At 41.5% G+C, this 71601-nt stretch overlaps 1 protein-coding gene across 7 annotated transcripts; it reads left to right on the plus strand.

The window, feature by feature from the left end:
• Positions 1-6057: 6057 nt before the first annotated feature.
• Positions 6058-57160, plus strand: LRRC28 (leucine rich repeat containing 28). Of its 7 annotated transcripts, none has more exons than XM_027688794.1 (11): positions 6068-6127; positions 6769-7115; positions 8577-8794; positions 12620-12660; positions 15174-15211; positions 15933-16070; positions 37670-37876; positions 44129-44231; positions 47621-47796; positions 49999-50158; positions 52741-57160. In XM_027688794.1, exons 3-11 carry the CDS (start codon positions 8612-8614, stop codon positions 52811-52813), a joined length of 1119 nt encoding a protein of 372 aa, XP_027544595.1. In that variant the 5' UTR covers positions 6068-6127; positions 6769-7115; positions 8577-8611; the 3' UTR covers positions 52814-57160. The 7 variants fall into 7 exon arrangements, with proteins under 7 accessions (XP_027544596.1, XP_027544595.1, XP_027544597.1 ...); XM_027688796.1 differs by having other exon boundaries at positions 6769-6901; XM_027688795.1 differs by lacking the exon at positions 6769-7115 and having other exon boundaries at positions 6058-6127.
• The last annotated feature ends 14441 nt before the right edge of the window (positions 57161-71601 follow it).

Genomic DNA, 71601 nt, shown 5'->3' on the forward strand with positions numbered 1-71601 from the left:
TAAAATGTTATTTCAAGTATGTGTATTGCCACTAAAAAAACAACTGTACCACACGTTCATTTCAAGCTTACATGTGCTAAAATTATGAAACTGCAGATAAGAGTATATGGATTTAATATTTTATCAAAGTTTTAAAGTAAATTTATGGCAACAGTGGAGCTTTGCTGATGGTGTGAAGTCTCTCTACAAGATATAACTTTCTTTTGTCACCAGAAGAGCATAAGATCTCTCTCTCAGAAAAATAAATGGCTAAGAGAGGAGAAAGAAAATTACATTAGACAACAACAGACATGGATTAAATAATTGGAGTAAGTTTGGTATCTGGAAGTAGGAACAACTTCAGAATAATTAATATTTAATGTTAAAGCCACTGATTTCAGTTGAATGAATAACAACTTTTGGTGTAATTAGATCCAACGCATTTCATTAGAAATGCTCAGGACTCTTTTGACAATTATTGTGCACTCGGCAAATCTGTCAGTTGAACTGAGGGGAAATGAGGGTGAAAAGAAAGCAAACCCTGGGCCAGGCAGAAGGATGGAGAAATAACCACCACACAGCTTCAGTGGCAGCAGAGGGTGGTAGTAAAAAATAATATTATTGAGGTCATATAAAAATAGACCAAAGAACATTTCATGCTATTTGCTGCCTGAAGTTAATCAGCATCCATGTGCTGTCTAAATTTGCTTTTTTAAGTTTTACTACTTTACTGGTTTGAAGTGAAGCAAAACTGGAGATAATTCTAAGTGGCTTCAATTGAACAAAATCAGTCAAGTCTAAGGAGTTTCATGAAGTGAATTCCAAACAATAAAGAAAATTTTATTCATGAATGCATTTGTGACACAGCAATGTTGATAAATTGAAAAATAATACTTGGTTAATGGAAATTAATTTGAAAGCCTTGATTAACTTGTCAACAAGAGGTAACACAAAGTATCTCCACATCAGCCACATGCCCCTTTATCAGTCTTTAAAGGACCAACAACTGAAAAGCCATGGAGAGTTGGCTGTTTGTTACCTTTGCCATGATCCCATATTGAGATTTTCCAATGGAGCAGAGGCAGAAATGTTGATTCTGCCCATTGTTATATTTGCTTAACGCATTAACAGAGGAATTTGGATTCTGGGGCAGTCAGAGAGGCATTGTTCTTTTTCCAATTGAGATTAATTAGATCAGTGGGAATTTAGAATGAGCAGAAACTGCACGATCAGGGACAAAATCCACTGCTTGCTTGTTCTATGTTAGGGTTGTTCCATTCAAAATGCAGCTTGTCCAAATGACTGGTACTTTCCATAACTTCCTAGGAAATCTATTACACAACATAATAATGTGATTACCAGGAAATTTCCCTCAAAAAATGAGCTCAGCCTAAATTAGCAATAAACTATTTTAAAAGCTTCTATTTTGAGCGGTGCTGATCTGATCCACACCAGGCAGTACAAATAACTTCCTTTGAAATTAGCTTTTTCATTAGCATTACTGTTTCATTGAAAAGGGAGTCAGTTCAAGTTTAACAAATACAATAGCAAATAAACTGAAAATAAAAAGACCTAAGCCAAAGGTGGACGATGCCTAAACGTTAAGTACTGGCATGCTGGCACTTGGCAGGCAGGAGCTCCATCTGCCTGCCAGCTTTTGGTACTGCTGCAGAAGCCAGAATTAAAAGTAAATTGTTCATGGAATCATGCTGTGATGAGTCACTGTAACTTTATTCCACTCAAATAAGACAGCTTTGTCTTTGTACTAAACCAAAATTACTAACTGGAAGTTATGAAAGACTTCCTAAGAAGAGCCAGTGCTTTCTGGAGAATGGGTTCTTTCTCCACGAGTAAAAGCTGAACATTTTAGAGAGTTTATTTCTTTCTGGTGTGAGAGGCAAATCAATGAATGTATGTGTGATGCAAAAAACCCTCCTGTGCAAAGAACAGATGCAAAATTCCTGAAATTTATACCAATTGAATCTTTGGTCATTATGTATATGAAAGCTGTATTGACTGAAAAAGGCTTATGTAAGACTGTGTAAAGTGAAAACAAGGGTAAGTAGAATCAAGATTTGAAATTCTCCAAGAAAGAATGCAAACTGAAAATACTCTGTGTGCTTCTCCAAATCTCTGCTGATGACACGAAGCCCTCAGCTCTTGTTAGAAGAAAAATGTAAGTCATTAGTCCTTATAGATGAGGGAGAAAGTCACCCTCAGTATCTGTAAGAGCAAAAAAAAAAAAAAGACATTGCATATTCAACTGCACAAGAGCTTTCAAAACTCCAGACAATGATCATTTTCTAGGGATAAGCAGGAGACAAATAGGACACACAAACCATTGAGCCCCCAGGCTGGAATCCTGCCCTGCAAAGGAAGGCTCTCTCATTTTCCTGGACAGCTTCAAATATCCCAGGTACGTGTTAAGCAGATTTTTCTCATGTCTGAGCACAGAAAAGAGATTCACTGGCAGATGCAGCAGACAGTGCACTGGGTTACTATTACTTTACACTTGTGCATCTCATGTGCTAACACTAATACACACAACCTGTCTGCAGAACCTAAACAAAGCTGAAACTGCAGCTGTTGAGCACTGATCACATTGATCTGTGAGTCTTTGTGCCTAGAAGGTTCCTCCAACCCACAGGACCTCTCTGTTCCAGGTATAACTGCATCAGTGTTTACTGATGGGTTTTTGCCTCACTGTAATTCTCAGAATACAGTAAAGCCCAAGAAACCCCATCTCATACTGCTAATTAACACACTGAAGAGCAAAGAATAAAAATATTTATTAATTATTTGACCTTAAAGGAGAAACACTTTTCCTGTCATGCATCAGTCACACTAAAGCTTCCTGCTGCTAAAAACTGACCTTTAATTGCTCACTGGATATTTTGATCATATTCTAAACTTGCAAAGTCTAATTTAATGCACATGATTCAATATAAGTGGTGTCCACAGCACTGGGGGAAAAGACTCACCCAGGGTTATCAGGGAGGCTGAACCTCAGAGTGTTCAGAACTCAAACTCTAAAGCTCAGTAAGATACTTTGGATCTCCTCTGTCTGTGACATTGAGAGCAGGAATCCTGTCACAGAAACGTCAATAACAATAATTTCTTCACGTTTCACTTGGCAAAACAAGAGGAAATGTTTGCATAAAGGTATTTCCAAGTGCATCTTCCCAAAGTTGTTAAGTCTCGAAGAGCTGCCTTGTGTAATAAATCTGATAACACATCATCTCTTTTTATTCACACTACATTCATCTAGCTTGTGTGATTTTGGCACAAGGGATCACCAGTGAAGCTGAGCCCATTTGATCCAATTACTGGATTTGTTCCAGTAAACCACTGGATGATGGTGGGTCTTGAAGTCACTGACAAATGCAAACGACTCGAATAAATTTACTTCTTCTAAGTGGCATTTCAAAACAAGTTTTTTTAGTTTCTATATGTGGGCACAGATAAGATCAGTCATCCTTCTGAGCAAGATGGAAATTTCAAGCCCCTTTGTTCCTTGCTTTCAGAAGCACAAAGCTAACACTTGAATTAGGGTAAAGAAACAGTAAAATGTACCCAGCGAAGAGATCCCACTAGTCTGACTGGTTAGATGGGAATGCCTTGGCAACCGTGAGGCAAACACTCAGATTCCAATGTCCCCTGCTCTGCTCATCATTTTTAGCCTTGTGACTCCACAGGCAGGACTGTCCACCTGTGCTGGGCTTTGGAGATCAGCTTTCAGCTCTGAGAGAGCAGCGCTTTTCAGAGATCATCAAGGGGAAAAACCAAGAATGAATGAGTGTGAAGACAATAAGGAGAGAATCCTGAGTGATTGCTTCAGGGGGAAAGACATAAGATGACTTGATGTGTGTTGGTGTGAGCAGAAAAGAACAGACAAAGGTTTGCTCTCAAAAATACCAGAGTGCAGTAATCTTATCACCCACCTGTTACTGTCTCAAAAAAACTCCAACCAAAAAACCCCAAACCATTACAACATAGGTGTCAATAAACACATTAAGTGTCCTGGCTCTGTTAGTAGTAAGTCTCCCAAGAAAAAAGCTTCATCTTTCCTGTTAGCATTTCAGTAGAAAACAGAAGCACAGTTTCTGTCCTGATCAATGATTCAATATCCTGGAGAAGTACATTTGCTTTGACACATCACTGAATTCTCTCCGAGGAATGTGTTGCTAACCATGCTCATATTCAGCTTCTGCTTTGGTCTGAAATATGCTTAACTTTTAATTTCTCAGCTATTTATAACGTGAGACCAAAGTGACATTAAGAAGTGTGATGTAATTGCTGTTTTTAAAAGCGTGGTGGTATACAAGCAGGCCACTTCCTGGCATGTAACATCCAGCTGGGAAAAACAGACAAGTACTGTCAACCACAGTAAGAAATAATGTGTGCAGTATGATATGATAAATATGGAGGACGTTGAATTTTGAAGGGTAAATTATTTCATCTCAAATTATTTCAACAAAATCCAATCTATTTTTCTGGAAAAAAAAAACAACTCCAAGAAGACTGCAACTGGCAAGTAAGATGGAGCAAATATACTTGTCACAATCAATTATTGCCTTTCAAGTGCAGAAAAATGACAAATGAGCCATAAAGGATTGCTATTCTTTATTTAGAACTGAAAAAGAGAGAAATGAATCTCCAAGAAAAAAAAATCTTAAGCTTTTTTTTGCATGTTGCTTTATTTAAAGAGAAAGTTCAGTGAATATATAGAAGAAATGCCTTCTGCAAGGTGTTCATCTTGGTTCCCCTGCAGACCTGTTATACGACTCTTGTTAGGACAAGTGTATGTTAATTAGTCTGTGGAAACTAGAAAGAGGATTTCTGCACCTGAGATTCCTTTTTCAGGGAGCTGTAGGGCTAATCTTCAGCAAACAACAACTTTTTAATACCCAGGGATGTTAAATATCCAGAGCATGAGGGAATTTGCTGTCACCTGAGTACTGTCACAACACAAGCTTTTCCCTAGTATGGGATTTATGTGTTGTGTCATTTTAGTGTATGTGAACGCACCTAAAATCAAAATGTTTCCACAGGCCAACTAAAATGGTTGTGACAGGGAGGTTTTTGATGCAGGCAGGATTCCGTAAGAATCTGCATTCTGGGGTTAATGCAGAAATATGGGCAGCAGGGAGGGTGGTCCCTGACCACCACCACTTCCATCGGGAAATGATGTTCGCCTTCAGCAGCGGGGATGACATGTCAGCAGCAGGGGCTGTGTGAACACGTGGGGAGGCAAGTGGAGCTGACACATTGGATCAGGAGTGGTGTGGCAGCAGGACCAGGGAAGGGATTCTGCTCCTGTACTCAGCACTGGTGAGGCTGCACTTTGAGAGTTGTGTCCAATTCTGGGCCCCTCAGTTCAGGAAGGATATTGAGGTGCTGGAGCATGTCCAGAGAAGGGCAACGAGGCTGGGGAAGGGACTGGAGCAAAAGTCCCGTGAGGAGCAGCTGAGGGAGCTGGAGGGGCTCAGCCTGGAGAGGAGGAGGCTCAGGGGAGACCTCCTCACTCTACAACTCCCTGATAGGAGGGTGTAGCCAGGTGGGGGTCGGTCTCTTCTCCCAGACAACCAGCAGTAGGACAAGGGGCAGAGTCTTAAGCTCTGCCTAGGGAGGTTTAGGTTGGACATCAGGAAGAAGTTCTTTACAGAGAGAGTGATCAGACATTGGAATGGGCTGCCCAGGGAGGTGGTGGAATCACCGTCCCTGGAGGTGTTTAAGGACAGACTGGATGAGGCACTGAGTGCCATGGTCTGGGTGACAAGGTGGTGTTGGGTCATAGGTTGGTCTCGATGATCTCAGAGGTCTTTTCCGATCTAGCCGATTCTGTGATTCCCTCACGGAGAGGGAAGGGGACACTCGGACACCGGGAATACCGGGATCACCCGCGCACCCCTCATCCCACCGCCTGAGGCGGGCGAGGCGCTGAGGGGGCGACGCGCTCCCATTGGTTGGCGGCGGGGAGGCGCGAAACGGGGAGGACGTGCGATTAGCCGGCGGCCGCGGCGGGGCGGGGTGTGGCGTCTCGCGAGAGGCGCGCGGCGGCCGCGGTCTCGCGCGGCCCGGCCCGGCCCCCTTCCCCCCTCCCCTGGGTCCCTGGGCCCGCGGCGGCGCCGCTCCCGCTGCGGCCCCGGTGAGTGAGGGAGGACCGGGGCAGGAGGGAGGGACGGGGATAGGGGCAGGGTGATCGGGTCCTGGCGGCGGTGGTGATGTGTGTGTGAGTGTCTCCGGTGCTCTGCCCCTGCTCTCTGCCCGCTGGTCCGCGCGGGCACGGCGCCTCTCCGTGAGGGGGAGTTCCATGGCCGCCCTGGCCCCCGTTCCCCCCTGTCCCTCTTTCCCCCTCTCCCCCCCGTCCCCCGTTCCCCCTGTCCCCCCGTGCCCTCCTCTCTCTCCGCCGTTCTCCCCTCGCCTCTCTCCCTCCGTTACCCCCCCCTTCCCCTCTCTCCCCTGTTCCCCTCTGCTCCCCCTCTCTCTCTCTCCCGTGCTCACATCTCTTCTCCGTGCCCCCTTCTTCCCCAGTTCCTCCTTTCTCTTCCGCATTCCCCCTTCGCCCCCTCTCCCCCTTTTGCCCCTTCTCTCGCCCTGTTTTCCCCCTCTCCCCTCCTTTTCCCCCTTTCTCCCTCCCGTGCTCCCATTTCTTCCCGTGCCCCCTCCTCCCCCAGTCCCCCCCTCTCCCTCCTCCTCCGCCCTTTCCTCCCTGAGTGTCCCCGCTCCTGACAGGGCCATCCCTGGCTGTTGTCAGCCCTCACCCTCCCCTTTTTACCCCCCATAAAGGCCATGGTTGTGGCTGTTCCTCTTTGCCAAGGCTGTGTCTCATCCCTGGAGGAAGATTTTTGACAAAAAGTTCGGCTGGAGGCGGAAGGGAGTAGGAGGGGTTTGCTTTGAAGTCAGAGCCAAAGTGGAGCAGGTTGTGACTGGACTTTGCATCCGTGGGGTTGTGTGTCCGTGTGTCCGAGTGTGCCATGGCTAAATGTGCAGATTTTATGTGTAGTCACAACTCTGGAGAGAAGCCCACAAGTGCAGAACACCTGAAAAGCATTTCTGGACAAAGCGGAAGCCTGTTGGGTATTTGTGTGTGTGTTTTGTGACTTCACAGCTTTTCATTAAAAAAATAAATGCGGGTAAAGATGAGCTTTCCTTTACCATTTCTTATATTGTATCAGTTAATGCGCAAATACTAAATACTCAGTTTATGCACCTTGAGAGTTTTAATGCTTTTCTTTGAACTGTTTTAATGCTGATCACAGAAGTGGAGTTGGGAATTTTAATGGGTTAATTTCCTTGATCTTCTGAGCTAAGGGAGCTTTACTCTTGCCAGTGCCAGAGTGTGTGCCCTGTCCCCTAAGATAGCCAAGGAAAGCAACTGTTAAAGACTCTTAAAACAACCAAAAGCAAATACTGTATTCTTCCAGAGAGACATAGGTCACTGGTAAGAGCTGCTTATCAGCAAATCAAGGGAATTACTGAAACTGAAAAGCAGTTTGATTTACAGGGATGGTTGGGTTGTGGGTCTTCAGCTGGAGTTTTGTTTACAATTACTATAATCAGGTGGAATTCTTGATTCAGGACCTTCACTTCCAATATCTGTTATGATTAGAAAACTCCTTCAGTGAGAAAATGAACTAAGAGAATGTTTTTGGTGGAAAGCAGTTACAAATCCTTGCCTTTCGTTAATGGTAATTAATTTATATGTACGAGTCTGTAGCAAATTGGTAACTTTAAATTAACAACTAGTCTGGATTTATTATGTTCTGAGGCAGTTGAAAAGATGCAGCATTGCTGCTGTTATCTAAATCTACACAACATAACCACAACTAGAATTTTGGTTGTACGTGAAAAATGAGCTGAATAAAGTCAGGTTTGAGATACAAGTTAATTTTTAATTTGTCTTCCTGCTTTTGCTGTGTGGTTTTGAAATTGTCAGTTAAAGCTTGACTCTTTGTTCTTTCTGGGTTTATTTTTAGTAAAGAGATGAAAATCTGTCATATGCTGCTCTTTCTAAATTTTCTTGCTGTAAGTTTCAGGTTTCTCAAGTATTAGTTTATTATTTTAAAATGGCCTTAGTGGCTCTCCATCCCCAATATCTTTTCCAACCGGTAAATTCTTCCAGTAGTTTTCTATGGGCAAGCTTAACAAACTTTAATTGCCTTTGTCCTTCTGGCTTAAAAGATACATAACAGTGTGTTTTAGTCATCTGAGACTAAGAAGTCCTCTATTAATTGTGCATTTTTCTTATCTCTGTGTTCTTTTTTTAGCACATAGAACAGATGTAGGACATCAATAATGGTTAAGAGAGGTTGCTTTTTTTTTTTTTTTCTTTGTGGTGGCAACTTTTACAAAATTATCTGAAAGGTCCATTGACCATGGATGAAAAAGAAAGCATTATGTAGGACTAAAGATTTTATTTCGAGTCCTGTACAACACTTGATCCAGAAAATAGTCGAAGACTTATGGTGTGGGTGTTCTGGGTACTTTGTGTATTAACTGGAACAACAAATTATGAGATAATGAGTAACTTCCTACAAAAGAATGCATGGCACACACCTTGATAAAGTTGGGTTTTTTCTCTTTTTGTCTCCTAGAAATGGGTCTGCTTTCAGAAGATGAGATGCACTAGATGTGGTGCTTAGTCATGGCATCAGAACTGTGTAAAACAATCTCTGAGGCAAAGCTGGAAAGGCACAAGAACTTGTTCTTAAATTACCGAAATCTCCATCACTTCCCTCTGGAGCTGCTGAAGGATGAGGGGCTGCAGTACTTGGAGAGACTTTACATGAAAAGAAATTCCCTGACCACATTGGTATGACAACCTCTTTATTGCAATGTTTGTTGTCTGTGTGTTTATGAATTCTGAGTTTTGGAACAGAGAAAACAAGATAATTAAAAAAAAAAAAAAAAGAAAAATCTTAGAGAAAATCTGCCCCTGAATGATGTCATAACTGTGAGAGATGAGTATTGGGTTGTGTCATGATTGAACTTGCATAGGTAATGTAGAGAATAATAAATGAAAGTTTATGATATTTATTGTTACCCTTTTGAAGCTCTGAAGATCTGCTGGGGGTTTTCTTGTCAGGCTGGTTGTTCTGTTGGGGGTTTTTTAACTGCTATAAATTTTACTCAGTGGTCAGGTCTTTCTCCTGTTAAGTGGTACTAGGTGGTCTAGTCTACATTCCTTCATTAGGCTGAACAGCTTTTCCCTTGGTTTGTGCCTAATTCCAAAGGCATTGTCAATCCCAGGGTCTAATTCCAAGCAAGGTGTCAGTAAAATCTTGTATCTATGGGCTGCAGTTGATAGAACACAGTTCATGTCAGGGTTGTGGGAATTTTCCTTTGTGATTTCTTCTTTTTTCAGTGTTTTTCCCTGCACTGAAGGAATTCTCACCCTGAGTGAATGTTGTGACCTCAGAATTCAGTGTGGGGCAGTTCCGTAACTGTGTGAGGTGTTCTGAGCTGATAAGACTGTAGAGAACAGAGTCAAAACTTCCCACTGTCAACAGGGTCAAGTCTTCAAGGCTTCATTTTGTTGTTGTTGTTTTTTTTTGGTTTTCTTGGGGCTCTTCCACGGTATTATAGGTAAAATAATAGCCAGGGTGGAGGTGCTGGAGGGCCTGACCAAAAAGATCACCCAAATTATATGTTTTTCAGTGTTTCCTAGATAAAGTCCACTGCTCCATTTTAAGAAATGGTGTCTAAAGCTTTGACAGTGATACATGAGAAATCCTCAATAAAGGTTTCAGTTAATGGGCCAAAAGCTGAAAGGATTCTGAAGATTTTATGCCTTTTCTTCATATTGAATGAGTCACTTAGGTTGGCATGTGCTGTGGAGAATTATTTTAGTGCTCTGGTTTTGGGCAATAATTTATAAATGTATATTAATTGTAATGGGAGGACAGGATTCATGGTTACTAATTAAAGCTGCTATAAAGTCAGACTGCAAACAGTTCTGCCTTGACACTATGACATTCAGTGATTATTTAGTGGTGGAAGGTTCATCAAGTTTGCACTGCTCAAAAGATGGAACAATAAGGAGAATTTTGCATCTCACTTTTCTGTATACCAGTGTTAAGGCCTGGATAAAGAAGTGAAAAAAATGCAGATCATACTTAGACAAAATTACTTCAAACAGAGTGAAGTAGAGCATGATTAGATTGACAACAATCAGGATAACTTGCTCATAATGTGACTTGTTGGAATCTCATTCAAGTGCTCAGCACTATAGTTGGAACAAGGCAATTAAAATTGGGTCTCATTCACTGAGCATCTGTTCAGCAGAAGAGATGTTGGAAGTTGTAGTGGACCAAAATAGATCGAGTCAGCAGCATGTTACAAAAAAAGGCAGATGTCTTTTTGGAACGTGGAAAGTTTCACAATCTCCATTAAAAGCAGAAGGAAGTAATTACTGGATACTGAGAAGGGATAAGCTGGAGTGGAGAGTTTCATACTTGAGATCAGCCTGGGTGACTCGGAGAGAACCTGGAGAGCAGCAGTGAGGGAGTTCAGGGAATGTGCTCTGTGAATGAGGGTTGAGATTGAGGTTAATTCCTCTGGCAAAAAGAGAACACAGAGAGGGAGAAAATCTGAGGAATGGGGGAGAGCAGAAGTCATCAGTATTTTCACAAAGCAGTATTTTCATAATGAATTTGATTTATGTCCACTACTGGTAGGACAAGTAATGCTCTCAAGTTAGTAAAGTAGTAGCTGGTTGTGTACATTGGGTGGGGCAGAAATCTCACCTGAGAATAGTTGAAAACAAATAAGTTATTGAAGGAAGAGCATTAGCTCATCAATAAACATTTTAAATTGTATGAGGATTATTAGCAGTCACCGAAACTAATCCTGCACCGTGTTTCTTTGAAGCTAAGTGATACTTCTGTCCCACCAGTTCACTCTGAAAATAATCCACTAACTCAGCTTTTGTTCTTTGCTCCTCTGAAATGACTCCTGTCCTTGACAGATGAGTCCTGTGAAAATGTCTGCAGTGGTTACACTGACAGAATTTACCTTGCCTAAGAATAATTTCATTTTTGTCTTCATTGGCAAGATGGAAATGATGGAGGGCTGTGACATAATGAATGGATCAAGAAGCCATAAAGCACACCTGTATCCCAGGGTCAGGTCTTCCCGCTTCTCAGTTAATACTGACGGATAACATGAGCCTTCCAGTGCCCCATTTCCCCATCTATTAAAAGGAAATAGGTGTTTGCCTTGATGGCCTTGTCAGAGGCAGGATGTGGCCATATCAAAGAACAATTGTTCTTAATTTATTAACTTAGAACATGCAGTGCTGTCCCGTTCTGACAGAGCAGCAGGTGAAACAGTGACAGTAGTTTGTGGTTCTGCTTGGCACCCTTAGTGTGATAAAGAAGGAAAGTGAATTTGGATTTTTTCACACTTCCTCTTCATTTTTGCAGTTAGAGCTTAAATTTTTGTGCTTGAGCTGCAGCCTTTGCACGTTTCCCCAGCAGAAGGTTTTCTCTTTGCCCACATAGATCCGATGCCGGGAAGGCACGTGCGCTGTGGCGAAGCTGCCACGAGGTGGCAGCGCCGGCTCAGGGACAGCCCGGGGCCGGCTCATGACGTCACCTCAGTCGCTTCTTGACGTCACCCTTCAGTTCTTGACCTGGCCCGTCATTTGCTGCTCCTGAGTTTAACAAACATCCACAATGTGGATGCTACATGACAATATAATTACATTAGTGTTTCAGGGTAGCATATCAAGTTATGAACACAAAGTTCTGTATTTTGGACAATAATACACCTATTTGAGGTGTCACATGTCACATTAATTCACATGAAAATTGCTAATTTTATCAGGAAAATGATCACGTGGTTGAACTGCTTTTAAAACCCATTTGTTTCTGCATATTATCTGTATTGAAGAACCTCCTTTTCAGTAAAACACATCTATGTTTAAATTAGGTTTCTTAAGCAATAAAACTGTCTTAACCTTGAATAATTTTGAGTACAGTTGCCAACATGACATCTGAAACTTGTGAAGTCAATTTTGTGATATGTGTTCACGGTTGTAAATGCCATCAAGGCAAAGAATTACTGCCAGTTAGCAGTTAGAGAATGATGTGCATGTTAATATGTAAATATGGAAATCCAGATTGATGGATTCAGCAGTGCTGGCTTGGTGGTAATTGATTAAAGCTACACAAAGATTGTAGGTCATTTCCCAGTTTAGCAGCATTATAAAATACACATTATGGTTACACATCTTGTGTAGTTCTTGTTCTGCTTTAAGTCTGTAAAGGCTGCAGCTTCTTAGCAGTCTCTTGCCTTCAGCTAACTCATTTATTTGAATATATTTTCAAAAGTAAGATTTTGGTAATCCATCTTTGCAGCCTCAGAAATCTGACTCCCATTTTGTTGAGGACCATATTAATGTCACCTCTAGACCGCAGCTTTGTTTCAGTAGTGAATTGCTCACTCTTGACACAACCCAGATTGCCCTGATGGAGAGTGTTTGGGGGTGTGGAAACAGGGTGTTGGATAGAGGCTCCTTGTTGCCATTTTTCCTGCTGACATGTTTTAGTGTGGTTATTAAAATGACCTGGGTACACAATATGTGTGTCTTGTTCCTTGTTTTGAAACCTAAAAAAATCTCTTAACTCTCTTTCAGCCAGAAAACCTTGCACAGAAGCTTCCAAACCTCGTGGAATTGTGAGTTTGTGTATAGGAATTCTAATATATTTTTATTATACTGATCCATCCTATGTTAAAATCTAGAATGTATTAATTGCAAGGGTTTTCTTGAAGGGCAAGAAGGGGTCATTTTAGGAGGTATAACCAGATTCAGTCCCTTTTGAAATTTTTTTTAACTCCTTGTTTATTGTATAACAAGAACGTTTATAAAAATGTCTATACTGCTAAGGGAAAAAATCCTGTTGTAACACTGGAACCTCCCAGTGCAGTGGTCAGAGGGCTGTGACAGAGCCAGAGGAACAGGTTACTGCCTCCAGCCCATCCCTGGTTGCTCCTTCCCACCCCAGCTCCCAGGGGTTTTATGATCTCAGTCTCGCTGATTGGAGTAATAAGTTTTTTTGGATCGAAGTCCCAGATTGTCAAATAGGAGCAGGGATGAGTGTGTCGGGGAAGGAACTATGGAATGATGATTGCTGTAGGCAGAGCAGTTTATCCAGTCATGTCCAAAAAATGGATGTCCCACAAACCATATTATTTTGACAATTAATCTGTGAGCCCCTGAGACAATGTTTTCTTCCCTCTCCTTTTTACAAGGTTGTGATTTCCCTGTGTGACAGAGTTGGCAGTGGGGGCTTAAAAGGAACGTCCTCTTTTCCCCTTTTGACTCCTTTGGCTCAGTTTCAGCTGTGGAACTGCTGGAGCATTGATCCTGTTTGTTTAATGGAAAGCTGCAAACAGGAGGTGTTTATGTGAGGAGTCAAATGCCCTCAGCTGTCTGATCTTGTCATCTTCATGTGGCCCTGAAGCCCCACCTTTCTGCTGCACGTGGCCGCAGAGTGATGGAACTGGTTTGTAGGTCACTGCAGCCTCCAACTTGCTTAAGAGCCAGTCCTGCCTCATCATGTCCCAGTCTTGAGAGTGTGTTTATGCTCTCAAGCAGGAAAATAAATATTGTTGTATTTGATATAATGATTTGCCACAGGGCATCAGGAAATCTCAGTGTTAGTTGATGGTGCCTTTAGGAAAACCCATCTAAATTACAGCTAAAAATAATTTCTTACAAACACTGATTTGTAGGAGTCAAACCTAATTATTTGGTGTTCAGAGAGCTCAGTTGCACCACCACTATCCCCCACACTCTGGTGGTCCAGAGAGAGCTGCAGTGGGACTGTGGTTTGTGTAGCTCTAATTGGACAAGTCAGTTTTTGATCAGACAATAAGAGATGTTTTGTTGACAGAGAAGAGACCACAAGATAAAGATTTATTTATAAAGAATAATTTGTTACAGTAACTTTCAGTTTTGAAAGACAAACTTAACCAATTTTTATTTTCCTAAAAGTTACATCCTTAGTAATTTCATTGTGTTTCTTTGTCTATCATGCCCCTCGTACTGGGATACCAGCTGTAGATCCTCATAATATGTACTTTTTTAGGTTGAGTGAAATAGTTCACAAATATTTTCAGGAGCTGCAGCTAAAATCAGTAGGAGAATTCTCATCCCGAGGTTATATCTCAGCATTTCTACAAGCATATCTGCTATTCTTATGCTTGTTGGGAAATATCTGCAATTTTTAAAGAAAAAGAGAAGGTTCAGATGCTCAATGCAGTTGAAATGTTCATATGTCGTTTTTCTTGTTCTGTCTCTGTATCCCTGAAAAGACAGGCTCCTGCTTTAGGAAATGCTTGTGGAATAGAGTGGAAAAAAAATTACACTGTGCAAATAATTCCATGTGTGCCTGAGCAATTGGACATTGAGTGCTCAGCATTCCTTTACAATTCGATATCAATATTGGACAATTTTGGTACTGTTATTTTCTACGAGATCCAATTGTTTATTTGCAGCAGTGATGATTAAAGACTGACATGTGTAAAATCAAAGATGAGTTTTTGTGCTACCAGTAGTACTGGAAGTGCTCCATCAGAGGGTGCTGAATATTCTTAGTCAGAGATCTGGCCACCCTCTGTAACTACATAAATATCCATGTGTCAGATTGGGTTTTTCTGTTGAAAAATGTACTTTAAGTTTGGAAAACTCCCTTGCAGTGACTATATAATGTGCTTGTTTCTTCAGTCTTTAAAGGTGGGAGAGTTCATGTGCAGAGGAAAGTGTTTGTAATTGTGTAATTTGGGTGGGTGTGGGCTTTTTCCTTTTCTTGGTTGGCATTTAGCACCAAGTAACCTGGTGATCAAGTGTGGTTCACTCTGGCTCTTCTGTCTGGATTATTCTCCTTCCATTTTGTTTTCCTTTTGTGACTCTCAAACTAAAGCCCATTATTACTGTAACTGTGAGTGGTTTGTTTTACATAATTGTATGTCATTTTCCTTTATGTTAATCATTGAATAGTCTGAGTGAGGCTTAAGTACCTGTCCATTGCCATTTTATACAGTTTCCACAGCTTTTGTGCTAATAGGGAGGAATGGCTTTGAGGGGGTTCTTTCAATCTGAAATTGGATATTTTGCAAACTGATTATGCAGCAGAAGTCCTTGAGGGTAACAGGTGGTGTCCTCTGCTTTTTTCTCCTCCCCCCAGGTACCTCCATTCAAATAACATAGTTGTTGTACCTGAAGGTAAGTAATCTACCAGCTCACAATAAGTGACAGGAATCATAAAATATTCATTTTTCTTCTTTGAAGAGGCCTATTTTTCCTTTATTTTCCCATAAAACATTAAAGATTTTCATACAAAATATACCAGCATAGCTCTTAGTCGATAATATCCTTGTTACTGCTATGTTAAATTCTTTAAATGATCCTCAAATGCACCTAAATGCTGTTTGCTCCAGTTCTAATTGCAGAAAGTGAAAAGGGTAAATGGCACTTATCTGCAGAACAGAAATCCAGAGTGTCTGCTGCTTTCAGGCAGTTACCACACGATGCTCTGCTGGTTTAGATCGTGACAGATTTGAAACCTAAAGGAGCAAGAACTTGTGTTAGTTTTTCTTAGTAACTGCAGAGTTATGTGCCCAAGTAGAGAAAATTAAACTCTGGGTGTATAAATTGCATAGACTCAGAGCAGAGGAGTGGGGAAAGTTATTTCAGAGCAGAATTGTCTGAGGAAAATCTAGAAAGTGTTCTGTATTTGTTACCCCCTGTCTCACTGCCAGGAGAACTATTTGTTAGCAAGATAAACATTTCCACAACTGATGTCGTTCAGTTGTGAGACCGACTTTTAGCACCTCTCCCTGTGCTCAGACATAGGGTACTGTGGCTTCTTATCCTCTCACAGCCCTGTTAGGATTGTAACGTTTCTTTTGGGTCACATTCATGTTTTAATGTGTTCTCTCACAAGCCATTGGCTCCCTGGTTAAACTGCAGTTTCTGGACCTCAGTGACAATGCCCTGGAAATTGTGTGTCCGGAGATCGGCCGCCTCAGGTCCCTGCGGCACCTCCGCCTGGCCAACAACCAGCTCAAGTATTTGCCTGCAGGTGAGTGATGTGTGAGGGGTCACAGCAGTGACAAAGCCATTTCAGCTTCCTTTGCCAAGTGCTCTGGGTGTGTTAGCACTTTACATTTGGTACAACTTGCACTGAAAGCCTGGGCAGGGATGGACACCGGGAACATGCTCTGTGTACTTGCAGAGTCCTGGAAAATGCTGCTGAAGTGGGAAAAATGTATTTATTTAACAGCCTTTGCCATCGTATCAAGAAAATATTGAACTTCCCTGAGAAGACACAAAATGCCAATGACAACTGTCATTATGATAAAATGATGTTTCTTCCAATTTTCCACAATATACAGCATTCCAGTCCTTCCTTTCTTTCTTTTCGCCCAACAGCCCTGCTCTCGTATTTTCTAAAAAGACACATGTCTGGTAGGTTTGCCTGTGGCAGTTCTATCTCATTGTGACAGTAGATAACAAATGTTTGTCTTGCTAGTTTATAGTACAAAAGCAAAATTTATTCAAAGTAAATGTGACACAAAGTCAGAAAAAGCTGGCCATAGGCAGATTTTGAATGATTTTTTTTTTTTGTCTTCTAAATCCTTTGATAAGCAGATCTAACATTATCTTCCATCAACCTTATATATTTTCAGATAAGATGATGGTGATCCTCAAATATTTTTTAATTTTATTTTTTAGTTTTTCTCTGGTGTATTTGCATTTTCTGCTCTTCAAAGATGATAAAAATCTATGGCTATGATTTCAAAAGCCTGGTCTAACTTAATCTAACAGGATTAGCTTTTGGCTCTGATTTTAACTAACTTCCCAATGTGACCTTCATGTGTTTGTAAGTTCACGTTGTTTATTCTCAAGAAATGTATTGCAAATGCTCCTTGAAGTTTTGGGTGCAGAAATCTCACTGTCCTTTCTTTGACTTTTCTTATTAAGCCTGGAAAAGTCAAAAGGATGTTTATGATTAGAAAGAAAAAAATGTATATGACTATGTAAATGCTCTGGAATGAAATTAGATAAACCTGTTAAACATTATGACCCAAGGCCAGTAAAATTTCCATCAATTTTCAGATGTCCTACATTCAAAAGAAAGGAGTGACTTGAGTGTGCTTTATGTTCCTCAAAGATAATTTACCTTATGGTGCTGTACCATGAAAGAAAGACTTGTTCAAAGAGAAAGTGACACATTTTCTGCAAAACTTCACACATTAACTTAAAAAGGTTCCAAAAAAGACTTTCAAAAGGATAATTTACATTACTGAAGAGTTGATTTGGAGTCTACCACATTTGATTAGGAACTGGTATCAGCTGAGGCTTTGCTGCATTTCTCCTGAAGGCTGTACAAAATTTGGTGCTGGGCATTGTCCCTAAGTGTGTGTAGTTTTGTGTGCATGGAAAATTTGCATGCTTAGGAATAATACAAGTGTTGAGGTGGAGAAGCCAGTGGTGTGTCTGTGTTTGCTGGGGGAGTCCCATGTGCCAGAGCTGCTGTCAGAACTAATCCTGTCACTGTCACTGGGACTGGATGTCACACAGCTCCAGTGCCACCAGCCTGAGCAGGATTAGCCTTTCACTTACACTGAATAGTTTGCCCTCTGGAGAGTTAATCTGCTGCATTGAGTGTTTCTTAAACACAACAATTCCCAAAGAGGGCTTCCAAGCATGTTTTCACAGTTGTTGTTTGTGGAATTGCAAAGATTTCAAAGACTTCGTTTAAAAAAAAAATCTTTCAGTTTCAAAGTAACACTTATGTTCAACAATTGAAAAAGTAGAGCAAAATGGTAAGTTATGATGAATTGTTTTATCCTTAATTATATTGGTAGCATGAATCTTCATAATAGTGTTAAATAATGTTCTGTCAGGAGAGCTGGCAAAGTTAACAGGATTAACTGGGGTGGGGTGGGATTTCACTGCAGTGCATCATTTCACTGGGTGGTCACTGCTTTCCTTACAGCAGATCCTGCATTGCAATGCATTCCTAGGGAAAGACAGCTCCTAATGGCTCTTAATTTATAATAAGTAATTATTTAAGATATAATTTAGCTTCTACTAGTGCAGCTTGTGTGGAATGTAAAGATGTACCCTAAAAATAGCTTTTGGGTTTAGATGACACTCATTTATGGAAGTTACTTTAGAGTGGTTACCCTGTCATTCCTGTTGGATTTCCATGCCCAGTGTCTGGTCTTACAAATACCCTCAGATTTTTATAAACTCCATGGATATCTGGGAGGATACTCTTAGTAACATCCTAAACCAATTGCTAAAAATGTCTTCAACACAACTGCAGAACAGTTGGATGGTAAATGTTTGTCATTAAATGTTTGAACACCCCCACTGTTCTATTGCATTTTAATTTTTAAGAATGATACTCTGTTGTGTCTTCCTTAATTGTGATTAAGAGCTGCAAGAAACAATGCAATTAATAGCATATGTTGATTCATTATCCATTTTTAATTGTTTTGTTCCACAGTTGTGCTCTCAACATTCATTCATTAGTGTTTAAGATTTGCCTTGTAGAAATCAAATTTTGAAATAATTGAAGGAGTTGCATTTAAGATTTAGATTTAAGCCTCTGGTCTGATTGTGGACATTGTTCAGACTCCGATAGAGGTTGGGCTGTGGTTTATCTTCCGTGTGATGGGCAAGATTTTAGTCTCTTAAGTCCCTGCTTCCATAAAACTTGTGAGAGTTTAATAACAAAGAGCACTCTGCTTTTGTCAGGCTTTGGTCACGATTGTCACACGACTTTTAAAAAGTGATTTTAAGGGAGGAGATGGGGGAGAATGATACAAATCCATACAGCCAGTGTGAATCCATAAGCTTTAGTTTCCTGAAGAAATCAGGCAGTACAGGACTGATGAGGGGAAAATCTGGGATTAGGTGCAGCAGGAATTGTGTCCCTTGGAGGGGAGAAAGCACTTTGTGTGAGGTGTCAATGCTGATCCTGCCTTTGTGCTCAGCAAACACTTCCAGTCGTGTCACCCCCGGGTAAGATCCTGTGCTTTGGCCTCAGGGCTCTGTGTTTGAAACTTGGGGCTTCCATCAGCATCCTCAGTGCTTGTGGGAGCTGCTGACAGATGACTCAGCTGAACTTGAGGAGAACTAAAGGGAAAAATGTGTCCAAAACAAGCGTGTTGAAATTGAAATATAATATAAAATAGCTGGGGAAGAAAATGCCGGGTAAAATTCTCTTAATGTCATAATTTGAATATACTTTAATGAGTGGACCAGCTTCTGCCTAATGGAGAGTCATCAGTGTCTGAGATTCTCTGGTAATCACAATCCCTGAGAGGTTCTGCCTTTCAAAGGAGAGCTGATTAAAAGAGTTGCAGATAAGTAATATGAGATTTAATGTTACAAAGTTCTCTTGAGGACTTGTTTTCATTTAAATGCACATATTTTTTTTTGTAAATCTTGTAGCTTCTGTCTTTAACAGTCTCTTGGTTTGTTTATTTGGCTCTGATATATGTAATTCTTGAACATGAAGTCAAGTTTTGTGAAGTTTTCTACTATTTAACACTCGCATAATCTAAATTCTCGAGGGCCATTTGGAAATGTGTAACAGCAGAGATCTTACTGAAAAAATCAGCATAAACAAAAGATGGTTACTTCAAATTATTTCATTAGTTCATGTATAAGCTTGACTTAGAGTTGACATTGTGTTCTCACAGTAGCTTATTTTTTTTTTTAGAGATTTCTCCTTTTATTCAGTGAATTGATGTTTCATTTTAATTTAGAATTGTCTAGTTATCCTATATGAATGTGCTGTCAGAAGTAAATTTTCTGAATCTTCTCACTTATGAATGATTAATAAGAAAGCTCCCCTTTGTTTCTGATGTTTATAATACATATGATATTTCATCTCCTTTCTTTTTGAGAAATGATATTTATTTTCTCTTTGTGTGAGAACTACGGCATCATTTGCATAGAAAAAAGAAAAAAATCCAGCGAGATGTACTATTAAAATTATTCTTGAGGAGTCCCAGAGCCAAGGTTATCTCAGATTTGCTGTGTTACTGTTTAGATTTGGTTTGACTTGGAAACTTCTGATGTGCAGAGGGGGCTCCTCAGGTTCACATTTTGGTCTTGTAGTTGGTGAGTGCACGTTTGGAGACCAGATGGCTTAAAAGGGGGTGGGTTATACTCAAATTTGGACTTCAGTTTCTTATTTGACGAGGATTAGATTTTTTTTTTTATTGCACATTACTGGAGAGGTACTTCTCCTTAGAAATGGCAAGTTGTAGCATCTTGTTCTAAGATTTAATTAAAAATGAGGTTATGTTTACTCAGCACATGCTGGAGTTAATTATAGATTTACTAAAATGAAAAGCTTCATGTTTTGCCAAGTCAAGAGCAAAAGCTAAGTAATTAAAGAAGAGGGTATGGTTTATGGTCCCAGCCCATCTTTTGGCAAAATTCCCTTTAAGAAGGGCAGGGAAAAAAATCAACAGTTGTCTTTACATGGACTGGAGCAAAGTTCCCTTTGTGTTTGCTGTCAGGGAACTTAAAAAACAAGAGTTGAGTGCGTTGATCAAGCAAAAAAACCAAAAAGTGGTCAGATTATGTAAAAACTTGATGTAAAGTGTGGGGTGGTGGTTCTTGAATCCTTCTGCAGGTGGAGGGGGGGAAACAGCAACTGCTGAAGGAGGCTCAGCTCCCTGGGAGAGACAAAGGCAGGTTCAGCAAGTGCCCTGCTGAGGGAATGTGGGGCTTCCATTTCAGTGCCTGTGTTGTTCCCTGAGAATTCTGCATCTTCCATCCACTTGTTGCCATTTTGCTTCCTTTAGGTAGTCTGAAGGAAAATGTCTTCTCCTGAAGTGCAGCCTTCAGCAGTATCAGGGGTAACAGCACACGGACTCTTCCTCGCCTTTCTCCTCAAATCCTTTCCCTTTTTAAGGCAAATTGTTTTAGAAATACAGTCAGTTCAAGACTCATTAAAATACATTTGTAGGCTTATAAAACTTCATCTTCAAAGCATTTGAGAAAGATCCTGTGAAGCTGATAAGGGAGTGTTATCCTCATTTTACAGAGTGGAAAAAAGTGTTTTTAACAGCAGTGATTTGCTCCAGGCCACAGCAGGAGTCAGTGTTAGCCAGAAATAGAACCTGGGTGTTCCCATTCCATTTGTTAAGACCACACCTTTTTGAGACTGATCATGTTTAATATTGGGGAGGATTGAGTCTCTCCACCCTTTATTAGGAAATTAATAATTATCTCTCCATAATGAATAACCCTCCAAGTTAATAGGAAATTAATAGCGGTAAGATCAGTGAGCCTTTGTAACTGAAACAACTGGAGCTTCCAGAAGGCTGGAAGGGTCCAGGAAGATGAATTTTGAAATACATAATTTACTGATAAATCCTAGATGATTTTCTCCTGCATAGGTAACTTCGGTGGTAGTATTAAGAAAGGTGCAATCATTATTAAAATTATAAATCAAACGATAACTGTTGATTGCTGCTTTGTTTATACAGTAACTCTCGGAATGTTGAGTGATTATTGCAAAGCTTTGGAATTTGCTTTACTGATTGGGGGCAAGAGAAGCTTTCAGACATGAAAACTGCATATTCATTTCTCTCACTTTTTTAATGTTGCTGTAAAGTACAATATCTGTATTTACTATTCATACCAGCATTTCACTGGTAAAGACTTCCTGAATACCCAACTTAGTAATTCTGAATAGAGCTCAATAGAAGGGATTTCAGTAAATCTTAATTAAGGGCATATAAACACAACTTCTTCCCTCCCTCCTTTTCACAGTAGATTTCCACTGATCATAGGCACAGCATGCCAATAATTCTATTCCTACTCTAGACCCTGGCATGAAAATATGTAGTCAGAACTCATTTTGTTAAACTTGTGTTTCACATTTTGATTTAGAGCCTCCAAAATGGAGGGGAACAGATCCTTGTTTCTTGCCTGCTCCCCCCAGATTTCCCTTCTGCTTTTATTACCCTCTCTGATCAGGGGAGATCGCTTAGATACTTAATAAAGTTCAGATTTTTTTTTTTATGATGGTTGTGACTTTAAAAGCAAAAGCACAAACTGATGCAGACCCTGTTCTTTTTTTCCAAGTTGGCATAACCTTAGTCCACTCTGCTTTCCTAATTTAGTAACACGGATAAAAATATGCACGCCGGGCCAGGTTTGGTTCTCCAGGCACCCATCCAGGAGCGTGGTGTTTTTGAGTAAATGGACTTGTGGGGATTTGAGGAAAACACAGATTAGGTTACATGAGCTTTGCACTCTGGAAATATGTGACTATTTAAAGCAGCATGGACTCCTAAATAAAAATATGTTAATTATTATAATAATATGTTGTTTTCCTTGAAGTAGTGGATGCCTAATTATTAAAAATAAGGGTTTATTTGCACAGATCTGTAAAATATGTGTTGTTTAATAATTAATTTCTAGTGTCAATTTACTGTATAAACTCAAGAGTCAGCATACTAAGGTTTACATTACCTCTTAGGTTCAGCAACAGCTAATTATTATTTTTTTTTACCTAAATTGATGCCAAACTTCCCCACACTTGCCTGTTACTGAATTGTGTTTTTCACTTCAGGATTAGTAAGGCTCAGTAATTACACTGTATTAATGCAGAAACACAATAAAAATACCTGATAGTATCTCTTAAGACATTCTTTGGATTTCTAGGAGGAAAAGTTTTTAAATGTTTTGATCTTGTATAAACTCCAGTGCAGCCCAATGCAGGCAGCCTGGAAGGACTGAGTTTGTTACAGGACAAATTTCCCCTATGAAATTACAGCAGAGAGGAGTCAGGAACAACATGGCAGTGGTTGGGATTGGACTTCCTGACCTGACTGGAGGTGACCAAAGCACAGGGCAGTGCATTGTGCAGCTGATATTCCTTATGGATTAACTTCCATGCGTTTCCAAACACAGCGGTGCCGATGGAATGAAAGGATGTTGGTTGCGTGAGATTTTGTAACAGTCTGCCTCGCTCAAACATTTGGTTTGGGTTAAAATCTCAGGAGGACCACTAGTGCTTCTGAGTGCTTTAAATTTATGAGGAGGGAAGTGAAGACAGAGAATAAAAAAATTCCACTAAATTCCTGGAAATTTTTGTTAACTGAAGTTTTTCCTGTGTCCCCTCACCTGTATAGTGTGTCAGAGTGAGTCATCTGTGCACGGAGCTGCTCACTATTCTCTCTTTGTCTGCTTGCCCCTTTATTTTTCTTCCACTTCCCCCCCTGTTGAGGGGTTTTTAAAAGCCTCTTTGTTGCTGTCATGCAACATTTTTTCAATATACCATGGAATGTTCATAATGTCACTGGATGCTGGTAACAAACATAGTATAAACATACAGTCAGAAAAATTCTAGACCTATATTTTATGCTTAAAATATTGTTCCAATATATGCTTTTGTTCCAACACTTCTTCCAGATGGTCTGTTGGACTCACTGGAACTGAAATATTTCCCGTAACTGCAGCAGAAATGACGTTAGGAAATGAAAAAACCCAACAAAAGTATCTCTTTCAACAATGGCCTGTGGTATTGCTCATTCTGGGGTCTCACAGCAGGTCCTCAGCAATGCATGTGCTGAGCATGTATGTGTTGTAATTCATTAATCTGCAAACTAATAGGAACCAGTTGGAAGAAGCCATCAGTGTCTTTCATTGTGGCATTTAAATTACGGATTCAGATCTTGCTTTGTGTCCCAGGCTTATTGGACTAGAAAATTCCCTTCTTAAAATTTGCTATTCTAGTTTAGCTCAATCACTGGAAAAAAGTATTTGGGAATTAAGCTCCTTTAATGAGCATGTTTTTAGTTAAAAAAATTGCTTCAGTGCATTATATTTCCAAGTACATGCAGTTTTATAAAGCAGATTTTAACTTCTGTGGTCATCACATATCAGGAAAACAAATCAGGGACAAACTGAACCTGGCACTGAGGCTTCACAACAGTAAATTGATGGCTAAAATCCTATTGTAGCACAAGCTGTTTGAGTTTTTTAATTAGTTTTATAATATCTAAAGGTGGCTCAAAATTGTAACATAACTGTACTGATTTCAGTTTTTTTCTTATTTCTTACATATTGGCAAAATGATAATGATTTTGCATCAATCACACCTTTTTTTAAAGCCTCTAGTTTTGGTGATGCTTTAACATGAAAAAAAAATCTGTGCCTGATTGAGTTTTGACTGTATTTAAACAAGAGCAGTGTGCTGATGTAATTCCTGAGTTCATTATCAGGTCCAGGAGTGTCTGGGAGCAGGGTGCTGTCCATCAGTGTCTGAGACCATCCTGGTTTTGTTGGAATTCTGACCTGTAAAGATTCCCTTTTTATATAGAATCCTTACTGGCCACCAAATTTTAGCAAGAGTGACATTGTAGAATGAACGTGGTTGTAGAGGATCAGACTGTCTGTGCCAGGCTGCCTGTGACCTGTTGCCCAGGTTTTTTTTATTCTCAATTCCTAATCCCAGATCCCTGCATTTTTAGTTTTGAAACTGGATTCTGGGAACAGGCCAATGTTGCCACTTGTTCCCTGCTGCTCCCTGTGAAATCCTAGTGAAAGTTTCCACGCACCAAACTCGAAGAATTACCTCCTCCGGTCTCTCCCACTTCCTTTCCTCCTTTGAAGAGGAGTCACTGAGAAACCTGGTGAGGTGTAGGTGAAATCGGGATGCAGCAGGAAGAGCCCAGCCAGTCATTCCCAGTGGTGCTCCCAAGCCTATTGTGCTCCTGGCTTTGCAGTGCTCGTGGAAATCCTTGCAGGGACACGTCTGTTTGCTGAGCTCTGGGCCATGGGCTTTCCCCCGGTAGCTGTTCCCCTCCAGGGCTCTTAGATAGGAGATAAAGGACTTTGAGCTGCTTCTAATGGAGGGTACTTGGATGATTCCCGCATTCCTGAGAGGATGGGAGCAGATTTAACTGGATTCTCTATTGTTGAGGGATTTGGTGCTGCCTCTCTAATCCCGGCTCATTCTTCTGCTCAACAGTCCTTGATTTCTCTCCTGACTGTAAGCCTTGTTTCTCCAGGGGTTTTTCTGTTGTTTGTTGGGGGTAAACAGGAATTTTGAAGATGTTTAGAGTGCTTTGACAAACATTCATCTGAAGCTTAAATCTGAGATGTTGGAGGTCTTAAATACAACTGTAGAAATGTGGTAGTCATGATGCATTTTTATGCCTTTTTATTAAATAAGGAGTCCTAAGTACAACTCATTTCCACACAGTTCATTAAACGTAAAATTGCATAACATTTTTCTAGTAAACTCAATTTGAGATTTCTCAGTGAATTGTTAAAATACAGACTTTTTCTAAAGGAAGAGTCTTGCATGTCCAAGTAGCTTCCAAACTTTGCTTTTAAAAGGCAGTTACGTGGCATATGCAAAATAATAAATTGAAAGGATTTTAAAATGAAATACTGGTTTTCATAGTAGAGTGAGAAATGGTCTTTAGATGATAATAAAGTGAGTAAAAGGGGAATGTGGAGGTGCTGCTACCACATACAAATAGTTCATAGAGTAACATACCAAGTAGTCATTCAAACATCTGCCAGAAGAAATGACAACCTGAAGTTTCTGGGATGTTTGAGAACAGAGCCCTGGTGGAATTATCCCCCCTGCTCCGCTCCCAACTCCTGCCAGTGGTGGAGCTGTCACTTGGGAACTGAGGCCTTTGGAAAGTCTCCTGACCTTTGAATAGACTCCCAATGACAAGTGGAGCTGGAGGCCATGAGACAAAAGTGGGAAGTTTATGCAGCAATATATAACTTTAAAGAACATTAAGTTGTCATTGCTGCTTTGATCAGTGATAGGTTATACTTTGATAAAACTCAGATAAAGGGCTTCAGGCTGTAGCATCAAAACAATGCATTCTGTTCCTTTTAGTTTGAGAAATGTATTTCTACAGTCTGTTTTTAAGAAGTGGAATGTGCTCGTGAGAGCTGATTAGACCTGGCACACAGACCTAAATAATGAAGGTCAAATAGAATTATTTGGGGTTTATGTTTTGATTGTTTGAAAACTAGGGTTTGAGGTTTATGGAGAGGACTTGTTGTGACACAGTTATGTACTATGGGAAAAAAATCACTGTGGAAGTGGCCACAGTTGTGTTTGCATTCAGTCATTATTCCATTTGTGATGTTTGTTTTATGCAGGTTTATTGACTGCAGAGGAGAGAAAAGATAAGTGGAGGGTCTCTGGTTGCTTTTGGTCAACCTTATTCCTCTGGAGTTGAATCTAAGATGTAGAAAAGCAGATTACCAGGAATTTAATTTTGTAGGGATGCGATTCTGTGGTGTTTTCTTGCTTGGGAGTGTTGGAAGGTTTTAATTATATAAATGTATCTGGAAATCCATGAAGACTATAAAACCTAACATTTCTTATTACCTGCGTGGGCTCTAAAGCTCTATAGATCATTACTGTGTTCATAGCTCTGGCAAATCCCCTTCCACCCCCAGAATTGCTCATGTCACCTTTGATAATCTTCATAAATGAGGTGGTGTGATGGCTCATTGCTTGTCTGCCTGGTTTGCTGTACAATTGTCAGCAGGACTGCTGGAAATTCATGTAATCACCCTTGTGTTTATTGTGATGGAATGCTTGGATATATGCTAAGATATCGTGGGGAGGGTTTTTTTTGCTTAAAAAAACACCACCAAAATAATCCAAAAGGAATCTTTAGGATCTTTTAACTTTATTCTTGTATTAAAAAAAATCTGCAGCAAAACAAAATTCACATAAGTTGCTGTAACTTCTTTTAAGGTGTCGTTCCCCTTCTTTTGAAACTTCTTCCCTCAACATGCTGAGTCCTCTGTTGAGAGCACAGCAAAGCCTCTTCTTTGGAATTTGATCCAAGGGTTTTTCCGTGTGAGGGCTGGCAGGAGTCACGTTCTGAGCAACCCCAACACACCCTGGGGCCCGTCACGAGGCGGATTCTCCTGGTTGCGCAATGCGAGTATCAGCCTGTCTGGCTGGGGAGAGGAGGGATACTGGACTTCTAGTAAGGCTCTTCCCTTTGACTGTTCTTACCAAAACCATCACTTGTTATTGAGGGCATATTCCCAGAAATTAACCTCAAATAATCATCCAGTGCCTCATATCAGACTGACTCCCTCAGTGAAGGAATTGCAGAAAAAGCTGGTTTGCAACTCATCTGTCGGCGCCGAATTCTTCTGTTGATGATCTGATAGTAAAGATAAGGCTTTCCTGATTACACATGGGAGATATATGAACCTCACTTCTGCAACTTCAAAACAGCTGCTCTTTAAAATACTTGTAAAAGTCTTTGGTTTAGAGCTGTTACCCAAAAGTAAAACTGAACTTAAAGGGAGTTTTAAGGGTGTCTCTTGTAAACGTTTGCCAAGAGCTGTTCACATGGGTGAAGACAGATGTGTATTGATAAGGCTGAGACTAAACCTCCAGAGCTGTGGATGTATTTTGAGAGAGATGTTTCATCTACAGATGGTGTTTGTGTTTCTGTAGTATGAGAACTTCTTTAATACCGACAATCTGTTCAGTGGTGTTTAGTCAGGCGTTCAGAGAACCTCAGCTTTGAAAGGATATTAAACTGCAGCTCTTTTTTCTCTGACATTTCTCATCAGTTTGTAAATGTGTGTAGTAACTGCTTTGCAAAGTCCAGGTGTACCTTAGAAGGCCCTTACTGATTTCATTGTGCTCTGCTGCCAAAGGGCTCTAACTTGGCTTTACTGTACTGACTTAATTTGGGAGGGTCCTAAGCCAAGCTCAAGTAAGCCATACAAGCAAAACCAGCTTTTCAGGGGGATTATGTCCATGTTTACTGCCTTTACTGACATTGTTTTAAAATAAAGAAAGAAATGGTGAAAACTCTGGTTCACTGTAACGTTCACCACCATACCAAGGTTGGTAAAAGTTAAACAGTGTGTGTTGGCCAGCACATGGCTGCAAACTTGCTCACGAAATTCAGTAGTTTTTAATTCATAGAGCCTATTGAGCTGTTTAGTTTTCAGAAGATAATTACCTGTTAACTAAACTAAAATAATTTGCTAGTCATTTTTTATATAAAACCTCATACTAATTCCTAATTTTTGAGATCTTTCTTACATCAAATTGCCCTTTGTGATAGGAAAAAGTTAGCTCTTGAATCTTAGTTTTTGCAATTTTTAGGATTGGGTGTTAAAAATTAACTTGTTTTCCCCTTAAACTCTTAAGTCTTTATAAATAAAGTTATCTAAGAAGGTACTTTTGTCTCTTTGGTTTCCTTGGGGGTTTTTTCTTTCCCTAAGCTCTCTCTAACCTATGTGCAGTGATTAGCTGTATTAACAGGTAGTTGATTTTACTTGTGCATTAAGCAAATGCAATTTAGTATTAGGGATTGAGTGCTCAGGGGAGCTTGGAGAACAAAGTCATCCAGTCTTTGCAAGTGAACAAACACAAACTGTTAGTGCTGTGCAACAGAAGAATTTTATAATGTAGCAATTTCCATTTTGACCTTGTTGACCAAGTATAATTTTCTTTTTTACGTACCATTGTGACAGAGTTAAATTACTCCTTGTTACTGACATCCTTGTTTTTACTCAGCTGGTCTGTTGAATTAATTGAGGCAAAACAAAACACATCATTTACTGACACTAAATCTAAATGGAAAAAGCCTGTAAAGAGAATGTGTGGAACTGGAGGTATGACGTGGGATTAACCTTCCTGTGGTTCATGTCACACACAGAGTTTGATACCTGTATTTCAGTTCTCTTAATGTTATTGCAGCGACATTGTCCTAATCTGCATTAAATTGTCATTCTAGATGAAAGGCTTTGATACCAAGTGTACCCCAGTTGGTAATTATTTAACATTTGAGAGCTTTATGAACTAAGACTACTTATTTGTGTAGCTAAAGGAATGCAATTCAGAATGACTTGATGGGGGGTTTGGAGTGTCATTGCAAGCCTTACTTATCTGCTTTGTGCTGATTTGAAACACTGAACAGCAGAAACTGTCACTGATTAAGGCAAGGCTTGCAGTTGCTCTTAGCATTTATAAAATCAGGACATTGCTAGTGTTGTTTGAAATCAGATGTCTTTTTTTTATTGATAATCTTAGATAGAAACTGTTAGTACTTGGTCCATACCATTTTTTTCGGTAGTAACCACGTCCTCGTAGCAGCTCCTGCCTTATCAGCCAAGCTGGGCAAGTGAGGAGGGGCAAGAACATCTCCTGCTGCTGCTGCTAGGAAAGGACATCTGGACACCATAGTTTTCACCTCTATTATATTGGGAATATTTCCTGTGAACAGTTCAGTCCCTCCCCTGTAATTACTGTTACAATTTGTAGTAGTGGCCTGGAGGAACTCTTATTTTCATAGGACTTCAGACAGTCCCATCCATTAGCATTCATTTAAAAAACAAATATGGTGACTCCACTGCCTTAAACATGGTTCCCAGCTAAAGATCTTCCTTTGAATCTTTTCCTTTCCCTCGTCCCACACAAGTTTGTTGTATTTTTTGGTTACAAAGGCAGAGTTTGACCCGAGTGTTGTGTGGTATTTCCCAGTGGTACAATAATCAAGCCATAACATGGTTTGATATAATGTTATACTTTTCCACTGAAAGATGAAAATTGAACCTGGACCTCTTGCTTTTGTTATGCTTTTAGTGGAGAAGAATTAAAAAAAGTAATCCTAAGTAACTTCAAGAAAAGGAAGAAGGATGTGTCTGTTGTGAGTTGGTTGGAAACAGTTGATAGCAACAGTCACAACAGATGGGTCTTTGCGTGGATTATTTAGACACCAGTGTAGGAACGGGGTGGGAGCCACTAATCTGTGTTTGTCAGAGAGACCACTACTGTGTTCATCTGAAGTTTTTCCTTGGAAGAAGAAAGGAAAAAGCTGTCCTAGAATTCACAGCCAGGACTGGCCCTGTCTCTGTGATTTCCTGAGCTCTCCCTAATCTCTCCTTAGGATGCTCCTTTTGTTTGCCTTTGTTTTAGCTGAGCACTGGTTGGTTGTACTTCAGTAGCCATCTCTGATGTCCAGCATCTCGAGTTCAAATCAGCAGCTCTGTCTTTTGTGCACAAAGTTTTTCTGGAAGGCTTTTCCCCCCCCCTTTCCATATTAGTGCACAGTGAATGGTAGATGATGTGCAGCAGTAAAGATAGTCAGACATAAACAAAACAAGAGGAACATAACAGGTCTCATGCTTTATTCATGTCACATTTGTTTATGTTCATACCACCCAGGAACACCCAGAGAAAGGAAAACAGCTGCTCCTCAAAGGAAAGACAACAACAAAAATACATCCCTCCCTAAAGAAGAGACTTTTTCTGTAAGGTGCTGGCAGGATTTTTCATGCCATATATTTGACAAAGTACCATTCTGTCTCTTTACACTTCATTTTGGCTGCTCTAGTGAAAAACTGGGATATCAATTAATGAAACCATAGAATAATAATAATATATTTCACATCTCTAACTTGTTTGTGCAGCAGCAGTACCTTGCTGTGGGGCAGTCAAGTTCTAGGCAGAGCACATTAGAACAAAATGAAAGGATAGGTTGTCTCCTGGAAAAAACAAACCAAACAAACAAACAAAAAACCCAAGACCAAACCAAAAAAACAGCCAACCTGATCATTTCATGGCCTTGAGTTACCTTTGTGAATAAACAATTTTTTTCTCTCCCTATCACCCACCTTTTCCACCTTTCTCATCTATGATAATTTCTGGTATTTTTATCATGTGATTTGTTCTAACTGTTCCCATTGAGACCATCAAATTGTGGGCAGAACTGGAATTCCAGACCTGCCCTGAGGGGAAATAGGGAGCCCAGGCTAATAACCAGTGTGGATCTGTGCTCTCTGTGTGGTACTGAGGGAAGCACAGAGCGCTGGGCCCAGGACATACAAACAGCTGCCAGTTGTGTTTAATTGTGGTGGAAGATGGGGAACCACTGACCTTTAGAAGGGTTTGACTTAATGAGACCCTCATGCCCCATGTCTATATTCAGCCATTTTTAGCTGCCCTAAAATTACTGTTTAGCAAGATTGGGCTTCAGGGAGCCACTTTTCTCACCTTTGCTTGTGAATGATGGCACCAAATAAATAAGGATTGGTACTAAATTTGCGTGTGACATTTAGCAGGGTTGAAGGGAAAAAAAAGGTTCTATTTGGATATATTCAGTAGAAGTGTGTGTTTTTCACTTGGTTTTGGGCTTTGTCTGCTGGTTAAGTGTTTTGGAGAAGAGTCAATGTAGTTAATGGCTGAAGTAGGTGAAACCATGAATTGGGAACAGCTTTGAGGGGTGTTACATGACTATGGCCATTCACAAAGACTATCCTGCCCCAGAAAAATCTTTTTTCCCCTGTTCTTTCCAGCCAGAGTATTTGTGTGAAATGCAGCTGTAAGTATTGCTTTAAAATTGATAGATTCAAGTTTGATCAGCTGGGATAGAGGCACTTTTCTTCCATAGAATTTTTATGGGTTTGAACTCATTCGGCACCTTATGTAAAAATGAGTTATTCATAAAGAGTTGCAGTATCACAAGATCTCTTCCAGTACCTCTTCTTCTTTGTTCTTAAAATGCTAAGGAAATATTGGCCTTTATGGGAAAAAATACAGGGAAAAATCATCTTCAGGTCTATTAGACTTGAGAAACAGAACATTTTTCAAGCTCTCTCAACAACAATACAGAAAAAGAACTGCCTAGAGTAGTGTCAAAATGTAAATGGGATTCAATTTGCCTGCCCCTTTCACTGTCCTTAAATCTAATGATACCAATTTTCAGTTATGGCCAAACTTCCTTGCTTGAAGATGGCACAGGTCTACCTTAAGTGTCAATTTGTGCTAGAAAATTTAATTTTTATAGGCTATGAAATGTGAGCTGTGTGGTAGGACGGTAAATGTAATGTAATATATAATGGGCTATTTAATTTGTTTTAACCATCTTAAAGTCTCTTTAAGTCCTCCTGAGACATCCCGGAGCAGATCTAAAGGAGATCTTTTCCATCACACTCTCAGCAATTTAAATTTGTATCTCCTGTCTGTTACAGTTTTAAATTGATAATAGTATCCACTTCAGATTCGTGGGCATGTAGAGACTTGGAATTTTTTTCTAGTGGGGCAGGTAGTGAGCTCTGTGAGTGTGAAAGGCTTCAAACGCCTTTTACTCATCGGCACGTGGGTTTACAGGTCTGAGCGGAAAATGCATCTTGTGCTCAAGTTCATGGAGGTTGATTAAATCATTATTTCAAGGGTCAGGTAGGGTAGCCACTTTTAGCACCTTCTGTTCCTTTCCTGGAGCAACCAACATCGATTTTAGAACCCAGGACAGGGAGGGATCTCTGGTGCACGGAGTTCACAGTCACAGCCGGTCACCACAGAGCTCCATTTTGTCAGGATTCGTATGGATGTGTCCCTGGGGGTACCATGGGCTGGAAAACATCGCTCCGTGGTGTGCAGCAAGGGTTTGTTAGCACAGAGTGCTGCAGCCCTGCAACAGGCATTGTAGGGTGGATCCATCACCTCCTGTTAGAACCCTTTGGTTGCAGAGTGTTTGAGTGTGTGTATGATCACGGCAAGACCATCGTTATTGCCTGTAATAAAAAGGAATTAACTCATTTCCTTGCTCCTGCTATAATGCTGTATATAGAAATGGCCTTATTTTAACTATGGCTTGTTGCCCTTAGGTGGTGAACAAGTAGACTTAGTCCCTCTCTTTCTTCACTGTTTGAAGCAGAGCCTTGACTTGCAGCCCCTTCTTATCAAGCTGATTTTGTGTTCTTTTTTCTTTCCATTTCTACCACTTAAGTCTAAAAGTTCTTGCTCTTCCTCCTGTATGACAATTTTTTTCTAGTTACTACTTGAAATACTTGTGCAACAGCAACTCAAAACTTAGTATTGTTTTTTACCCAGCTGCAAAATGGAAGGTCTGAACAAAGTACTCCCTTGAGGAACACCCCCACTAGTAATATTTTCTCCATCCCAATCATTTGCCATGAGATGTGATACGCATGTGTTACCAGTAACCAAGAAATTTCATCAAAGCACAATAAGCCAGTAGTACATGATTTACATTTGAAAAGATCTGGGTTGCATTTTCATTCTGCTCCCTGTTTACCTTCCAGTCACTGGTTGCTCTTTCCCCTCAGAACAGTTGTTATGAGATGCTGGGGAGAGCTGAGCTCACATTAACAGGGCTTTTTGAACACAGGTTCTACATTCCTTCTCCAACCCTAGGCTGCTATCCCAGAAAATGTCCTGTTCATTGAGGATCCTCGTGCCTGAGTCTGCAATTTTGATATATAACCCATTTTTTTTTTTCAGTGTTCTGGGATGGAAATTTTTTTAAGCAGCCTCATTTCATTTTAGTAATGGATGTGGTAATTTGCAGTGCTTTGTCCTTGTTCCCATGAGGTATTCTGTCTCTGTCCTCATACACAGCATTATTCTTACAGGAAAAAATGATGCAAAAAGCTAATTTAATATTTGGTTTGTCCTCCTAATTTCCACCCTTGTTGACACCAGTTCTTCATTTCTTGCTCTTTTATTTCTGGTTGAGAAACCTTTTGTCTGTCTGTGAGTTCCCATTTTCCTGGCCTCCTGGCAGTTTGCATTTAACTTCTGCAGCCTGACCTCCAAGTGCCAGAGCTCTCTTTGCTGATCAGTCCCTTTTTCCATTCCTTGTAGGTTCTCTGCTTTCTCTTAATATCCTGCTTTGAGGTGCATTCTCATGCAGGTAGGTCTGTAGCCCTTTCCTGTCCCCCTTTTTTTAACTTTACTGCGATATAAAGACTCAGATTTAAAGTAAACCCATGCCTTCCATACACTCAAATCCAACTGTGTATGTGTTTCATATATCTTTGGATGAAATTCTGGTTTATGGCCCATCAGGGAAAGGTGGGATTACTCTTGAAATGTAGAGAAAACTGTTAGTTATTTTTGGGTCATGCAGCTGGTGAGGCCTGTACCCCCAGAAAGATTAAGGAAGTTTGAATTGCCTTTGGCAATTATTCTGTGTTGTATAGGCTGCTTATTTCCAGATGGTTTTTTTTGTTTCTTTCACGTAAAACCAGGGGAATTAATTTTAAAAACTGGCATTTAAACCACTCGAATGAGAAATAGATTTTTTTTTTCTTCATTCTAGGTATGTTTATACAAACACAGTCAGTTTTGTTAGAAGGTCAGTCATTTTGGAAATTTCCTGAAATTCTTTCCAGGTTTTATGTTAAAAAAAAGAAAAAAAAAGGTATACTGGTGTTTCTTTACTGATGTTTCTTTTTTTGGGAGGGACAGACCTATTGGGCAGTTTTCTGTTGAAAACCCAAGTACATGAGATGACAGTTCTTCACTTGTCCCTTTTTCCAAGTTGTTAGGAAAAGTTCTCACACAAATGCAAAGGCTGCTTTTTGGAGCCTCCAAAAATCACTTCTGAATCTGCACGTTATCAAGGATGAAGAAGATGGAATTAATTCCTCCTGGGCTGGCAGTTCTAGAGTAGATCCTGCAGGATCTCTGTGTCCCTGTGACTCCCCTCAGGGGGCAGCGTGAGAGCACCAGCTCCGTGTGTCCGTGAGCTCAGGCCAGGTGTGGATTTACAGCCTGTCAGCCCTCTGTGTGTGCACCAGGAGCACATTGGTGCCATATGGAATTGCCCATGGAATTGCCCAGCTCCATGTGATGGCAGGAATCCACGCACATGGACACGGGGGAAACGCTCCGGTCTGTGAACCCACACGGGAATGTCGTGTTGGGGCTCTGCCTCCACAGAGGGTCAGCGAAGCTACTGAGGATCCTTTGCTGGCTTCTGACACCAGGATGGGGGCTCAGTGCTCTGCTGGGCTGGTTTGGGTGGTGTTAATCCTGCAGCTGATGTAAATTTTAAATTACACTTTTATGATTTTCATTTAAATGCAGTTGGAGCTCCTCGGTGGAGTTTAATGATGATGTGTAATTCTTGTCCCTTTCTTATCCTTGGGGGTGTGGGGGGAATCTCTGCAAGTCCCCTCATCAGCTCTTTTTCCATTTTCCTTTCTGGATCTGCTGGAAATTTCCAAAGTTCACCTCTTGTGTATCTTTGTGCTTGATGAGGTGACAGCAAGAGAGGGATTTGCAAGTCTTTCACTGTGTTTGTTAGCCAAGGCTTCCTCCAGTATTTATGTTGCAAGGCTTTTAAAGCAAGGATAATAGTATTTAGTAACTAAAAGCTTGAAAAACCTTATTAATGGACTGTTTATATTTTGCGTTATTCCTCTTTATTGTTTTCCTTTGCTTTCATGAGATGGAAACCAATTTAGTGTCATTAGTAAGTGTCTGAGCATGTTCTTCAAAATGAGCTTTGAGCACTAGAGTGGAGAGTCTGGGGGTTATTGCTTTAATGTGAGGGTTATATTTTTAATGTGATGGCACTTTGTGTTGTTTCGTTTACTCTTTAACTTCACTGTGGGTCGGGGCAACATGTGGCACTATATGTTGAAAGTAGCTGTTTACATCTGGTATCCATTGGAAGATTAAGGTAGAGAGGATGAAGTTTTGGGCAAGTGTGTGTTTTTTGGATGAAGGATAAAGTGAGAATACTTTTATTTCCTCTTAGATTTGAAACATATCATTCTAGCAATGCCTTTGAAACTCTGCCAGCTTTGCCAACCGTAACATTTATGGGATTTTGGACCTAAAGTGAACTAGAGAACTGTTTTTAGTGGCAGAGAAAAAGGTTAGTGCATGAAAATAGCTGAGCCTATTATTGACTGCATGTGGTCAGTGGTTTGGCTGAATGTAGGTGGCTCTTTTCCTGTCACTGTTTTCAAGCATATGGCTTTGTGATGAATATAAAACTCTTTCAAAATGAGATCTACTGCAGTTCTTCGCATGGTAGTTTTGTGCTATTTAGTAGCCCTTATTTTGCTATTGCCATTTATTTTCAATCTTAAAAAAAAAACACCAACAACTTTGTAAGTAAAGCTTATTATTCCTGATGACATAAAAACTGAGAGGTTTGAAGAATGTGGTCATCTGTCTTCAGCACCTGCTTCTGTCAGTAATATTTATAAAGGGATGCATAAACTGTGTTGTTGAGTATTGTAGTTAATGCTGGGATTGTTTGCAGTGGGCAGAAACTCCTTTTAAACGGGCACACACATTTTGTTTAATTACTGTGTGAAAATCTCTAATACTGAATTATAACTTCCCTTTGTTTCCTTTTCCCGCTTTCAGTCTTGAAAGCAACATTTAGAGCAGCTTTTCCCAAGGTCACCTTCTTTTTCCCATTGTGTAAAGTCAGCTTGGAGTTAACCTGGTGTTTTGTTTCCTTCTCTGGGTGCAGTATACACAAGGTGCTACCTCAGAGCTCGTGGAACAGTGAATTTTCTGGTTCCTGCTGCAAAGAGCTCAAGGGCACAACAGGTTCTGTTTCGCTGTAACTTAAACAGCGTTACCCTATTTATATCTTTGCAAGAAAATCTGGGTGATGGAGCTGTAAATTGTACAGATTGTGGATTGTGGAGATTGTCTGGTGTTTTCAGTGTAGAAAATTCTAGTGAATCTTGTTTTAGCAGCTCTCAGATGCAAGAGCTGGTTTCATTCAGCTGAGAGCAAAGTACATTTGGGTCTGCAAGATGCTGAGAACTGCAGGGAGGATTAGGGGCACTGAGCACTTGGTGAGTTGATTCCTTTGCTGTGAAGTATTGAAAAACAAAGGGAAACTGTTCCCCATGTTTGGGGAAAATAATTTATAGAATTATCCAATTTTTAGTGTAACTGTAAAAGAATTACTAAATAAGCAATTAGATAACCTGTAGGTCTGCTTAATATATTTTAAATGTATTTGTCAGGCAGTCCTGCATCCTGGTTGCACAGGCCAGGCACAGGGAAAATCATTGTTGCACAAGTGAGGCTGCTTGTGGGATCACATCAGACTTTTAAGAATGTAATTTGTTGCCTGCGTTAAAACAATTATACAAGACTCTTTAAAACAGAAAATGTACTTCTGAATTCTTCAAATAATAAAACCCAAAATCTCTGGAAGCTGTAGTTTCTGCAACTATAGCTTGGAACATAGTGAAATATCTTCCTACAATATAACTTTTATAACATTATAGCTGGTTTCAAGAAATTTCATTTCTAATTTAAAATAGATCTTCTGAACTGTATTATGAAGACAGGGGTGTTGTTCCTGGGGGGAAAGGCTGTCAGTGAGCAAGAAGTGCTGTGCGTGTTTGTAACTCTCTTTGCAAGGGAACCTTAAGTAGTCCCTCATTGCATCCTCAGTGCTTAAAAAACCCAATAATTTCACTTGAATTCGCATGACTTTGGGGTCAACACCCTCAATATTAGCAAGCTTTGTCATATGTTTTGGTTTTTTTGGGTTTGGTTTGGGGTTTTTTTTCTAGTTCTGATTTAGGACTAGAAAGATGGTTAATATTTTTGATGGTAGTAATTTCCACAGTTCAGGAATGCTCTGTGAAAGATCTCATATTTGAACATACAGCTTGAGAAGTGTTCCTCATCAGAAGGCTTTGAAATACGAAGATGAGGGAGATAATTAGTGTCAGTGCTGGAGATCATTAGTATCAGTTCTCAACATGGTTTGATAGAACAGCATTATAAGAACAAGAAAAGCAGCACAGCTCACTGCTGAACTTTGTTTATTCGAGATATTCTTTGTGCAAATATATAATTGTTAATGCCTGTTTGGATTGCAGAGGTTGGAGACCTGAGGGAGCTGCAGACCCTGGACATCTCCACGAACAGGTTGATGACTTTACCTGAGAGGCTGCACATGTGCCTGTCCCTGCAGTACCTGACTGCGGACAGGAACCACCTGTGGTACGTGCCCCGCCACCTGTGCCAGCTGCCCAGCCTCAACGAGCTCTCCATGGCTGGAAACCGCCTGGCATTCCTGCCTCTGGGTGAGTCACCCCCTGGCTGGGCTGGGGGCAGGCAGAAAACAAACTTTCCATCCCCACTAAGAAAAAAAACCCAACCCAACCAGTGAGTGTATTCGGTGGTCCCCCTGCAAACTCTGTTTGTGAAGTTGTCGCACTGATCGTGTTGTTGGAAAATATGTTAATTTAAAAAATGCAGGTTAAGGTTTCATGTCTTTTTTAAAACAATAACCCAGCTATCAAATTTGCTTTATTTTTAGCTAACTGAGGGGAAAAAGTTTAAATGATGCTGTGCTTAAATATAGTCCTGTGTAATCTGAGTTCCACCACTTTGGGTAATGATCTGTTTCTGTTTGCTGGATCTGAGGGTTTAACTAAGATCCTTCAGCGAGGGTTTAAAACTTGCTGTGGAATCCCAGTAACTCCCTATAAACTGTTTTTCAGCACTAGGAACATCAGTACCACATAATCCAGCACGGGTTTAGTTTGTGCTGTGTACAGGCATCCATCAGAACTTCCACAGCAGTAGCCCAGGGAAGAACTCCTGTGCCTTTTTCTCAACCCTTCCAAAGTTTGGAGTGTGGAAGCAGGTCAAGAGCAGGAGGTGCAGTCAGTGTGTGGGGTTTGTTGTGGCAGTCCCTGTGTCTTTCTTTGGGAAAGGCAAGTCCTCTTCCCTGGATTTGTCATTTCTCAGCCCCACCAGGAACCAGAATGCTGGAATTCTCAGCTGGAATACAGACACACATGCAGCTCTGTCCTGTCATTTGAATAACCAGTAGTAGCTTTTCTAGAATACAGAATTTGGTGTTAATTATGTGCAGATGAAGTTATGATGATCATGTTGGAAAGAAGCTGGAAATTGAGGTGGCTAAAAATGAGATCGTGATTTCCAAATTAACTACATTGTATAGCTTTAACTTAATCTTTTCACTACTAGCAATTTTAGTCTTTGAAGAACTTTATGATCTTCCTGATTTTCCTATCACCTTAGTTTATATTACTGGAAACTAAGTGCAGATAATGTCTCCAGGCACAGTGTTTTAGTTATGTCCCAGCACATGTCATTGTATAAATGAGAAAATGAGTTCCAGGATGCACCATCCAGATTCCACAGTACTAATTAAAACAAGCAAAGTAACTTCCCCTATTTTAGCTAATATTTCTACCTCCATGAGACAGGAAGTTGAATATTTTTAATTTTGCAATAATAAGATGCTGTTCAGTAAGATGAGATGCGAAATATGAACGGATAAAAGTTTTTGCTACTTTTGCACTTGTAGCTTATCTGTGAGTGAGCCATGACCTGGATGAGCCAGAGATCTGCTGAACTGTTTTAAGTTCAAAAGGAGGAAATAAATCTCTAATATAATGACACACCTTCTTTTTTCTTTATTTTTAGAGTCAAATTCAAAACATTCGAAAGGAACTTTTAAAATAACGGGAAACATCAAAGACTGTCAATTGACCTTGTTCAGTAGTTCTTAATAGTGACTCACTGGTGAACATTTGGAGATAATTTGCTATCTGTGGATATGAAACTGAATCATAAATCCTAGAGTTCAGAGGAAAAGCAGCACAGTATAAATGTAAATGTTTAATCCTTCCTCTGAAGAATCAGAAAGGCTTCAGAGTGGTCAAGATGTGCTGAAATAAAGTAGAAGAGAGAGTGCATTGAAAAGCAAAAAGATTAAATCTATCTTCTGTTGCATGGGAAAATATTTTTCTTGGAGTGTTGCTGAAGTTAAGGCATAATTGTGGCATTATTTCTGCGTGCTGCACATGTTGGCTAATGGGGGTTTTTGTGTGTATTCTTACCTCCAACTCCACTTCATTAGTTAATGGCTGAGTAAGGACCTTAAATAGCAGTGCAAGGTACTGCAGAAATATCTGCAAGTGATATTCAAGTGAGTATTGTCACAACAATCCTTTGCCATTAGGGAGTTGTGTTGAAAAGCAGATAATTTATTCATCTCCTGACAGAATGGTTGGGTTCTTTCTCTTTTTTTATTAGACATGTCCATGTTAAAAGAATTATGTTTGGAACAAAGTGCTTAATGCTTTTTAAGGCGAGATTTACTTTATTTATTTCACGTGCTGGTTGACATCTACTTATGCCAAGGAATCCATTTTTCCTTGTCTGAGTATGTCCCTTGTAGAACCTCTCATTAAAGGTGATGGAAATCTGCATTTTTCTGTTCCTGGACTGATAAATTAGATTTATTCCAGTGGTAGCACGGCACTGCTGGATAGGGACTAGGGAGTTTTTTTGCTCTGTACGTTCTTTTTAAGTTTGCAGCCACTTGTGTCTTAAGAAAAACAGTGTAACACGATTAATTAATTTTACAAAATACAGTAAAAATACCTGATCCCACTCTCTGACTTTCAGAACTGGTACATAAACAAGCAAGTGGGTAAACAATATTGAATTAGTCATTTGTTCTGCAGAATACATTTAATTGCTGGATATGCCAGTATTTTATGAAAATTATTATTTTTCAGCTTTGAATATTTCAGTTTATATTCAAAGAAATGAGACACTGTGGATCTGAACCTTTGTGGGCCTTTCTAATAAACTAATTTTTCAGAACAACCCCCCAAATTGTCTGTGTAAGTTGAACTGGAAGCTGCATCCTGGACAGTCGTATTATTGTCATGGTAACTTCGTGCTGCCCCAGGAAATGGTCTCAGGAAATCTGCTGATCATTTTATATCCATCTGCTTACCATATAAATTATCTTTTGACAGAAAATTAACTTAAAATTTTTTAGCATTGAGAGATGCTCCAGTGCCTGAAAACAAATTCCACCGCAAGCAGAAAAGTGAATCTGATGACGTTGCAAAAAGAAAAATGATTTATGTAATTAAGTACAACTAGAATTAAAATAGGCCATAAATTCTCAAGTGTACTGACGGTACAGGGGGGTGTTATGACAGCAGATATTCAGTGTTATATCACTTTATGGAGGGTTTATGTGCACTTTTTGTTTAGAAAATGGGTCCAGTAATTATCAGTGCACAGTAAACAAAGGTCTTATTCTACCTCAGTATATGGTGCTTTTGTGTCCTTGCCCTCACAGTATGGTTAAAAGAGCATCAGTGCAGCCACACAAGAGCTTTTGTTCCATCTTCAGCCATGTGGAATGCATATGCCAGGGCCCTGAGGTTAGAAAAAAAAAAGGGAAAAAAAAAGAGGGAGAAAAAGAAAAAAAAAAATAGAATTGGGGTTTGTTCAGGACTCATGGCATTTGGTCATTTCTGGGAGAAAGGTCTTTGATCTGGGAGCCTGGAAGGAGGAAAGTGGAAATGTTTTAGACACAGTACAGTGCTTGCAAAAGCCACATGAAAACCTTCTTTGTAGCTTTAGCCTTTTCAGAGATGGGCAGCTTCCTCATGGCACAAAGTCCTTCAGAAGCGTGGCTTTTAGAGAACTTTTAACAATATTTGTTGACTGATATAAGACATAAAAATTAATGTGGAGGGGATACAAAGAGCTTTTCAAAGTGGTGATTTATTTAAATTTAAACTTTATGGATAGTGTTTGAAACTGGGGGAGAAAAAAAATCTTTTGGAGTGTAGAAGATGCTCGGTTATTTAATGCAAAGAAACTATATCAAAGGAACATTTATAGTTACAGGCTATTTGGCTTTGGGAATTGAATTTTTCCTACTGAGATATTTTGTCTAACATCCAAAAATTTGCTTTAATTACCTAGGAAATGCAGTCAACTCAGAACTTAGAATCTAAACATAGCCTAAGATAAAGACAGAGGGAAGAGATGAGATGCAGCCTCACTCCCCCCTCTCAGTGCATATGAAAAGAACAGCTTTAGGGCTTTTTTTGACTTGCCTGATTTTCAGCCCATTTGCATACATCTGTGTAGGAACCAGCAAGATGAGCCTCTTTTAAAAATTTTCTGCCATTCTCTAAATTAATAAGTTAAACTGTAGCACATTCAAGCTGCCCCAGCAACCCGTGGTTTTCTGCTGTTTTTAGGCTAATTGGCTTCTGCAGCACGAGGGGACGTTCTCTGAGCACTTTATGTCCCATCCACCTGCTACCTGCTGTAAATTTTACTGCCTGATTCCTTACCAACCTTACAGTATTTTATGGTGTTGCAATATTTTAATTCATTGTAGGATAACAGGGATTTTTGTTTCATCTAAAAATATCCCAGAAATTTACTATTTACTATTTTCAGCCCTGCCTTACTGAGCCCAAATAAACCGTGTTTTAGAGGTGCATCTCAGCAGTGCCCATCAGTCAGCAGGGGCATTTGCTTTCCCTTCTTGGGGCAGGACAGTTGATGGAGGCAGCAGATATTTCTGTGAACTAGAAAGTCTTTGGGACAGGCTCAAAGCACCATGTGGTCAAATGTGTCCCCTCATGTCCAGTGACTCTGGTTTAAACAAAGCCCAGATTATGGTCCCTGAAACCTCCATAGACTGTTGCAGGGCAAGGGCCTGTGTTCAGAGTCAAAAAAACTCCCCAAAACCTATTTATTGTCTGTTTTTATTTCAGAAAAGGAATCTATTCGTTTTCTGTTGGTATCATCACTTGTTCTTTCTATCAAAGCTTTGATAATGTGTCACTCCTCAGCCTGAGCTTTTAGGGTTTCTGGTGCTCACAGCTGCCACTCAAGTGGGTGACAGCTGAAGACATTCAGTATATTTTAGGATGGCCACACATTTGGGGAGGGATCACTCAAAATATCTGCACTGGGTGGTGTCCAGAGATCTTGTGTACAAGAAAACTATTCCACAATAAAGGGCTTGTATTACCTATTGTCATAGTAGGGAATTAGAAGAGATGGTTGTTCCAAATGGAATTTCTGAGTAGAAATATCCTGCAGATTGTTTTAATTTTTGTTCTGTTCTTGCCCACAATTCCAAAGGGGGTAGAAGCTGTGCCCACCCCTCTGGTCACCCTTATCCTTCTGCCAGCTGAGGGAACTGATGGTTTATAAAGATGGGAAGCCAGTCAGTATTAGTATTGTCTTGGCTGATTCAGCCACATGGTTGTTTATCTTAGTTTCTGTAAGGTACTCACAGTAGTTGTTTCTCTAAGGTACTCACAGAAGTTGTTTCTCTAAGGTACTCATAGAAGTTTTTTATTTGTATAGAGGGGGTTTTTTTGTATTTTTTCCCTGATGCAGTCTGGCTGGTCTCAGCTCTCTCCTCCCGGGCAGAGGCTTTAAACACTGTTCAGTGGTTTGTGCTTTGCATTAAACACAGATGTCTCTCCCTGAGCCACTGTCTGGAAGGGCATAGGAGCTACAGATGGGATGGGCTGCCCAGATGATCCCACACATCAGTCCCAAACTCTTTTAGACTATTCTTTTTAGTTCAGTTTGGTGTCTTTTTAAACATCTCATATTACTATGTTTGTCACGTCTTTTGATAGCAGGTGGTTTTACCACTGACTAGTTTTGTTGATAAGCAAAGTTACTATTTCTCAGAATCCTTCCAATAAACGTAAATTTAATTTTCTAAACAAAATAAACTAATTCCATACCTATATACTCCTGTCTCGAGGTATGTTAATAGATTTCTGTTCTGTGAAGGCACTACTTAATCATGCTGTTCTTGCTCCTTTTGACTGCCGGCCATGAATATTTTAGCAGCAGTAATGCAGGCAGCACACCTTCAGAAATATTGATCACTTATTGCACCACAGCTTTGGATGGAGAACATTCAGCAGTTTAATGCTTTCTATTTTCTCATGTTCTTTAATTTACTGCATCACACAGGCTTGTTTCTGGGTGTTTGCAGTGGGAATTGGTTAAGGCTGATGAACCCAAGCAAGGGTCCTCTTGGAGCAGTGAGAGTGGGAGAGACACATTCCTGTTCCCATCTTTACCACTTTCCCAAAGATAGGGAAGCTGTGATTCCAGTGCCATGAGGCTACTTAATAAAAGCAGGTTTGACCTTATGAACTTGCAGTATGCACTGAGGATTTGAAATCAATTGTCCCTTTGCTGCTTCAAACTGACTTCAGAGGTTGTCGATGTTAAAATTTAATTATTTATAATGGGATTTTCAGGGCTCCTGAAAGGGGGCTTTGTTTTGTTTTAGTGATTTTAAATGCTTTCCTCTAAACAGCTTTTGAGCTCATCCATAATAAAACCATTGGCTGAAATTTTACTACTGAGGAGTACTAATTTATGTTTGCTTACATTGAGTCTGATTAGCTTATTTATAATTAAAGAGAATTGCTTTGCTTATGATTGTTACTGTGTCATCCCTTCTCCCCTTGACTTTTCTTGTTTTCTAAACCCAGATTTAGGTCGTTCTCGAGAGCTTCAGTATGTTTATGTGGATAACAATATTCACCTGAAAGGCCTCCCATCCTATCTGTATAATAAAGTCATTGGTTGCAGTGGGTAGGTATGAATTAATTCAGATGTCTTGTGTACCTGTTCCTGTATTACACAACTGACTATTTTTTTTGTGTGTCTGTGATGGATTCAAAACTGATGTTACCTTGAAGGGATTAGTGCAACTCCCAGTTCTGTTTTATTTTTGTAGTATTTTATGTTAATTGCTGATTTTCAGTATTTTAGTATAGAGTTGTAGCAGTCAGTGCAGTTACTCTGAAGGAATTTGTAATGATAATCTGAGGCCTACAGCTAAATTTAAAGGTTGGACAAAAGTGTAGCCAACCACAGTTTCCAGAAGTAAAGACTGAACAAAATATTTTTTTAGTGTGTTGCAGCATCTGTTTGGTTCTCACATTTCTGTAAGTTATGGGCCACATCTTGGAATGTCACTCATTTTACATCCCAGCACCAGCTTCTTATAGGTCTTGGTACCTACTAACTACAGTAACTTTTTTTAGGAGTTATGGATTGACAGGTTTATTTTTACATGTGGATTTTAAAAATATCCCAGGCTGTCTCATGTTTGTGGTTAGGATGCAAGAAAAGAGTGGTCTGTGTAGGACACTGGCCCAATTCTTTCTGCCCTGACAGTGGCATAAATTAGGAGCAGCCCCACTGATGAATGGAGCCTTACTGGTGTAAAACTGATCAGAAGAGGATTGTCCCCATTACCCTCTAATTATAAATTTCTGGTATGCTCCCTCTCAGCAGATCTTGCATTAAATATAAATTCCCTCTCTGCACTCTGCTGCAATATGGGAGCTGCTGAGGCTTGGCATTTCCAGGTTTTTCTAATATTCCCGTGTCAGCTGGTTGGTGATATTTAAATCCTTGCAGTTGGATTACAGTTCTGAACTGGGTGCACTCTCGAGCTTGGACCAGTTTTGTTTTTCAGGAAAAATAAATTCTAGCCTTTGTTCTTTCAGAACTGATTGTAAATTGTAAGACAGACATTAAATTAAACTTAAATGTAAGAACTGTATTGATTGTGACCAAAACCACTAATGACAGTGCAGGAAATATTCCAACAAGTTTGGTCCAACTGTCCTGCCTGTTTCAGGTGATTTCATACAACCATGTCTTTTATTTTATTTTTTTTTTACATTTTAAGATACCATTTTATACTTAGTCAAAATAACTTTATCTTTGCACTGACCTTTTGTGAAGGTACTACCAGTTTTCTTTCTGTCATTACATGTGCACTGCTGGTGAGGCCAACTGCAGTATCTCTGGTATTATAAGTCTAGTATGGAATTATACAATCTAGTATTTTAAATCTAGCATAGAAGAGACTAAAAAAGTCTCTTGTTGTGCTTCTGTGGAATAAATTGGTTTCCCCTTAATAAGAAATAATAAGAAGAGGTTATTTTTAGTAAGAAAAGCGATATTTGTATTTGTGCACTAAGCAGATATTTGTCTTTGTTGTGAAACCACCTTCAAACATCACAGATTACTTTTAAGAAAAATTTTCAGCATAGGAAGAGCACTTATATATATTAAGAAAAACCCAAAGGTTTTATTTGATAATGTGCTGAGTGACTTTAAAATTGTGTAATAATGGTCATATGAAGAATTTCTGTGTTCTTTCCAAGAAAGCATTAGTAACCAGGCTGAGGTTTTCATGGGTCAGGCAAGAGCTGACAATCCAGGCTTGAGTGCTCTGTCTGGTCATCCACTGGAGAATAAAATCTGACAAGCTGCTGTTACTAACATAAAGCTTGATTTCTGAAAATAGAATATAAATTGCATTGTGGAAGTAATGGATCTCTGTCTGGGCATCCTGCAGTCAGACTGGCTGAAAAAAGTCTTTTATATGAGAGGTGATGATCTCAGCACTCAAAATATATTTTGATCTTATTTTTTGCAGATTGGATTTCATAGGCCCCAGTCAGGGATCTGTCAGTCTTGGAGAAGGCAGCCAATAGGTGGTCACAGCTTTTTATCCCCCAGTTATTTATTCCTCGGGATTCTTCTGCAGCTCCTTTTTTTCCCCCCAGCTGTTTAATCCTTTCTCTGTTCCACTTTTTAACCTCCCTGGATTTTGTGTCTGGCATTAACAGCCTCACCCTTTACATAAAGGAGACCAAATGGCCCAGCTCTGAACTGCAGACACTGCAGGGACTTTATGGGTTTGTTCCCTGGTGAGGGTGGTAAGGGGTTAATCAGCTGGAAAATAAAACTTTACAGATTCATTTGTTGTGATGGATAACTCACTGGCTCTGGATTGCTGGGCAATGGACTGTTGGGACAGTGGATCTCCGAATTCCCAATTATATTTTAATCCCACTAATGGTTTGTGGGAAAGTATTAAATATTTAACAAGAGACATATTGACTTGCTGTTTGATGCTGCTCTTTTTTGGTTGTTTCTCTGAGCTGTTCCTCCTTTAATCAGAAGGGCTGAGGCTCTTTGTTGCCAAGGAAGTACCGTGAGATTCCTTTCACATCTGATAAGTTCGAGAGTAGTTACCTCAGTTTTAGGTCCAATATCTGGGAAGGCTGACAAATTTGTGTTTCTGTTCCATTCGTTAGGACTGGCCCTAACAAGTTGCTCTTGGCTTCAAATTTCAGTTGTCATAAACAATTCCAATTCCCCTGTTGACTTCCCCAAGCTCTGAGTAGAATTTTCCTCTGCGTGTCTCTCTGGTATGATCGCTCACAACAGGCATCACGTAAAGAGTTATTATTTTTACTACAAGCTAACTTGCTCTCTTTGGATCCAAATAACCTTCCTTTTCTATATATGATTTGGGAAGGGCAAAGCTGGTAGATTTGCTAGAATATCTTCCCACTGTTGTTATTTTTCCTTCACCTCCAAGGGGACTCTGTGGGTGGGGAAAGGTGTAGTACAGAATCACCCAGTGGCACTTGAAATGTATCTTTTGAGGTTGGAGTTTGCCTCATGTATTAAAAATGAGAAATCCATGAGTATTGTCAACTGGTTGATCCGAGACACAGAAAACAAACTTGGGTATGAAAGGCTCCACTACATTAAATGTTTAATAACAATGGAATTCAGAGGCTAAAAGAGATTAGCACGAAGTAAGGGGCACAGAGTGCATTGGTTCACCCCCTGGGGATTGTGTTCTCATTGCTTTATGTTATTTGATAAGTAATTCCTCCAGATGTCCGATGACTAGCATATCACAGAAAGTGGGAATCTGTAAAAAATGTGTTTCAACATCGAAACGTAGAATAGTTTGGGCTGGAAGGGACCTTTAAAGGTCATCTAGTCCAACCCCAACATGTCCTGCCCTCTGCAAGGAATCCTTGAGGGCTGCACTGGAGAACAGTGTCAGGCATACTTTGGGTTGGTCATCTGGGTTTCCCCATAAAGTTACTTTTATGATTTTTTTTTTCTAACCACTTTCTAAATGTCTTGTGTCCTTCTAGTTGTGGTTCTCCAATTCAAGTTTCAGAGGTGAAACTGCTCTCTTTTTCATCAGGCCAGTTAACTGTGTTCCTGCCAGCAGAGGTGAAATCTATAGGGACAGAAACAGATCATGTGCTGCCTTTGCAAGAACTGGCCATGAGGACCCTCTATAACACCTACTACAGGTTTTTGAAAGGTATGAAATTTCTGCTTTCTTCAGATGACAGAAATAGTGAAAGTGCTTTTCTGGCAGTGGGAGGAACATTTCAAACAGTCCTTCAAAGAGTTGGGCAAGGATTTATATTTTAAAAGATTTATGTAATCAAATTATGTTTGAAATGCTGTATTAGAACAAAAATGTCCAATATCAAAAAACAAAGATCCAAAGGACTATTTCTAGGGTCAAGTGGTGCTTATAAATGGTTTCTTAGTTGAAGACTGCATAAAGAAGGATGCTTTTTTTTGCAGGAGAAAGTCTTTAATGGAAATAGGAGATGAGAAATACAGTTCCTGAGGCAAGATCAGATGCATCAGCCAACAATGCAACTCCTTGCCAGGCAGCACAATCCTAAACTGGCAGACTTGTTATACATAAGGCAAAAGAAATGTGAGCAGCCCTGGGCCATTTGAGCAGAGCCTGACAGCTGAGCTGCTTTAGTTCTGCCCCAGTTCAGGCTCTGCTCTAAAGTGGCCTTTGGCTCATCTGGGTCTGCATCCTGCAACCACATGAGTTAGCAATATCTGATGGGAACCTGCAGATTTGGTCAGATTTAGATGTGTTGTGACTCCCCCCTGTTGATGGTGTCTTGAGAATTCTCAGCTTTAAAGGTCAATAAGAAAGCAGAAGGGTGGAGAGCTCCCATGGAAGGATTAGAGGGTTTATGGGAAGGGGTCACTTGTACCTCGGCTCTGCAGTAAATCCTCACTGCTGAACCACTGCTTTGCCAGGAAAGGTGTACAAGGAGGTCTTCATTTTCTCACCCAGTTGTGACTTCCACAATGATTTTTGGGGTCCAGCTGAATGTGGTTCCTGAAGATGCCGGAGAAGTTTGGGTTGGAAATAACAAGGGAGTATTGCAAAACCAGCTTAGGAAATGGTTTCTAGGTGGTTTTTACAAGGCTGTGACGATTATACCTATTTGCAGGCGAGGTGCAGAACCTGAAAAAGATGGATTTAAATACACATACACATATACATCCTATTCTGAGCGACCTTCCTAAAGACTGTGGGCATTACCACTGGAACCCCCCCATTCCAGGGAGGCAGGAGAAGTGCCTGGTTGAGGCAGGTGTAGGGTCATGGAGTGCTGGGGAGGCAGGTGGCACTGTATGATTAAAGCACCAGATTTGATCTGTCACTGCCTAAATTTGCAGTTTCAAGGGTGCTGTTAAATACTTGGTGGCTGCTGGGGAAGTGACAGAAGTGACTGGACTCCTTTTCCTGTGTCTTTGCTTGGCTACAGAGTGTGACCTTTTCATTCTGACGCAAATGTCCTGTTTGTCACCTCAGTGGAGCTGTTTGGTACATTTTGTCTGGGGTTAAACCTTACAGGGTTTGAAAGCTGAAACCAGTGTGATACCTAAAACTGATTTATCAGGTACTGCATCTTGTCCTGATTATTCAGCACCTAAACTCATTCACCTGCCTTGGCCGTCTCTCAGTTTCTAGATGGAGATTAGCACGTGGGGTTTAATTTATAAAACACTCTGTGGCTTGGGCAAGGCCTGGGAAAATGATGGCTCTTTCCCAAGAAATGACCCTGGAGTTCCATTTGGTGAAAATTACGGCATCTTGTAAGATGTGGGGGCTACATTTAACAGATTAGGAACGTATTGATCTTTTTAGAGTGGTCTCTGTGGTTGGACCTGTGAGAGTTATGCTGGGCTGGGTTGTATTTCAAGTAATTCCAAATATTGCAGATCCCTTTTTGCTGATGGTGGAGTTTGGGCTTTGTAGTGAGTTTAGCTATCCTGCTGGATGGGTTGTTGAAATATTTTAGTACAATACTACTGATGTCCTTTTCAGAATGTTGTATTAGTTACTAAACACCTTTCTGGACCATCTGTGTGTCTAAAAAATCCTTTATGATCTGTTGCTGTTTTCTATTATTTGCTCGTGCTGTAATATTTTCAGCTGGATATTTTGGCCCAGTTAATCTTACTCCCACAGATGCCAAACTTGTACATTTAACTTCAACTTCTTGAACTTGCACATGGAAAGCACCGTGTGCTTCACCCTAATTGTGGTATTTTGTATTACCTCGTCGCTGTTTTGACAAGGCCCTAAGAATGTGAGGCAGCTGTTTCCTGGACTGCTCATGGATTGTGCTTGTTGTGTCTGACTTTATCATGCAATCCTTTTGTTACACATATTTTTTTTGTTTCTTTTCTTCTCCAGATTTGAACTTTCTGACTCCGATCTCGCTGCCCAAAAGCCTCTTGGAATTGCTGCACTGTCCCCTGGGACACTGCCACCGCTGCAGCCAGCCCATGTTTACCATTGTCTACCCAAAGCTCTTCCCCTTGAGGGAAACTCCAATGGCAGGATTGCATCAAGGGTAATTATACAGGAAATTACACCGGGGTTTCATTTGGGAAGAAAAACACCTTGTGGAACAAAGCGTATTCTTAAGGATTTATTTATTGTTTTTTTAACTTAGCAGCATTTCAGATCTAAAGCCCCTGGCCTGTGATTCTGTGTAAAAGTTGAGAAATATTTTATTCACAAGAGAACCAGAATACTCCTCTTGAACTCTTAGAAAGGGTCTCCACGTTTGCCTGTTCACCTGGTGTAAGACAGGGAAGGGTTTTGATGTGGTGGGATTGACCTGTTCATGGCAGTGCAGAACATGCCTGGCACTTCTGTGCCCTGGGAGAGAAATGGTGCCCAACCCTGACCTCAGGACAATGCCACCACCACAGGGACTCAGAACTGGGATATGGTTCAGGGAATATTGCCCTCATGGAGATATAGATAGGAAATATCTCTAAGCTGAACATTTATTGCTTTGCAGTGATTATTTCCCTAGTCCTTATTAGTTTGAGGGGATACTGTAGCCTACCACGAGCCATAATATCAATAAATCTGCAATGGAAAAACATCATCGGAGAAGTTTCAGCTGGTTCTACTTCTACTGTTTGAAAAGTAATAAAGGTTTAAATCTAAGTCACTTGGAGTTAAACAAGCAAACGTGATGTTAGTTCTTGTTAGAGAATTCAAGTCAAGCCATTAGTTACAAAGCATATACCTAAAGGTGGGGAGCAGGAAAGAAAGGGGCTTTAAAAAGGAATGTTTCTGATTGTTGGTATATATAATGCACAAGAACAGCACATATCCCCTATCCTGTCAAGAACAGCACATATCCCCTATCCTGTCAAATCCATTGATTTGATAGTTAGCTTCCATAAAAACAAGAAACTGCTTTTCAATAGGAAGATCTTTAAGAAAACAGACTAATTGTTGCTTTGGGCTGGTGGTACCTGTCTCACACCTGGCTCTGTCACACCTTGGTTCCCTGGGACTCTGTGATATGAGAAGTATCTGATCTGTAAGCACTTCAGCTGTATGAAATAAAAGCAACCTAGGTGTGCCAGATCTGGGCAGCAGCCAGAAGGCTGCATAAATGCTATTTTGGAAGAGCCATCTCTCCTAGAAAGATCTGATTGCAGAGCTTGTGTTCTTCAACTTGCCGCTCTGTGACACGTCAGTCACGTGTCCAAACTCAATGCGTTTCATGTGGAGTGCAATAAATTGCTTCCATGTTACAGTCATAATATTCATGGGGGCATAAAATGCTATAATCATGCTATAAAGAATTTCTTTCAAGCATTAAACAGTGTTATTTTCTAAGGAATGATGGAACCTACTTGCTGGTCACTAAATCTGTATATTACCCAAAGTAATCCAACAACGTGAGAGTTTGGACTATTTTCTAATTAAATGCTGAGCATTGCTCACTGTAGAACTTTCAGTTATGAGATGGTAGACGTATCAGGAGACATCCTTTGGAATTATTAAAGTTACAACTCAATAAAATCGTGCTTTAAGGCTATTTGGGAAGAACGCTATATTAACATTCTAAAATGAAATAATTGAAAATACACATTTCTGCACGGTTTTCACTTGTTTAAAAAATAGTTATCATTCCTTCCCTCAGACAAGAATGTAGTATGTTCTGCAAAATGCCTTAATGAATACAGTCTTAAGTAGCTGACATTTGATGCAAATCCACAGAAAATGAGATCTAAACAGGGCAGCCTGTCATTTTTATCTCCATAGCTCGTGCTCTTGTCATGGTAAGATTATGTGGAATTGTGGAGGTGTGATAGCTGGTTTAGAAAGATGTGAAGGACAGGGTTTCTGTTCTAAAGAGCTTAAAGTGACCATGAAAACAGCCAGGGTAGGGATCCTGATTAGCAAATGCCGCATCCATGCCAGTAACTTCTGCTGGATTTCTGTATCACATCCTGTATCCTCTTAAAGGAAAGGACAGTGAAGTGCTGCACTGGATTTCTGTGTCTGAAAAAGCACATATGCCATGGGTGAAGTGTGATTTCTGGGTTAGTAGAAAACAGATCTTTATATTTCCAAAACAGATCTGTAGGTTCCTGCCAGGATGGGGCAGGAGGGGGTCACTCCTGCCAGGATGGGGCAGGAGGCTCATGTCGCACTGTCCCGCTGCCATCCCTGCCGTGGGACGTGGCACAGAGTGACAGCACTGCCTGTCCATCGTCCTCTCTGAAGATCTGGGCCCAGGGAGGACACTGGACTGCAGTTATTTCGTGCCTACAAGCAGTAATTTAAGAACCACATGAGCAGGGCTGAAGCTGCCCAGCTATTTTCCTGTCAGCTGTTAAACCTGCTGGCTGTGACACGGAGCCACACCCTGCCCAGACACAGAAACCACACGCTGCTGCTTTAAACCCAGTGCAGGAGAAACCAGGAAGGCCTTGAGAACCCCTGCAGTGTTTCCCTGCACTGAGAGAGAGCAAATGAACCTGCTTTTTCTGGAGGGTGGAGATGGGCTGATCCCACATTCTACAAACCAGCACATTGTCTGTGTGGAATGGAGCCAGGAGCTTTTTTAACCTTTACTGACAACTGTTCCCCCCCTCCCCTGTTTTTTTTTTTCCCTTCTAGGAGGACAACTGTTAGTTTTGTGGCATACTGCTGCTCCACCCAGTGTCTGCAGACTTTTGACCTACTGAGTTGATAAACATTTCAAACCACTCAGGAGTGCTGCCAGTGTAAAGCTGCATTAGATGTCATATCCATTGGTACTGGAATACCCTGTGTGTGCTCGTGTGCCAAAGCAGCAGAAGTGCCCAGTCAGGAACACTCTGAGGCACTTGAGTCCTGCCCTATCAAATTTGGATGAGCTGCGGGAACTTTTCAGAAGTGTAAATACCAAGCTTTTAAAAGTATTAACTTCTCTCTCTCCTCCAAGGCAGCACACAAACCAAACACATTCACAAGCTCTGACTTCAGGATTTCCAGTATTTTTCAAATGTGTCTGTCTTCAGGTTGACCCATTGCATCATTTGGGGCAGTTTCATTCCTCCAACAGGAAAAAAAAAAAGTTTTAGTTTATGGCAAATAAGTTTTCAGTTACTCATCCCCATCCTCTTCACCTCTGCAGCCAGAATCAGGTGTACAGCTCTAAACCTACAGAAACCTTGGATGGATCCCAGTGACTTTTCCATAGAATTCAGCTTTATTTCCTCCCTCTCGTCTTAATATTTCCCCCAGCAGATCTATCCCAGTTGTATACCACGACTTTGACAGTTATCTGTGGTATTTAAATCCACATACTAAAAGCAGATCTTTCTTTCCAGCATCATTAAATGCCACACTGATTTAATTGGAGTAACCAGGATATGTCTGGAGACTGAAGATGCTGTTTCAGTGAAGGCTGGTCCTGGTGCCTACACTAAGGGCTCTTGCTCCAGCCTGTTTGAGGATGTGCTTTCTTTAGTTTCAGCGCTTGGTTTTTTTTATTTTTTAAAAACAGTTCCCCTTTTGTTTCTTTGACTTCTTCAGGAAGAAGATGACTTTTAAGTAGCAATTTCCCTTGAAAAAAAAACACCTAGTAATATGATAGTAAATATTTATATTTATTATATTTTTACGGTTGCAGAGTATTGATCTGCAAAGAGCTGGTCTTGATATCTTTTTCTAGATTCAGCATTTGGCTGATTTGTCCAAGTGTGTCGGTGGAGAGTGTGCCTTGGAGAAGGCTGGAAATCCAGGGGCAGGTGTGGATCTCCATGCACAGGGATAATACTTACAGAGATATCTGCTCAGAAGGGCTCTAACACTTGTTTTCATGTACGAATGGCAGATTTGGTGCAAATTCCCACTCACTGTCACATTTGTGGGAATCCTTCTTTGTTAAATCTTGTTCATTTTAAATATAGAACAAAGGCTGGAGAAAAAGGCCCAAATTGCCTACATGACATAAAATTTTGATTTTATACTGAAACAGCTTATAGAAAATTAGCCCCTCTCGACTTGTTTTTGAATATATTTTTTTAATATCATGTGTTGGGCTTTTTTTTTTTTTTTACTATTTCTTAGGTATAAACTACTTGTTGATTTAGCACAGTGTGCTACTCTGTGCAGTAGGTAGTTACAAGCTGAAATAGATATGAATGAAACAGTTTGTTATAAAAATGGCAAGATAAAGAGACTTATTTGGTAGGGTATTAGCATATGTTGTGGTGAGGTGTGCGTACTTTAAAGGCAGGAGGCATTAAAATGTTTTCCTTTTGCCAAAGAAGCATTTGTTCCCTCTGCAGGCTTCCTGGCATCTCTTCAATAAATAGAGCATCTTAAGAGCTTAAAAGTGTACCAAAAAGGCAGTTTTGAGGGTGGAATTTTTAGGTTGTGCATGTTACTTGTAAAATCTTTGCTGGTTTTATTGGGTTGGTTTTTAGAGAGTTGAATTAGCATTAAGAAATGCAGAACTTAATCCTTCAGGAATGCAAGTATCATCTACTGTTTAAGAATTGTGAAACTTTCTAAAATAAATCCCATTTATTAAATCTGCTTTGCAGCAGGGGCAAGAGCCATGTCCAAGCAGCCTTGGTGCTATTGGATTTCTGACTGGGTTTGGATGTGGGTCTCCCAGCAGACCTGCCCACCCCACAGGGTTCACTGCTGAGGCAGCAAAAGATCCATCCTCAGCTTTTTCCTTTTCCTTCAGTACCACAGAGCTGAGATGGAGATTGCCCAGGAACAATTATACCTGTGTCACAAATGTGCAAGTGCAGGACAGAATCTGCTTTTCTTAAACAGGTGATAAGAGAACTATGGTAGCGTTAAAAGTATTAATTTTGATACAATCCTCTTGATCAGGAATTTTCAGTATTATTTTTACTATGGCTTTCTCTGTCTATGAAGATGTTATCTTGGAAGTTTTTGTAGCAAGTTACAGACTTTAAATCACAGTTTATATCACAATTCAGTCTGTAAATATTGTTTTGGAGTTAAATCTTGTGATCACCCAAAAGGCATTAGTGTTTGTTTTATCAGGAGTCAGATAGGAAGAGTGGAGCTTGATTTTATTATTATTGTTATTATCATTATTTATTTATTATTTTATTTCTTCTTCCCATAACCTAATTATTTCTTATTTAGTCCAGATCAGTCTCTTTATTAATGTCTACAAGTGCAGTTCAGAAGAAATTTAGCCCGTTCTATGAGCAGGATGAATCTTAACTAACACTTTAATAGATATTTCAAGAATGGAATGTTCAATGAATAAATGACTTAAACATGCAATTGAAGCTGAAATGTCATACCCTATTTTTATAAAGCAGGGAAGAGGAAAGCCAATATATAGACTGAAAATGCAGCTTAAATTCGTGTTTCTCTGATGTTTTTTTGGTACAAACAGTGTTTGTATTCATCTGTATCTTTGGGTGATATTGTTCTAGATTAAAATAACTCCATTCTCACTTGTCCAAATTTTTCTAAAGTTGTAGTTCTACTGGAAGAGTATTTCATAACCAGCAAACATGAGAGCCAGCTATGCAAATTGCAGAGGGGAGAGGGAGCTTGTTGCTGAGTGGTGTCACTTCTCTTTAATGGTATTTTTTCCTAGGTAATTTTTGATTGCTTGCTCTTGTTTGTCAGGTTAGTTCCCACCAAGATAAATTTTCCCTTGTACTACAAAAAATCTGGTTCCAGCAGTTTTAAAAAATGAGCATTTTTAAAAAGACTTTTTGTGTCATAAAAGTAGATCTTAACTCTTCACTTAGGGTGGAAGCAGGAAAAGTTTCTGGTTTGTTTTTTTTTCTAGGCATTACAAAGAGGTGCAGGAGAGAAATGAGATAAAATAAGTCTTTAACTCATTGATATTGTTACAAAATTTTTCTGAGTAAAGATTAACTCCTATTATAATTAGGGAGCACAGGCATCATTTTTGTTTAGGTTGTGGTAACAGGCACCATGTTCATAAAATGGGAGCCCTATACAGAGGTAATTTTTTGTTCTGGCATGAAGGAAGTGGAGGAATCTCTGGCTTTGTTTAAAAATTCTGCTGGAGTGGTTCTGACACTGTTAGATTTGGAGCACTGTTCTTGGGAACCTGCCTGTTCATCCCCCAGAGGATCAGGAATACAAGTGTCCTTTCCTGTGTGAAGAACAAGGTCTAATACCAAGAAATGTGTATTTTTCTGTTTGGACCTGATGCTTCTCTTGGGCTCCTACCGAAGTTCATTACAGCCCTTCTGTTTGCTTGGTGAGGTTGAGATGTTGCTCTGAGCAGAGCAGAGCTGTTCATTGCCAAGTTGGCTTCAATTCTTCCAGATCAAATTCTGCTGAATCCCTTTTTCTGGCCTGGAGGGAGGACAGGACTGTGCTAACACCCGGGTGGCAGCGGCGTGTCAGGTTTTACTGACATCACAGCTGAGCTGGAGACTCGAGAGTGACACCCCTTTGCCCAGAGAGGATGACCAGAGTACCACTGATAACAGAAGAACTTTTGCCTTGATGTCAGTGGAGGATGGATCACCTTTAATTGATGAGAGAGAAGAATGTTTTACCATCTTTGCATTTCTTGCAAAAACTGGGACAGCGACACCGGAGCCCAGGGCTGCTGCTGGGCAGCCTCTGTCTGCAGCTGGACATGGATAATTCCAAGACATAACTAACTTTGCCTCTTACCTCCCTTTTAATACTACTCATGTTGTTGCAAAATGTTATAGTTAACTTGTGATGGGAGAGGCTGAGTAAATTGAATCCAGAGGTTTTTATTACTTTTTGTATTACAGACCTATTTTGTAAGAGACCAAAGGTCTGGTGGAAAGAAATGGCAACGCTCATGTGAAGTCTTCATTGCTTTTGCTTTTATGTGCCCTTTTTTTTTGGATTATAACGAACTTGGTTTGCAACCGAGCTCGTTCTGTGTCTGTGGGAAGCATATGTGAACTGCTTTCTTGCTCTGTATTAACCAAATGTCACTCAGTGTGAAGGTGAGCTTGCTAGATGGTTTATTTAAAGTTAGTGGTGCGATTTATTGTATGTGCCTGTTAATAAACTATATTTTTGGATAGAATTACAGTCCATTAAAGTTAACTAAATTCTTGCTCCTGGGGCTGTTAAGCTATGTTAGAATGTAACGTTTAATTTACATTTTGGTTCATTTGCATAGTAATTAGCTAATAAGTCTCTTGTCCCAAGGCTGAAGAGGTGGGGTGACAACACTTAAAACACTGCCAAGCCCAAAACACCACTTCATTTCACTTAATCCCTTTGTCTCAGACAATGTAGCTCATCAGATCTTGCATAATGGGAACAAAAGCCATATGGAAGCGATACTTCAGACCCTTCTACGGATTGACGGAAAGAAAAATAAGCTTCAGTAGGACTGTATTGCCACCCTGACAGTCCAGAGATGTGACTGTGGTTCATGGATGACTTACTAAGCAGCATTCAGCAGCTTTTCTCCCTCATCTAACAGATATCATAGGAACAAGGCTGCCAAAAATAAGTAGAAATTAAGCATCTGTTTCTCCAGTTATTTCCCTCCTTGCTCTGCAGCACTTTGCTTCAGTCAAAGCTGCTGCTCTCCACGGTGAGTTCTTTGAGCTGGGTGCTGTTTGATTTGCGGTACTGGGTGAGTACTTGCAAATCCATCATGGAATGGGACCTGTGTTGGTCAAGGTGACACATGAGTTGTAAACCTTGCAGGGTTTAGATGCCATTCAGACTTCCCTGATGCCTGGTTTGTAGTTACTTTACAATGACTTGCCTTTTTAGTATTTTACAAGTGACAGTGTGAGTTTGCCTCCCCTTGTGATGTAGGTAACCTGGGTTTGCCCACAGCAGGAGGAGGATGTGAGGCCCTTAATGAGTGAGATGGGAGGAGAACAACCCTTAATCTCTAACTTTTACCAACCACTGCTGTGTCCCTTATGAATTAGAAAGAAAGAAATGGGAGAGCTTAACATCCTTTTCCTTTGCAATTAAAAGTACTTGGCATAAATGCAAGCTAAGTGGAAACTTCAGTGGCTGAATAATGCTATTGTATGCAGGAAATGAGAGGAGCTGAGATCTTGCTTGGAAAGGCACTGGATGTTTTGTGACTTCCAAGCCAAGATTTAGGGCTGTTCTATGTGGTGACATTTTGGGAACTTGAGAGCAGAATTGAACCACTGCATCTGTGTCCCCCAACTTCAGCAGTCACTGAATGGTCCAGCAGAGTGTTCTGCACTGAAGAATCCTCCTGGTTTTCCCTGGAGCTGGCTCAGGACTATCAGATTTGTGTCTGCTACTTCAGCAAGAAAGAGAGCAAGAGTTGACCGAATCCTTTCTCTATGTTTTCACATTTTAAGTAATAAAACCCTCATGTCAGGCTTTTCCAGCACCCGTTGTGCCCTTCAGACACCTCCAGCTCCCAGGGAAAGACCTTGACACATCTGGGACTCGTTCCTCGAGCCTCAGGAACGAAAGCGATTCTGTTGCTGGAGGTGCTGAAGTGATTTGACTTTCTGATGATGCCTTCCAAGTGGCAATCAAGGGCTAATTTCTCAAGTACTCTGATGCTCTTTGTATGTTCATGAGGAATGTAAATATTGACTGGCTCTCTCTGCCAGAGAAAGCTGTCACTCAGGGGTGCCTGTCCTGTTGCTAAATACGACTGTGGGCTGGTGCTGTGAGGGTGTTCTGCTGTCACCTGTGAACCTCACCAAGTTATGTCTAAATTGTTTTCTTCAGATCAGTTGAGAAAGCTTTCCTGTAATGAAAAATGCAGTACTGGTTTGATTATTGGTTGTTGCACTATGAATGTTCTCTAAGTGCACTCTTGTAACAGCAAATCGAACCATTGTATTAAGAAAGCAAAAAATGCATTGTTAAATCCCCTTTTGTGCAGGTAGGGTCCACTGGAACGATAACATTTTGTTTGAGAAAGAGCACATAATTCATCATAAAATGCAGATATAGCCTGAAGATGCCGATGACATTGCCTGGATCTCATGAAAAAAATGTTTAAAAACATCACTGGTGTTTCTTCTACAGGTAAATATTAACCCATGATGGTATCAAATAAGCCCCATTCTGCTTTTGTTCTGCTGTTGGATCCCAAAATTCTGTACTTGTAGCTATTACATCAATCTTATTAGGTCTCCTTTATACTACAGAGTTGTAACCATTGATTTTTATTGTCTAAGCAATTAGAGGAATCAAGTTGAATATTCTTGGGTCAGTTTGTGCTAACTGTGATTGCTTCGCTGGCACTGGAGTTTCAGAGCAGTCTGAGCAGGGACCTGGATTTGGCTGCCTTTGCCTTGCCTCTGTTGGCTCTCTCGTTTCATTTTGCAAAAAGCAAAATCAATGTGGATGATACATGAAGAGAAGAATTACCAAGAAAAACAGCTTTAACTTTCTTCAGAAAGCCTGGCTTGGAATAGGGCTGGCAAGGTCTCCTATCTGAATTGCAGGTAAGTGTTCCTTTTAAAGTAGGATGAAAAGCAGGGAGTTGTCCAGGCAATAGAGAACCCCGTGTCTAAAAGTACCAGGACTAATTATTCTGTATATTCACACCTTACTGTTCTATATTTTTGTTTCTATAAAAAATGAGTAGCTGCCACGATAGGGAGTTATTTGTATCTTGCCTCTTTGTAGAATTAAGATTGATTTTATAATTCTGCTGAGGCTCTCATTACTCTCACAGTGTAATGCCTCTCCTGTTCCTCTGCCTCCATAGTTGCAAATAACAGCCCTTCTTTGCCCTCTCTGTCCTCACTCATGACCAGAAAATGATGTTCCCCTCTCTGGTCAGTACAAACTCCTGATGTGGTCCCATTGTCACCAATATTAAAGCAGTTTGTTACCTGCACAGTGACACAGGGCTGTGCTGCATCTGACAAAACCACCTAATCCCATTTCTGTACAATTCTCCACCTCACAAATATGTGTTCTGTTCTGGCTGCAGATGAACTGAGGAGATCTCACCTAAAGTAATGAATTCATTTATAATAAATCAGTTCTTTGTATCAGGTTTTTGATCTAGCACTGTGTAATCCTGGCTCTAAAGCCTCCGTTATGAAACAGGGGGGCTCAGATTTCTCCAGTAGCTCGATCTAAACTGTGGCCAAACCTGTGTCTGATCCCAAGAAAGATATTTGGGAGGTTTGAATTGAAAACCTCTAATTATCTCCTTTTTCCCTCCTTCCTCCAGGAAGCTCAGATGGTGCAGGAACTGATACCTACTGGCTAGAAATGTCTTTCCAAGCCAGTGCTGCTCCAGCCCCCCTTCCCGTGTCGGTGGCTGTCCCTGCCCAGCTCCTGCTCTCTGGCCCCAAGCTGCCAAGATGAAAAATATTGATTCCAGTCCATCTCATTGAAGTATTATCATGAGGTGTTCACAGGCATGCTGGGACTAGTCTTTTCCTTACAGGAACATTTATCCAGGGGGATCTGGTGTGTTATGTAGCAAGAAACGGCAAGAGGCAGAATGAATTTACTGTTTTCACTTACAGTCAGTAGCTGAGACCTTCCTGTGGCTTTAGCTATTCTTGATTAACTTCATATGTGGATGCTCCTATTCCAGAATAAAAGTGCCTTGTTATGAAAGAATTTAATTCCTTTAATTTCATTTGGGAATAAGCACATCCACACACCTGCTATTTAAATCTGAGATAACTATTTCTTTATGCATTTACACGCTGCTCTGTTCTGGATCAGATCTCCTGTATAGCTAAATCCTTGTATTTATTTAACCAGATCTGATATATTGCTAAAAAATTATTTCTTTTGGGAAGTACCTGGTTGGAAAATTAGAATTCTGCTTACAAAGATAAGATTGGGCTAGGGGAGGCAAATTAAAAATTCTGAAAACAATCAGTTTGGAAGCACTGCATTGGAAAACATTGTTACATGTCAGGTCTTATTCTGCTGTTTTATTCTAAAACATCTGGCTTTTGACACTTCAAAAAACATTTATTTTGATATCTTTCAAATTGAGAAACACAGCTTTGAAACATGGCTTGGAATATTTACATTTCCTGCCATGAAAATGTCTTTTATGTCTCCATCATCATATTTTCTGATGCAAAACACAGCTGGCAGGAATGGTTGGGACTGGCATTGCACTGCCCACGTGTCAAGGTAAGGAGCTGCCTTGAGAAGTCCCTCTCTCTCCCAGCCCTCCTTGCTGGATGTGGTTTGAGTTCCCCGGAACCACCCGAGGCAGCCGCTGTGTGTCCCTTGTGAGGGAGGAACTGAGGAGGGGATGATTTTCCTCTCTGGCCTGTGCTCCTCACAGTGTCCTCGGACCTGCTGAGTGGCATGGGGGTGATGGGAACGTGTTCCCCTTGTTGTCTGTGCCCCAGTGTGACTTGCTGCTCTGGTTTCTGTGTTTCAGCTGCTCTGGTCTGGTTCAGCTGCCGGAGGGGTCTTGCTGTGGGTGGAAGGACGTGCAGGGCCATAGTGCAGCATGTGCACTCTGGATGCATAAGCACAGGGGAGAGCTTCCCTCAAGATGTATTACTAAGCTCTTTAAGATTTAATACTCTCTTGAAGTTCAAACCAGTGTAAGGGAAGGCTTAAGCAGCTTAATGGGTTAAAATGATCCATGACTGTGTCCTTCAGACGGTTTAAAGACCCCGCAGCAACCCAAGCGGGCCACCTGTTCCTCTCCCAGACAAACAGGTTCCCCCCTTGACCTTTATTCTGCCACCCTTCAGTTTTGCCTGGCCTGGCTCCATGTGTGGAGTGATTGTTCTGAAGTTTGTCATTGTTTAAAATGCCACTTGCCAGAGTTTAATGTGCACAGCTGCAACCTGAGCCGCCGCCGTGTGTTAATAAGACTAAAACCATTGGACTGACACCAAAAGATCTGCTTGCATTTGGCATGTCATAAATTAATATCATTCTTACCTGCCAGGGATGATTCACTGCTGGCTCAAAGCATATTTAAACTTTAGAGGATGCCAACAAACTGGGCGGTGGTTTGACCTGCCACGTGGCCCGGGACTGCTGCTTTTCCCTGCCTCCGCCTTCCCGCTCTTGCAGAGTGTCGGGAAACAGAAGCTCTTTATGGCCTTATGAGAGCTTGTGTTTGTGTGCTGCCCTGGCCCTCCTGCCCCCTTCTGCCAAAGGGCTGGCCTGTTTGTGGGAAGATCTCACTGCCTTTCAAATTCCTAACTGGACTCTTGCTGCCGGCTTTGGGAGCGGTCCTGGGGGTTAATGCTTGACTGGACTGTAGCCTGTGGTTGCAGCAGCTCCAAAAGGCTTTCGTCCCACTGATCCTCCCTATCCTAGGCAGGCAGGTTGGGATAGCCTCTCATCATCCCAGAAACTGCAGATAAACCCCATGTTAGGGAAGCACACTTGACCAACTAACAGCTCAGAGCAGGTGGGTTAAGCTGGTGCCCAGGCTGGGGAGGGCTGGAGGTGGAAAGGGATGGCCCCGTGGAAAGGATGCAGATCGGATTGCAGGGTTATATGCCAGAGGTTGAACGTGCTCCCCGGAGCCCAGACTCCCAGGCTCCAGTGTCACACAGAGTGCCCAGCAGGGAGGTCCTGGTCTGTCCCCAGGGACGTGCAGAGAGGGGCATGGTGCTGCTCTGGCATTTGTTCCCTTGCTGCCCTGCTGCATCCAGGGAACTGCGGGGTCAGACACTGCAGTGCAGCCCTGGGATCGGGAACGGTGTCCCTTGGCCGTTGCAGGGCAGAGAGGAATAGGAGATAAGAAGGGATGGGAGACAGTTCAAGGTGTTTTGCCCTTCCTCGCTAAAGTCCATGGATGGGGAGAAGGTGGGTGTCTCTGGTGGGCTGGGGAGATACACATAGATCTCTTTTATATAATGACTTGAGATTTGTCTCCTCTCACTTTTCCCTCAGGGCCGATGTGTTCCTCATAAAATAACATGAGGGCATAATGTGCTCCCTCAGCTCAAACTGCTCCTTTGCTTTCCATGGTGTCCCCATTGCCTGTTTACCTTGGCTCAGCCAAACCATTTGTTAAATACCAGTTTGCATAAGCAGTCCCCTGTGGACTTGGGACCCTCGAAGCCTCACTACAGACACCAGGAGGGATAGAAACACAGCCTGCGTGAGATGTGTTTCAGTCTGGAAATCCCAAGTGTTGTATGGAACAGGGTGTAGCCATGATTTGGTTAAGGGGTAATTATGGGTCGGCAATGCCAACAGCAGCCTGCAGTCCTCTTCCTGTTCCCCACCACAACTGCACACAGCTTAACCCTGCTGTGGCTGTTGCATCATCCTCACCATCATATCCACTGGCTCTTCTTTTCTTTTCCAGCAAGGAAAAAAAATAAATGACAAGTGGTCCACTATGTATAGATAAACAATGAGGAATCCTGGAACAGCAGGAGAGGAGACCCAGCTCACCTACTGACACGACTGTGGTCACCTCCTGAAGCACATTCAGAGCCGGAGCAGAGGTTAGACAGTGTCTAGGACAAGGATTGCAGCTCTGCTCTGCTCAGCTTGCAGACACGTGGTGCCTAAGCTGCATAAAGGCTGATGCTGTCTATATTTTATTTTGTGGGTAGTGTGGGCTGTTGGGTTTTATTATTTTCTCTTTATGCAGGGCTGACATGGAGCACGGAGCTGGTTGCTGGGCAGTGGGGACTGCAGTTGGTAATAAAGGTCTGTTTTCTCACTTCCTCTATTTTTGTCTCTGGGCAGGATGAGGCACATCAGGGGAAAATCTGACTTGAAACAGAAGCTCGATTTTTAGTTGGAGTTAGACAGTCCTGCTGGGAGAGATTTGCTCACACCACAGCTGTCCGTCACCTCGGGGCACACGCTGTGACTGCTCACACAACAGCAGCCCCTGGGGTGCCCCGTCCCTCCTGGACAGGTCTAGGAGGGGACAGTATTACTCGAAATCCCCTCATTAGTTTGCCAAGTGACATTTTGATGCCTTGGGCAGGATGTCTGCCTGGTTGTTCCCAAGCTCCTACAGGTTTTGTGAACATACTGAAAAGGTGACATATATCCTCCTGTAAGGAGGGAATGGTCTTTACCAGGCACTGGAGTCAGGACTCCTGGGTCTTACACCTTTTCTTCCCCTTTCCAGCACCTGTGGAAATTCTGTGTATCCTGTGAGCACAGAGATGTCTCCCTGTGTGTGTGACCCTGCTGGTGGTCTGTTATTTGCAGGAGGACTTTTGCAATCACCAAGTGCAAATTGCTCTTTGGAAGAACTCTGATCTTGGTACAAACCTCTGAATCTCTCCAGGTGAGTCTGTTTTCACCGGATATCCTCACATCTGCTCGGATGAGGAGATGAGTGAATCCAGCTGAGCTGCACTTAGTGTGTGCCCTCTCTAAAATGAACTGCAGAGCTGATAAATCCTTTACCCCTCGCCCCTGCCAGCTCTGCAAACTGCACCTTCTTCCAAAGCTCAAGAGAAAAGTGCCGGGGTGCCACAGCACCACTGCAAGTGTCAGCTGAGGGCCAGGCTGCAGCAAGCCTAGACATGTACCAGAGCCACTGCCCAGCCTGGGAGGGGGCATGCCAGTCCCTCTACTCCAGGGACAGCACTGGGATGTGGCTTTTTTGGTGTAACTTCAGTTTGAAGCAATGGAGAATCAGCGCTCGGCACTGCTGGAGGCAGAAGGGAAGGGCTTGTCCCCTCGGAATTGCTGGTCAGTAGTTGTTGCAGCAAGAGCCTGCAGCTGATATTAGTGCATTTGGGGTTTTGCTGTATAAAGGAAGATCAGAATCTGGCCTGGGGTGAGGGTGTTTGTGCTTTGGCAGTGGGTGTGAAAGGAGAAACTCCAGAGGGTTGGGCGGCAACACGCTGGTTCTGTTCTCTTCCGTAGATGGCCTTCCGGAGACACGCTGGGTGAGTGGAAAATGTAATGAAATTCCCAGAGCCTCCTGGTGCACTACCAAGGTATTCCTGCCAGCTTTCCAGCCCGAGATGTTGGTGCAGCTGTAGGGGCCAGGGCTGCAGATAGAGCTGATTGCAGATTAACCCCCCCCCCAGCAGGATTTCTGAGGGAGAGGTTTTCCTCACCTGTGAAACAGCCCACACTGGAACCACAGTTACCTTTGGGGTAAAATGAGCTGAATCAAGGGCCCACAGTAGATCCAGCTCTTTTCAAACTGCCTTTATTTTTTTGAAAGCTCATTTGTTTACTCTGGTTCACAAACCGAGCAGTACAAACAACAGTAAAAATGTGATGCGTCCCAAATTCTAGCTGCAAGTATGGGTTTTGTGACCACTGCAGCCTGCACAAGGTCTTTAGATCCAAACCATCTGTGGGGCTCAGAGTATGCAAACTATTCATGTTGTCTTAAAGATTTACCAGGGAGCAGGGCCTCAATGTGCCAGAATCTGTAAGAAAACAGAGACCTGCACCACTGATGGTCCTGAGGGTCTTGTTTTAAGCTTCTGTTGAATAGATTGATCATTGTCCTGCAGCACTTAGCAGTGGAGAAAGAAGCAGGGAGGGGGTTTAACAAGTGTCTCATATGGTTTGTGTTGTCTCAGCTATGCTGAACCTTTCTTTCTGCTCACACAGTGGGGTTTTGCTTTGCCTCTGTTTCCTTTTTGCAGATGGTAGCAATGGGTTTCATTTCCCCCCCAGCCGTCAAATTAACAGCCTTGGCCAGCTTTCCTTTGCTGGCTGGTTTTGGGTGGTGCTGGAGGATTGCTCCACTCAGTACATTTCCAAGACTGGCTTTTTAAGCCAAGCTCTGTAAAAACAAACTTTCGTTGTTGTTGTTGTTGTTTATTTGTTTGAGAGAAGGGACCTTGGGAAAGCAGATATGAAATTTGCTCTGAGTGTATTCCGTCTGCTGAAGGAGTTGGCTTTGAGTTGCATTGGAATAGCAGATTGGCTTCTTGCATAAATCTCCCACAGGCAACGGGCTGAATTGGGAAAAGCTGGTGGGCAGAGGTACTGGAAACAATCCTCTGAGTTAAAGCATCTGCAGGAGGGACTAATGAAAACTCTGGCCTCATATCTCCAAACTCCACAGTGAAGCTTTTTGATCCACCCTGTTGTACTGATCAGCTTCAGAATATCACGATATCCTGAGCTTGTGAATTTGCAGTGTGATTTTCTCTTTTTCCCAAGAAAATGTCAAGGAGCAGTTGCAGAATGGCAGCCTCTCACTATCTCCAGTGGCATTAATAGCAGTATTTAGGTTACAGAGAAATTAGTGATCTGAACTGCCCCATCGATACCGATGCTGATGCAAGTGGGTCCTATCCAGAAACAGGTGAAGAATTAATTTCTTTGTTTTATAAATGTAACAACCCAACCCAAAGGAAGACAGGAGCAGTAGGTTTCCTAAACCTTTAGAGAAAGCCTCTGGGAGGGGCATAAACCTGAGCCCAGTGCTTCTGAGTCCTTGTGCCTTTACTACATATAAATAAATCATGTGTATATTTATAATATATAGTTTATATACTAAGGGAACTTAGCACAAATCTGAAGCTCTTTCATTGCTTGCTTGCATGCCTTTCTAACTCAAAAAGCTCTGCTCTTGGCATCTTTCTGTAGTACAGCAGCATGTGTGGGCACATCAGGGTTGGAAGCTTTGTGCATACTTGGTGCATCTTCACCTTTGAGGGTTTACTTTGTGGCAGAGACCTGTAACGTGCCAGAGACTGCAGGACCCAGGCTTTTGGCTATTTCCTCTATCTTGAGGATGTAGTTTGAAATATTCCCTCATCAGGTGTTTCATTTAAGCTTGGTTCTACTTGAAAAAGAACCTGTGTATCCAACATACTGCCATGCCAGGAACAACAAAAGATACAGAGCCCCTGCTCAGCCTCGCATTTGTTCCTCACATGTGTTCCAGGACTGCTCTCCTCAAACCTCCTCACTGCTTGTTTTCCTCTGTTGCTAGAGCCTTATGTCTCTGAAGGAAGGACCAGCTCTGCCATTTGAACAATCCTCCTCCATCTGCTGCTGCTGCTCCTGTTGCTGGAGCTGTGTGTGAAGTGGCAGCTCGGTGACGCCAGGCCTGCAGACACCTCATCCCTCTCTCTGTCACTGCTCGGGTGTTTCCAATGGGTGAGGCCACCACCAACCTGCATTTCAGTGCTGGGCTTCAATGGTTTCAGTTTGTCAGGAATAAGAGCACTGCCACCAGCAATGAGGCTGACTGGGTAAAAATTCCCTGCTGTTCCTGGGGAAACAGAGACTGCTCCTGCTGCTGTGAGTTAGCTCCCAAGTGTCTTTACAATCCTGCCCTCACCACGAGGAAGAAGAGCTTGGACAAAATCTAATCAGAGCTATTCCATAGTTTCAGCTCTATTCTATAGTTTCAGCTCTCTGTAGGCTCAACCTATGCTCTAGGTTTAATTCCTACCTCTGGCTGGACTTTTATTTCAGTGGAAACTGCAGTCTGCACTCTGATCTCATGGGGGTTATGCAAAAAGGAGTCAGAGACACTTCAGAAGTTTTCTATCCTTATTAATGGGCAATATTAAGGGTAAAACCAGGCATCTTGTAGAACATCCGAGAGGCCAAAAGGTCTCCTTTGCTCTGTGTGGGGTTTTATGGAGATGGATGTGGACTGCAAACCCTGGAACACAAGTTGTTTGTTTTCATTTACAAATTAAAAATAAAACCATGTTTATCTGCATCAGTTGAGGGGTCTTTTGCTCACGGCTGCCTGAAAAGTGGGCTCTAGCTGCCAAGTAAAATGAAGTTTAATGTTACAATGTGCACTGGGAAGGGCAGAACTGGAAATTACCCTGCCAGAAGCAAGGCATGAGGAGGTACAATAACAGAAATCTATGGAAGTGCAGAACTTGGCTGTGGGTTGTGACAGATGCAGGACTGAGGTGCAGGAAGGTGTTGCAGAGTGTCAGGCACCTACAGTGAGTAACCCCGAGGCTGTGTAGGTGAGGGAGCCGTGTCCTCAGGGAGGCCCTGAGGAGCAGCTCTCTTGCCACACACCAGCTGCCAACCCCTGCCTGGCATTCCCATTATGGAAAAATGCTCAGGAGGTGGCTGGTTTCCCTTTAGTCCTCTCTTGTCAAGCTTTGTGCTCTGGTGAACGCTGGAAAACATGCTTGCTGTGTTGGGCAGTGGTTTGCTCCTAAAAATTGATGAGGACAAAGCTCATCTTCTGCTTTCTCCTCTGGCCACGTGGATGTGTCCGGTGCCTGTGAGGTCTGTGGGAGCTGGGCACCCACAAGGCTGAAGGCAAGACACTTGTCGGGGGGGATCTGGTTTTTTTCATCTCTGTTTGATGCTGATGAAGTGGTTTGCGGGGCAGTGATGGCTGGTGTGGTCTCAGCTGTGTTTCATCTGACTCATCTGGTACAGTGGAATAAGTGAGCAGGATCTAAATGCTGCTTTACTGTGGCTGAATCTGAAAGCCTGACTGACTATCAGTACAGGCAGTGTGGGGTTAGGTACCGTATTTATTTACAGACTTCCCCTGCCTGCAGGGGATAAATGCAGGGAAAAAGAGAGAAGGCAAAGCAGAGAGAGGCTGGCCTGTTTGACAGCTACACGCAGGGCCAGAAGTTCAAATCAGATCCTTTGACACCTACCAGAAAGACTGTCTTTCCTCTTGTTAATGACAAGGAAACATGGAGGGGTCTGGCTGGTAGATAGCCCAGATGAGATGGAGACAGTGTCCTCTCCGTGCCGGCTGTCTCGCCTGGACTGACAGAGGGCTGTGTCCTGCAGAGCAGCGCTGTCGTTACCTGCCCCCTGTGGCACAAGGCTTGTGCCTGCTTTGTGTCGGTGCAGCCTTTTGTTGCCGGCCCTCCTCAGCTCTGCGCTGCTTTGTGACCATAATTTAACAAGGCACTTCACAATGGCTTTGACACCATTTGGGTAGATGAAGTTGGCTCAGAAAGCATCCACCCACTTGCTAAACAATGCCTCAGGCTCCGAACGCATTAAACTTGCTCTGCTCTGCTGCCTACATGTAGCTTTCCAGGTGGAGTTTGTTTTTGATGTTATCCATCCCCCTTGATGGCTGGTGAGCTGGCTAACTCTCACTCCACCTCCCATCTCTCCTGCCTGTAATTTGTTTTCTGGTTTTTGGGAGCCTGCTTGTTGCAAAGTCTTGCACAAGCGAAGAATGGTCTTTGCTTCAGAAATTATCTCTTTGCTTTCAGCTGGTTGGTGAGGGCAAGACCAGAATTAAGACTTTAGTAAAAAAACAAAGGACGCTCTACTGTATATTTGTTGTAAAGCTCTGAGTCCAGTTAAGCACTCATCTCACAGGGATGACAAAATGCCCTGGGTTATTGCAAATTCTATCCCTGTTTTGTTTAAGAATTGGTGATTTGGTGCTGAATTTGACTTACTGGAATTGCAGAGACACGAAATTTTTGAGAAACCTTGATTTAAGTTCAGTTTGATGTGACAGAGGCTCCAATTCTGAGTCAAGCTTTAAAAAAACCCCAACAATCATCCCACCAACAACTAGTTTCTTTTTTTAACCAGAAGCATATAATCTTCCTTGGAACTTTTCTGAAGCACCAGGAGGGCAAAGAGGTGGATGTTGTGAGCTAGAACAACTGCAAGGATCATGCTTTTTTGGACTTTGCTAATGCAGGTCGACGTGTGTATATGTTGAAACTCACAGTGAGCAAAGAACAAACACCTGTCTGCCATCCTGCCAGAGATGGCTGGGAAATGGCCCAAACATAGAGAAGTCTTTAAAAAAAAAAAAAAAAAAGAGGAAAAAAGGGGAAAGAGGAAAGTCTCTGTCTTCAAGTATGTTTGAAATAATGAAAGGAACCGATGTGCAAAGCGATTAAGAGATCTTTGAGGATCAAAAGCCTTGATTCAGTTTTGCCAATGGAACAAAACTTTTCATCTGTTCTTATGTGGACCTTAAAGTAGGGCAGAAGGGTGTAGTTTTTAAATTATTTCATTTCAGGATTTACTTTGGGCCGGGGGGAAAGGGTTCTTTCTGTTTGTTCTTGCTCTTGTTATTCAGTGTCCTTAACACAAAAGGCCAGCCTGGCTCTGAAATGAAGAGCAGGGTCGTTCTATGAACTGGTGGTTCATTAGTCTCCTTTTGATATGTCAGAACAGTAAGAGACCCTTTTATTTTTTCTTCCCTTTCTAGTAATGTCTGTGTTCTTAAAGCAAGACATCTTCCCTCATCATGCTGCAGTGGCTGAATCTTTGTCAGAGATTTCCTAAGTGGGTTGTGCCAATAACACTGATCTCGTGCATGCAGAGCAGGGAGTCAGAAGTTTGATGCATAAGGAAGCCAAACCCAAAGGTTTTCAGTGCTCTGTGCAGTAAATCCTACCCCCAGCTCTGTGTTCACTTGGAGCTGGATGCCCCCCACCAGGTTATCTCTGTGCTTGTTTTCCCTGGTATCCTCTTGCCAGCAGGACTGTGGAGCAAGGGTAGCCTTGGGAAGGTGGGTGAGGGAGGCTCAGAAGTGCAAATTCCTGGATTCCAGCACTGCCAGCTCGGGAGCAAATGTGCCCCTTCTTGGGGAAGGGGTGCTGGAAGTAGCAGCAAAAGAAGATGAAGGGATCTGGGACTGTGAGAGCAAAGACAAGAGGTTGGGAAGGAGAGGACAAACTCAGGAATGCCCTTGTGTTTGGGTTTCTGCAGGGGATAGTGGAAGAGCTCCCTCTTCCTGCTCCAGCCTGCTGTAGCCATTGTGGGAAAAGGCTTCCTTGCAGGCTGGAGTGTCTTCATGGTCCCAGCAGCCATGAGAGGGTGTATTTCTCTCAGCATGGATTTGCAGACTGGAGGATCCCTGAAAAGCAGGGATTTGCTCTGCAGGTTCCCCAGACCAGCTGTGGCCCCACACACCACCACTGATGGGGTTTCCAGGGTGGAGTTGCAGGTTTGTTGGGTTTAATGGCAGGAATCAGCCCAGTGGTGGAGGTTGTGTGTTGGTCCTGTCTCATTGCAGAAGGATTGGTGGGAGCAGAGAGATTGAGTTCTTGTTACCATTGCAGATACTCGGGAGTTGGCATCTGGTGCCACAGGTGCTTCCTGTGACCTGGAGCCGAGGCACTGCTGGCCTGTGGTTTCCTGCTCTGTCCTGACCCAGCTCAGGTGGGAGCTGTGCTCTAACCCCTTCACTGGGGCATCTGTGGTAAAACCCTGTTCTCTCCCCTAAAACACAGTTAACACAAGCCATGTTTTGTCACCACATGTGCAGCAGAGATGGCAACTCCCAGTTCTGCTGTTGTGGGAACCACATCCGTGTGCTGTACAAACTCTGTCACACTCTGGTGACAGACCAGTGGCAGGAGTGGAACCCTGAAAACAACACCAGCAGAAGCTGAGAACTGTGTGTGACAGAGCCAACATTGTTGGTTGCAGGCTGGAAAAGTTTTGCTGGTAAAATTTTCTAGCAAGGTGTGGACTGCAGGATGAATTAATCTGCTTTCTTCTTCGACCTGCTTCTAGATGAGCTCTTTCTGTCTGATCCAACACTCCTGTACCCATATCCACGGCAGGAACTAAATGTCACCATTGATACAAGCCTGGTGTAACTGTAATTACAAGCCTATTTTGTGAGCAATATGATGGGTGAAAAAATGACCTCCTATG

This window comes from Neopelma chrysocephalum, unplaced genomic scaffold, assembly GCF_003984885.1.
Source record: "Neopelma chrysocephalum unplaced genomic scaffold, ASM398488v2 Primary Assembly neopelma1_75, whole genome shotgun sequence".
Lineage (NCBI taxonomy): Eukaryota > Metazoa > Chordata > Aves > Passeriformes > Pipridae > Neopelma > Neopelma chrysocephalum.

Coding starts and splice junctions, on each gene's coding strand:
- LRRC28 (XM_027688795.1), top strand. CDS start 8,612: ATGTGGTGCTTAGTCATGGCATCAGAACTGTGTAAAACAATCTCTGAG. Junction 37,877..44,128: donor CCTGGCATTCCTGCCTCTGG/GTGAGTCACCCC, acceptor TTCTAAACCCAG/ATTTAGGTCGTTCTCGAGAG. Junction 44,232..47,620: donor AAAGTCATTGGTTGCAGTGG/GTAGGTATGAAT, acceptor GTGTCCTTCTAG/TTGTGGTTCTCCAATTCAAG.